The sequence below is a fragment of the Nuphar pumila genome, chromosome 1 (genome assembly GCF_984573655.1).
Source record: "Nuphar pumila chromosome 1, dmNupPumi1.hap1.1, whole genome shotgun sequence".
NCBI classification, from domain to species: domain Eukaryota; kingdom Viridiplantae; phylum Streptophyta; class Magnoliopsida; order Nymphaeales; family Nymphaeaceae; genus Nuphar; species Nuphar pumila.
In genome coordinates, this window is record NC_143249.1 from 33,853,947 (window position 1) to 33,926,035 (window position 72,089).

Below are 72,089 nucleotides of genomic sequence, written 5' to 3' on the forward strand. Positions count from 1 at the left end.
CCAATTATAGTGCTTCAGATCTTTTCAAATCCAACCACAACAAGAAACAATTGTTCATCATTGAGAGTGACTACCCAAAAAAGCATGGAAAAGATTACAGCTAAGAGGAACTACTAAGAACAATATGCATTGGGCCCAAAACAAAGGGTGAAACAAGCAAAATGCACACAAAAATGGATTAACACTACAAAAAAATAGTTGATTAGCGACGGAATTTAGCGACGGAGTTATATCGTCGCTACTTAGCGACAGATTAACGAGAGAAATGAATCCATCGCTATATTTGTAGAATTTTACGAAACTAGCGACAGATTATATTCCCTCGCAAAATCCGTCGCTACTTAGCGACGGATTGTGCGAGAGAATATTTTGTCGCAATAAATACGACAGTTAGCGACGGAATTGCGACGGCTAAAATTCCGTCGCAACATAGCGACGGCCTAGGCGACGAAATATTTTCTGTCGCCTTTTTTGTTTTTTGAATTACGATGGCTTAGCGACGGAATTAATCCGTCGCTAAGCCGTCGCTAAATGTCGCATTACCCCTAATCCCAGCCCTCTTTTTCCTTTCTCCTTTCGCTGCTCCCGCCCGCCGCCCTCTCCCTCCTGCCGCCCTCTTCCTTCGGCCACCCTATACATCCCGTCGACCTCTCTGCCGGCCCCCACCGTTCGTCGGAAGTCGATCTCCGTCAACCTTCCGCTGCCGCCGTCGCTGCCCGGAGCAACCGCAGGTACGTATTTCACCTTAAATGGATTGGAGGTCGACCCCCTGCGTTTTCCGGCAGGGGGTCGACTCTGCCAGGCGGTCGACCCCGGTAGGTGGTCGACCCTCTGCCGTGTCCGGCCGGGGGTCAACCCTGGTAGGGGGTCGACCCCCTGCCGTGTCCGGCCGGGGGGGGGGGGGGGGGGGGGTCGACCCCCCGCCATGTCCAGCCGGGGGTCGACCCCCCGCCGTGTCCGGCAGGGGGTCAACCCCCTGCCTTGTCCGGTCGGGGTCGACCCCCTGCCGTGTCCGGCCAGGGGTCAACCCCCTGCCTTGTCCGGCAGGGGGTCAACCCCTTTTGATGTCCGGCCGGGGGTCGACCCCCTGCCGTGTCCGGCCGGGGGTCGACCCCCTGGTTTCTTGCTCTTTTTTTTCTTTTTTCAGAAATTAGGGTTTTTATTTTATTTTTATTGTTTAGTTTTCTTTGATTTTCATTGATTAGGATTTTTTATTTTGATTTTCATTTATTAAGCAATTGAATCAAATTTCTTAAATTAAGGCTATTTGTAGTTAATTTAATTAGGGTTTTTTATTTGATTTTGTTTTATTAGGGCTTTGAATCAAAATTTAAAAATTAGGGCATTTTATAGTTAATTTGATTAGGGTTTTCTTGGATTTGATTAGAGCTTTTATTTTTATTTTCTATGATTAGGGATTTGAATCATAATTTTTTTAATTAAGGATTTTTAGTTAATTTGGTTAGGACTTTAAATCAAAATTTTTTAATTAAGGCTTTTATAGTTAATTTGATTAGGTTTTTTTATTTATTTAGAGTTTTTATTTTTATTTTCTATAATTAGGGATTTAAATCACATTTTTTTAATTAATACTTTTTAGTTAATTTGATTAAGGATTTTTTTGTATTTGATTTGGGCAGGTTTTTTCCTTGCTTGATTAAGGTTTAAATTGTGGCTTTTTTATTTAATTTTATGGTTTATTTTTCTTATAGTTTATGATGTTTTGGTTTATTTATAATTTATTTTCTTGTATTTTAAGGTTTTATGATTTAATATGGTCGAATAATTTCATGGTGACTTCATTTTAAAACATCATTTTTTTTTGCAGATTTCTCAACAGAACTCGCTTGTGCCCCGCCACCCGTGGTAAGTAAGTGACAAAAACAATGCAAATCGGGTAAATACCCGTGGTGAGTAAGTGATGCAAGCGCATCACATGTTATTTAATTTATTGAATATAACACTTTATTGTTCACACACTCACTTAGTTGTTGATATCTAGGACTACTTTGTTGGAGTTCGGAGATCATGCTGAGCATGATTTTAATGTATGAATATGGAAGTGTTCTTATTTTTGGAGTACGGAGTCCATGCTATGCATGGTAGTAGTTAGTGGGATATTGAAGTGTGTTTGCTGCAGGTACATGTTTGATATTTGTTTGATATGAATTATTTCGATGTATTGCAATGTTTGATGTGATTGTATCCATGCTTACATGTAGTTACTTTCAATTTGATTATGTCTTCCATGTGAAATTGTATACTGAAAGCATGCTTCAAATGAATGTATCGTGTCATGAATAGTTTGCACATGAAAATATTAAGTTATCAATGCATGCATCATAATTCTTGTGATTGTATGACATCATATATTGCATGATAAATTTGATATTTTCTTCATCATAGTATTCTGATGGTTCTCTTTTAACTGGTTAGGATACTATTCGTAACATCATACGACAGAATGACTGCAAACCGTGAATGGATGTACCGTAGGATAGTGGACAATGAGTTATCGCATGAATATATGGATGGTGTCGACAGTTTTATTGAATTTGCAACGGCAAGTGTCAGTACGGTAGATCCCACAGGTCGGATTAGGTGTCCCTGCAAGATCTGTAAGAATAATCGATTTGTAGAACCTCATGGCGTTAGACATCACCTATACAGGAAGGGTTTTGTGAGTGATTATCAGAACTGGACGTTTCATGGAGAAGAATTTAGAAACGATTTTGATGCACAGGTGAATGTGGTGCACGATAATCCATATACGAATTTGATATTTGATGCTGCAGGAACAGAACTGGGTTCTGCTATGAGTTCTAGTGATGTAAGAACTGTCGTAGATGAAGAATCACCAAACGATGCAGCTAGTAGATTTTATGATTTACTTAGAGATGCTGATGAGCCACTTTGGAACGGTTGTGAGAGTCACACTATCTTGTCTGCAGTTCTTCAACTAATGAATTTGAAGTCCGAGTATAATTTGAGTCAATCATGTTTTGACCGTTTGTGCATGATTGTGAAGAGTATGTTGCCTAAAGATGAGAAATTGCCACAAAATTTCTATCGTGCGAAAGTTATGGTCAACGCTCTAGGTATGGGTTACAAAAAGATTGATGCTTGTCCAAATCACTGCATGTTGTATTTCAAGGAGCAGGAAAACGACATATCATGCCCGTCATGTGGGCATCCTCGGTTCAAGCCAAAGACAAGAGGCAATGGTAGCACGAGATCAAAGGAAGTTTCATACAAGTCGCTCCGCTACTTTCCTATCACTTCTAGATTGCAGCGATTGTATATGTCTTCAAAGACAGCTAAACACATGAGATGGCATGCAAATAAAGTTCGACACGATGAAAACAAGATCACGCATCCTGTTGACGCTGAAGCTTGGAAGCACTTTGATCGTACTCATCAGAACTTCGCAATGGAAGTGCGAAATGTTAGACTCGGTTTATGTACAGATGGATTTAATCCATTTGGGGGTAGATCAACTCCATACTCATGCTGGCCAGTATTTGTAACTCCATACAACCTTCCACCAAGCTTGTGTATGAAACGTCCAAATCTTTTCTTGTCTCTGTTGATCCCTGGTCCGACCTCACCTGGCCAAAATCTTGATGTATATCTAAGGCCATTGATTGATGAATTAAAAGTACTGTGGGATGACGGTGTTACCACGTATGATGCCCACAAAAAACAAAATTTCAACATGAAGGCCGCTGTTCTATGGACAATCAGTGACTTCCCTGCATATGGTATGTTATCTGGTTGGAGCACACATGGGAGGTTGGCTTGTCCGTACTGCATGGAGGATTCCAAAGCTTTTAGATTGAGGCATGGAAGGAAGCCTTGCTGGTTTGATTGCCATCGTCGATTTCTACCCAGCGATCATCCGTTCCGACGTCAAAAGAATGCATTTACAGCAGGCACAACTGAAATGGAAGGTCCATCCTCAAGATTGTCTGGCATAGAGATTTTAAGAAGATTGCGATACTTTCCAGATGTATTAACAGATGCCCGCAGTCCTACACCCTTCCGTGGATTTGGGAAGGAACACAATTGGACGAAAAAATCTATTTTTTGGGAACTACCGTATTGGCCGACCCTATTGATACGACATAATTTGGATGTGATGCATGTAGAGAAAAATGTGTTTGATAATGTGTTCAATACAGTAATGAATATTAAAGGAAAAACGAAGGATAATCCGAAGGCCCGTATGGATTTAAAATTAATATGTAAAAGACCAGAATTGGAACTCAAAGAGTATAATGGCAAAGTACTGAAACCAAAGGCGAAGTACGTGCTCGGACCTGATCAAATAAAACATGTATGTCAATGGTTGAGACAACTGAGATTTCCAGATGGATATGTCTCTAACATTGCTCGGGCTGTGAAGATTGACGATGGACAGTTATATGGGTTGAAGAGCCATGATTGTCATATCTTTATGCAACGATTGATACCCCTAGCATTCCATGATATGTTAGACAAACCTATATGGAGGGTATTGTCTGAGTTGAGCGGATTTTTCAGAACATTGTGCGCATCGGAGGTCATTGTATCAGATGTAAAGAATCTCGAGGACTCTGTCATCACCACTGTTTGTCTGTTAGAAAAGATATTTACGCCAGCATTTTTCGATGTTATGGAACATTTGATCATACATTTGCCATATGAACTAAGGGTTGGTGGCCCTGTGCAATATCGATGGATGTACCCATTTGAAAGGTATATGTTTTTTTATATTTGTCTCTTTAATGACAGATATTTAAAATTTGAAATGTATATTCTTGTTAGATGCATGTTCGACCTAAAAAAAAAGGTTCGTAATAAAGCAAGAGTAGAAGGCTCTATTTGTGAGGCGTACACTTTAGAAGAGATTTCAAATTTCTCATCTATGTACTTCGAACCTCATATTTCAACACGTTACACATGCCCGCCCCGTAACGATGATGGAGAACAAGTAACTGTAGCTGACAAGCTGTCGATATTTCAACGACTTGGGCATGCATTTGGTAGTTGCCGATCAAGGCTATTGACAGATCGAGAGCAAGATGCAGCACACATCTATATTCTTTTTAATTGTTCAGCGATCGACCCATACATCGAGTAAGTATATGTATATGCAACTCAATTATAAATCCTTTTATGTTCTATATGTGGATACATGGCTCGGTAATATAAGTATTTGTGGTTTGCAGACGATTTGATCTGGAGTTGCAAAACAAAGTTTCACATCTCACTAATGCAGAAGTACAAAAAGAACGTGAAACTAAGTTTGTGGAGTGGTTGAAACAGTTGGTAAAGAAGCTAACATAAATTTTGTACTTATAAACAACACTAAGTTACTTAATTGATCGTGATCACAATAATTGTTTATGTCTGTGCGTAGGTTCGCCATGGTGATGTTAAAGATCAAGGAATATGTGATTTAGAAAATGGTCCGACCAAAGTTGTGCAATGCTACAACGGGTATATCGTAAATGGTTATCGATTCCATACAAAAGACTACGGTATAAACAAATCAACGATAAATAGTGGCGTGTGTGTCAAGGGTAGCAGCTACGGTGAAAATGAACATGATTACTACGGTGTTATAGAGGAAATAATGGAGTTGACTTACTTAGGCATGAATAACAGGGTTACGGTATTCAAGTGTCATTGGTTTGATCCAACTGCAACAAGACTCGACAAAGCTTCAGGCATTGTGGAGGTGAATCATAAATCCAGGTTTGGAACATATGAACCATTCATATTAGCCTCGTAAGCTCAACAAGTTTATTATACTTCATATCCGAGTATAAAAAAGTCAGATAGAAATGAATGGTGGGCAGTTTGCAAGGTGAAATCCAAACTATACCCCGAGTATGATCAGTTACAAGAAGATGAGTTAGCTGAAGACAGTGATTACTATCAATCAGATGATGTCTGTGACTTCGCTTATGGTCACGATGTTGCGCATGATATGCATGTCATATCTCCATTGGCTGATGAAACATTCATAGAGGAATGTGATCCAAATGATGTACCAAGTGGATGGGCAAACAATGAAGAAGAAGAAGAAGAAGAAGAAGAAGAAGAAGAAGAAGAAGAAGAAGAAAGTCAAACTAGTGACGAGGAAGAATTCTCAAGCTAGTGAGCAAAATCTTATACTACAAACCTCTATTTAAATGCATTGTAATACTTGATGTGAGTTGTATTGCAATACTTGGTGTGAATGATTAAAAATTTTATTTCAATGTATTGTAATACTTGATACGAATGATTCGAATGCATTGTAATACTTGATGTGAATGATTTCAATTATCTGAATGTATTATAATTTATGCAATTAACGAATGATTTGAATTAGTGCAATACTTGATGTCAATGATTTGAATTATTTGAATGCATTGCAATGCTTGATGTGAATGACTTGAATGCATTGTAATACTTGATGTGAATTATTTGAATGTATTGTATGACATATGTTATTTGTTAGAATATGGTTCGTGGAGGTTATAGTGGTCGCTCATCCAGTAGTAGCCAGGCTCAACCTTCATCTTCACGGGCTCCTGTGATAGGTATATCATATAACTAATTAGATGCTTGATTAGTTCAAATGCACATTCTGAGAACTTGGTGTGTATTTTTTTACAGATGATGTTGCGCCTGTACACGACCCACCTACACCAGTTGATCGCACAAGTCAACAGCCAACACAGGAAACAGGGTCTTCTCAGGCTGGCACAAGAAGACTCATTCGAATAGTGTATATCGATAATCGACCGTAAGTATTTTGTTTTCAATTATTGCATATCTTTTAAATATTTTATATTGATATTTACTGTGTAACAATTCATGTGCAGCACGAGGTTTGAGCCACAAGAAGTAGTACGGGAGATTAGGAATTCACTTCTTCAACATCTACCAGGACCAGTTGCTCAATGGAAAGAGTACCCAAAGGAGGTATTAGACAGATTGTGGTCCTCATTCATGGTATACAGTTGTTCCTCATAGTTAATGTGTTTCATATTTAATTTATTTAAGCAATGTCTACTAACTTTCTGAAAATATTTGTAGGCTTCGAATCGCTTTGCAACTACGGTGGAAGAAAATGATGCAAGGAAGGTGTGGCAGAAGGTGGCTGCCAATCGATTTGCAGACATGCTGCACACTATGAAGACTGCAGCAAAAAAAGCATCTGGCGTAGTAGATGATCCATTACTGTGGAAGGGCCATGGTCCTATTACTATCAGGAGAGATTACTGGGATGAAATGTGCGATATGTGGGCGGGAGATGCATTTAAAAATCGCTCTGCGAAGGCTTCACAAAATCGATCGAAGATGCCCGAAGCCCATCTACACACAGGTGGATCTAAGACATTTGGGAGCCACCTAAAGAAAATGGTAACTCATCAATATATAATATTAATTTTATAAGTATTGTTGCAAATTTGTGTACTAAATCTTTTGTCATTTAACTTCGCAGGAAGCAGAAAAATGAGGCAGTGTACCATATAAGGATGTGTTTGCAGAAACACATAAACGGAAGACCACGGGAGTCTTCGTATCAGAGAAGGCGAGAACGACAACGGTATGTATTAATTCTATTAATAATCATTGCAATATATATACAAGTCATCATAATGTTATCATTAATTATTAATGAATACTTTAAACATTATTTTGTAGGAGGCATATGAGCAACAAATGGTAGAGCGATATGGCGAAGACGCTACTCAGCATCCATCATTTGATCCTACAGCATGGGTGACTGCAGCAGGTGAACCCAAAAAAGGTCGCGTGTTCGGGTTTGGGAGTAATATGAACACTTCACCAGTTATTGGTTCTTCCAGTTACGGCTCACCAACTTCTTGCGCCGACATAAGCTCCAAGCAGCCGACTATTCTTTCCGGTGATGGTGTACGCGAGATCATTAATGAATCACTGAATAACTACTTCCAATACACCGTCGCCCCCTTTCTCCGAAATGAGATCAAGGCCGCTGTTCAGGATAGGGGATCTTCGATTCCAGGTCCCTCTCAGGTATAATCACATATATAGTTTTTTTGACTGTCTTAAAGCACATCTGAGCATGGTAGAATCACATATAGAGTTTTTCTAGATGCCTTAGAACACATATGAACATGCTATAATCACATATTCAATTTTTTTACTGCCTTAGCACACATATGAGCATGATAGAATCACATATATATATATATATATATATATATATATATATATATATATATATATATATATATATTTAACTTTTTGTCTGTCTTAGAGCACATATGAGCATGATAGAATCACATATAAAGTTTTTTTGATTGCATTAGAACACATAAGCATGCTATAATCACATATTCAGTTTTTTTACTGCCTAAGAACACATATGAGCATATTATAATCACATATTCTGTTTTTTGACTGCCTTAGCACACATATGAACATGCTATAATAACATATAGAGTTTTTTAACTGCCTTAGAACACATATGAACATGTTATATATCATTTATGATAGAATCACATATAAAATTTTTGGCTTTGCCTGCCTTAGAGCACATATGAGCATGCTATATTCACATATTCAATTTTTTTACTGCCTTAGCACACATACGAGCATGATCGAATCACATATATAGTTTTTTGCCTGCCTTAAAGCACATCTGAGCATGGTAGAATCACATATAGAGTTTTTTTATATGCCTTAGAACACATATGAACATGCTATAATCACATATTCAATTTTTTGACTACCTTAGCACACATATGAGCATGATAGAATCACATATAGAGTTTTTTTATTGCCTTAGATCACACATGAGCACATGATAGAATCACATATAGTGTGTAATTTATTTCATTATATTTTGTTTATCAATACTGACTGTTCTTTTCTTGTGTAGGCTGCTAGCGATAATCAGGGTAGTGGAGCTGAAGGGACAGATAAAGACAATGAACAAGAAGACGCACAAAATCTTGGCGATGATTAGAGGACTGTGTTGAAGAAGTTCTATTTTTTTTATTTTTCCTAATTGTAATTGTTGAATTGTAAATAATTAAACTTCTTAGTTTTAAGGTGGAACGATTAATTATTATAGATACTTGTTATATGAATTTTTTTGTGTGGTTTGTTTTTTATTTACAGGAAATATAAATTGTACAGGAAATATAAATTGTACAGTTCTCGGTAATTAATTTTTAAATAATTTTTTTTTTATTTTTTTTCGTTTTTGCGACGGATGATTCCGTCGCTATTCATATTAATATAGCGACGGCTTAGCGACGGAATTAAATCCGTCGCCACGCCGTGGTCGCCGTTTAGTACCGGCGGATTGGCGACGAAATATAGCGCTCGTTATTCCGTCGCAATTAGCGACGGACTTGGCGACGGAATTATTCCGTCGCCAGTTAGCGTCGAAATATTCGCGACGTAAGCATACTGTCGCCGCGTTGTCGCTAATCCGTCGCTAACATGGTTAGCGACGGATTAGCGACGGATTAGCGACGGAATGTGGTCGTCGCTAATCTACTGCTTTGTTGTAGTGTAAAACCCTAAAATGCAATAGATCTAGGTAAATTATGAATAAATAAGAAAATTAAGCAAAGAAGCTGGGAACGCTAGAGAGGCGAAACAACATATTCATTTAAAAAAAAAGAAAAAAAATGGCAAAAAAAGCAAAATGCAGAGAAAATCAGATTAAAACCATTATTTGCGACAAATCTAAGCTAGAAATAAGAACAAACAAAAAAACATACGCAAAGAAAAATGAAATCAACACCGATCAGAACCCGTAACTGATCAAAGCAAATCACAACCAAATCCACGCATTCACGATCTCCAAGCACAAGAAAACATGAAATGATGGAAACCCAATAAGAAAAATATATCAAGAAAGATGAAAAATGAACCAACAAACAACTCTGAAGGGATCAAAGCGAAACCATTTATGCTCATTCAGTTCAGACTGAGGGCGTTGGGTGGCCGAAATACGGCGAGGGGGAGAGAGGGCTCACTCGAGGGAAAGGGGTGATAGAGGGGGAACCACCGAGGGAGGAGAACGGGAGGTGGCCGGTGCGGTCTCCGGAGGGAGCTGTCGGTGGGTCGTCGGAGAGCGGGGGCGGAGATGGTGAGCAGCGCGGGGCCGGTCGACGGAGATGGCCGAGGCGGTCGTCGGAGAGCAGCGCAGGGATAGTCGGCGGAAGAGCAGCTGCAGAGATGGTCGGGGTGGTTGGCGGAGAGCGGGAGGTGGCCGGGGTGGTCGCCGGAGAGCGGGAGGTGGCCGGGGCGAGCAGTGCGGGTGAGAAAGAGAGAGAGAGAGCAGAGCATAATTAATTTTGTTCCCTAGATGGGCGTTTTACATCAAAATTTAGTGACAGATTCATGACAGAATAATTCTATTGCAAACATCGATGCTAATTAGCGACAGATAAATTTCGTCGCTAAGTTGCGATATAGTTTGTAATGGAATTAATTCCATCGCAAATCTCGCAACTAATCCCAATTTTAGGGATGGCTAATTTTCTCTCGCTAATTCATCGCAAAATTGCGACGGATTATTTCCGTCGCAAAATTGCGACGGATTATTTCCGTCGCAAATTTTTATCGCTAATTGACATTTTTTTTTTGTAGTGTTTGAAGGGCGTAAAAGAATGACAAGCATACAATTTTGCATAAATGGGTTGATCACCTCAACCATTTTATTTTGGATTAAGATTACCCCTAACTCGCTTTCGACTTAAGAAAGCTTATTGACTGACACCATTATAATGTTTTTTTTTTAAAAGCAAGCTGGTGTTAGGCAAACCCCTACCAGAACAATAGCCGCCCTATGTGGCAGAGAGATTCGATCCTGAGCCTTCAGCTTTACACAGGACCCGGCTTACCAAATGGGATACCGCCTCGGTGGTGGCACCATTATAATGTTAGATTAGACAAAATTTGGGTGTGTGTATCAGGTCAGAGTGAGCTCTGATGGTAATTCATCAGCACTCGCTCTGATGCCATTCATCCATGAGATGAATGGTATCACAAATACCATGGATGGATTGATTATGTACCTTCTAGATGGGTCCCATGTTTTTCATTTTCTTTTTTTTTTGGAGCCATTGATGCCCTAGATGAACGGCATCCGGAATACCATGATGTAATTCATCAGAGCTCATGATACGCACTCAAAAATTGGTAGTGGCAACAACCATGTTGAGGGGAGATGATAAGGTCGTATTGAATATAACGGATTGTCGACCACATTGAGTCCCCCACTATACATCTCATTTAGAAACTGTGAGAGTGACAACCCATACATATCTCAACCAAGTAAGATCGTTTGTATTCAATGTGACGATCCACTACAAGAAAACCGTGGATTAGCGACGGACGCTATCCATCGCTAATCCATTGCTAATTCATCGCTAAACGCGACAGATTGGCGACGGCTTAGCGATGGATAGCGTCCATCATAATTTTTTGGTCGCTAATTAGCAACAGAACTGATCTGTTGCTACTTTCATCGCTAATTTACGACAGATTAGCGATGGACATGATCTGTCGCGAGTCCATTGCTAAATAAGCATAGATTTGGTTTTGCGACGGGCATGATCCGTCACTATTTTAGCGACGGATATTATTCATCGCTAATTTAGCGACAGATAATATCCATCTCTAATCCGTCGCTAAATTTAAAAAAAATTGCTCCCTGTCGGGCGGTATTCTGGCAGCAACAAGCCAGACTTGTACCGCACCCCACAGGCATTGCACAGGGTCTTAGACCCGAGCGGCCCGGCCTGCCACTGCGGGGTCTTCTGCACAAGGCAATGGCTACACCTCCGAATCGGCGTGCTCTCTAGCGCCCTCCCGACCTGGTTCCCTGCTTGTCTGGCTTGGCCCACCACTGCGGGGTCTTCTGCATAAGGCAGTGGCTGCACCTCAGAACCGACATGCTCTCCGGCACCCTCCTGACCTGATTCCCTCGCTTGTCCATCGACCTGAAACCAGAACCCCCAACAGAATCGTTAGGCCAAAAAAACAAAGGTCGGGAACGAAAAGCCACGCTCGAAAAAGAAAACCACTTACTGGGACGGAAAGCTTGCTGTCGTTAAGAACGTCGACAAAATCGATAAAAGAATAGCCATTCGAGACCGAAGAGGTCAGACCAACCTGGTCCTCCAGCGCCGGTGGCTCCAACTCCTCTTCTTCATCTCGTTCCTCCGCCACGAAGTCATTAAAAACTCGTTCGAGAAGTCAAGGAGGCCCTCCACGAAGAAGTCGTCCCCTTTGCTGCTTCGGCCGTCCTGCCAACAACTGGTTTAAATTGAACGACTTTTGGGTCGGTTTAAATTTTGCACGGAGAGAGAGGGGAAATTTTGCGCCCTAGATGGGTCGGTTTAAATAAAAAAGTAGCGACAAAATTTTTTTGTCGCTAATTCCGTCGCTAATTAGCGACAGAAAAATTCTGTCGCTCATCCATCGCAAAGTTGCGACAAAAGTTTTTCATCACAAATTTTTGTCGCTAATTAACATTTTTCTTGTATTGAGAATTAGCGTCGAAAAAATGCCATCACTAATCCGTCGCTAATTAGCAACGGATTCGCGATGGAAAACTTTCTGTCGCTAAATTGTAACAGAGTTTGAGACATAATCTTTTTGTCACGACAGATTAGCGATGAAAGTTTTTTCATCGCGAATTCGTCGCTAATTAGCAATGGATTTATGACAAATTTTTTCCCGTCGCTAATTCCATAAACATTCGAATGTTAGCGACAGATAGTTTTCTCTATCTAATCCGTCGCAAATTTGCGACGAAAAAAATCCGTCACAAATTTGCGACGAAAAAAATCCATCACAAATTTTCATCGATAATTAGCGTTTTTCTTGTAGTGATCTGCCGCTCAACCATGTCTGTCAATCATATTAAACATTTTTTTTTGACAAAATTTTGTTTTTCAAAAACTCGTGAAAAATTGAATGTTTTTTATAAATCTCGTATTTTTTTTGGCAAAATCTTGACAAAAAATATAAATTAAAAATATAAAATTTATTTTTTATAAGAAAATATTAATAATTTTTTTTTAAAAATAAAAATACACATAAATAGTCGTTTAAAACGTAAATATCATGTTTAAATCGCGGTATTTATATTTTTCATAAATCTCGTGATATTTTGAAAATCTTGCAAGAAATTGTCGTTTTAAGCGTTCAGGCAATTTCGTGCGATATTACCCTGAGATTTTCATAAATCTCGCGATATTTATTACTGTGCTGTCAATGTCACCTTTTTAGTTTTTAGATGATTCAATGCCAAATGGTGTATCATTGATATGTGTCAAGAAATTTTGAGATGAGAAAAAAATATCACGGTGGTCTAGAACTTTTGTTTTTTCAGAAAAATATATAAAATATCAATGTATTCAAAATCCAAAGAATAAGATATGAGGGAATAAAAGATCATTAGAATCTTGGTAAAACATGATAAAATGTGTTCCTTAAAATAAAGGCAAGAATTTGAATATACTGCAAAATTCAGAGAACTTTATCGTTTGAGAATTTACCATGATAGATTCAGTGCAATGGTGCCATGTATGTGAAATAAAGGCTCTGTTTGGGAACCCATAATCGACAGTGAAATGTCAAATTCAAATTTTGAAACCCTTGGGATTTGGGAAACTCTATAGCTGTTTGGGAGGTGAAATTTGACAGGTAAACGCTGGATTCAAGAGATGTGAGTGATTTGGTGCTACGAAATCCAATCCCATTTCCTAGGATTTACCATATCCAATCTTCCAATTGGTAGGATTCTCTGAATTCCTTGAAACACTCAACTACTACGGTACGGGCGTGTGAGAGCCTCAGATCTCAAATCCAGGGATCTGAGATTGCATAAGACATGATGATGTGGTGTGGGCTTCATGCCAAGATCCAAGGTTTCACAAAATCCGGATCTCAGATTGAGGATTTGGGATCCCTCGTATAAATCGGAAATAAACCGTGAATCTGAGAACTGATGGGAGGAGGAGTTCCTTTCTCAGGACTTTACGTACGAGAGGAGCAAAGTGAACCGGGTCCACAAGAGTTTGTCCAATATTGAATAATTGTATCTGTTTTGGTATCTTTAGGAGTTAGAATAAGAAAAACCCTCGTCTATAAGTACATAGGAGATGTAGTGAGAGTTGAAGAGTTAGATTATCAGATAATTTCTAGTTTTGTTAAATTTTTTATTTATTCATTGCTTTATTTTCAATTTTCAAATTTTATAGATATTGTTAGATATTCTTAGAAAACTTTAATGTAGCTTTTGGGTTCAGGTATCAAATCTGTAAGTTTCTGAAACGTTCTTCCTTACTAAATCAGATCCTCAATCCCAAAAGTGTCAACAGGTTCGATTTGATTGGGACCCAGGTGAATCTAGATTTGAACCAGATTTTTGGGTATCGTATCGGGTTTGGACCTGGGTCTAATTAGGTCCACTATAAGAAAACCATACCCGAACTGGATAAGAACTACATGAATCAAACCGGGACCATACCCGAGTCAGGTAAAACTTCACAAACTGTACCCGAGTCCATGTATTAATCTGACCTTCAGGTTCAGACCTAGGTCTTCATATTTATCACCATACCCAGTCCCTATAGGGTTTGGTTCGGGTCAGGTCCGGATAAACCAAGCCCGTTACACCCCTACCCAAAAGGATCTCTCCTAGAGTTGAGATCAATATCAAGTATACCACGGTAAAACATCTCTCTCTCTCTCTCATATATATATATATATATATATATATATATATATATATATATATATATATATATATATATATATATATATATATATATATATATATATATATATATATATATATATCAACACGCATGCAATATGACATGACTGCACATGAAGCAATGATGCATCCACAACCTAACCCATGTGATGATCCACTCAGCTATGAGACAACCATATACACCTTACTTATAAATCCATCTTCCCATTGCCATCATATTCTTAGCCATTGTTTCTTTCCCAAGGATTTGATTGCAACCAGCACCATTCCTTAAGCAGATTTTGATGAGGACACCATCTTGATTCTTGACACTGGAGTTGAAAACAAGTATGATGGACCCCGCTTTGCTTGCGGAAACGTGGGGCCCACATCAGGGCAATAATTGGGGCTGCCAACGACCTGCACCACATCCCATGGGACTGGACCCGGATCCAACTTTAAGCACTAGGTTTCCACCGGACCGGGCTTAGGCACAAGCAGATCTGGGTCCGATTACAAATAGCATGAAGGAGACTGGTCAAATCTCAATGGCTGTGCATTTAACATTATAAACTACCATACTATCAGAAAAAAAAATATCCAAATCAGGATTCCAGTCAGTCAGGTCTGGCATGAAGGTGTATAGACAAAACCGGGCGATCCGTGGGCTACTGTGCCATGCTACGAGCTACTGGGTTGGCCCGATGGGCTACCAGGCCAGCCCAATGGGCCTGAATTATTTATTAATTTTCAATATTATAAAAAATAAAAATATTAACTATTGCTTAGTAACTTGGCAATTATTACTTTTTACCTAATTAGTTACATTAATTTGATGAAAAGTAAAAAGATAAATTAATTGAGTGCACGAGAAGTTGGGAATAAATTAATTATTGCTATTTACAAATGGATTTGGGTGGGGTCGGGTCGGGTTGAACCAAGACTGTTAGTAAATGGGACACTAGATGTGATGCAAGTTGTTTTGATCAATTGGGACACTAGATGTGATCTACATCCTCCATTTTGTGAAGATCAACACTTGATCCACTGAAATCCAACTTGTTTTCAGGATTTTTGGCAATTTAAAAAACAATTCTGCTAAAATACAATTTTTTGTGATTAAAAACCTCATATTTTTCATTAAAAAATATATGATCCAAAGGCAGATTCAGATTGAATCAACCATGCTGAATTAATCTATGAGGTCAGATTTGATCAAAACAACCTATGTTTTTACTTAAATGTATTTTCTTACCAAAATATGTATATAAGCAAGTTTCCTGATAAAAAATATAAGTTTAAAAGTAAGCAAAGTCCATAGCCTTAAATGTGCATTTCCAAAAAAAAAAAAAAATCACATTTATGCTTTAAAAAAAAGTAAGCTTGATAAAGTTTTTGAAAAAGCACAAAATATGTTAATTCTAGAGGAAGCTTCCTGAAGAGCGTTTTGAAGGTTTTTAGAAGCTTCTAGTAATTATGGTTTGGCTAATTAACAGCGCTGTCAGTGGGTTGGATCTGTGTTGAGCATCCAACAAACTGATCTGAATTTGGATATCTGAAAATGAGAATAAAAATGCAAACCCGAATAATATTCAGTCTGAGTTTGAGCCATGTTTTTGGATATCAGACCAAACCAGCCCTACTTGAGTGTTTTATATGTATTTTTCAAGTAAAAACATGTGTTAATCATGTAGATCGAGTTTGAGCTTCTATTTTTCCAACCTGACATAACCCAAACCCGAATCTAACTACATATTTTATGGGTCGGATATATGACCTATTGAGACTATTATCCACAACTAGGAGACAAGCCCAGTCACGGGAATCAAGCCAGTGACTAGGTTATGATCCTCATATCTCTTCCTGGGCCAAGTACTGAAGAAAAGAGGGCCATGAGTGTTGGAATCATGCTGATGAATGCGGGTTGGATCGGTTGTAGCTTAATATAGACAATATGGGTTGGAACCAGATCAGACCCTGATGTAACCCACATCTCTGTCCCAAATGCTGATATAGGTTGGACTTCATTCTCTAGGTCCAGATGGAACTCACATTTGGTTCCGAAGTCTTGCTGGCCACCTGTCCTGAATCAGACTCTAAACGGGTCGGGAATGTGGCTCAATCTATCGAGATCTACGGATATCAAACTGGACATCTGACTCCAAACAGTTTTGGAGTTTGTTGGAGTTCACCAAAATGATCTGGATCCATTTCCGAAAAATAATACACCGTGTGCATAACCCCTCTTTCTTCATTCTATAATTTGGACCAGATCGAAATTCAGATCCTGTGACCTGACCAGTTCCCAGTCTTTTGGATTGGGAGTTGGGATTAAAAAACCCGGTAAAAGTTTAGCCAAGAGCGGGTAAGTTAGACTGTGATCCACTGGATACCCAACCACTGACCCGATCCGTGACAGCACTAAGCCCATGCTCATGCATCCAATCCAACCCATTGGAAATTGGAAGCCCAACATGGCTTTGTCCCAAACATGTTCACATGGGGGTGAAGGTCAACGGTAATGGTTGACTTACTTCACCCGAGAATTGGACGGAGACGGGCTCAGGGGTATTTTGGTCCTTTCAAGAAGCAGGTACACGTGGGATGTGGGGGGACTCCCGGCGTTCCGTCCGTATAAGGTTCGCGAGCTATCCACGTCACCATACACTCTCCGCTACTGCCCTTTTCTTAAATTCCCATAATGCACCTAAATCAACAAAAAATTACTTCAAAGATTTTCCCCCGGGCTCTTGGTTATTTGGTGCACGTGTTGGGCTTCACAAGGTCCTGTCCAAGCCCAGGCTAAGCTCGGTCTCTAGTTGAGCTCGAGGCCATCTCATGTCAAAGAGGCGTTCACGACTTGGTCTTTGATCGGTTGGTTTACTCACAGTCCTCAAGGGTTAATTCGGTCTCGTTGACGTGTAGACCAGGTGCAAACATGGTTAAGGCTCAAAAGACTTACCATGTGTTCAAAGAGTGGCTTTGAGTCATTGATTGCATCAATGAACAGGTTGGTCCACACAAGGCTCAAGGATTATATCAAAGATAAGGTTCTTTCTCTCGTCGATAGGTGCAGCTCCAGTGCACCATTGATCTCGGTTAAGCATCAAAAGACACAAACTTCTAGTTGACTTGGTCCAGTCTGAGGCCTTCATGAGCTACTCTCACTAGACCGTGACAAGGAACCTAGCTTGACTCATGGGTAGTCCTAGGTTGACTTTGGTTGGGTGTGTGCCAAGATCAAAACCCTAGCTGGACTGATGTCCAGTTCTGAATCAAGGCTGTAGGGACAAATTAATCAGGAAAATAGTTGAGAGGGGTATTCTGGTAACTTAGACCATCACATCAGTACGAGCACTCCCTCCCTACTCACGAGGTCTTGCCCCCCTTCCCAATGCATTCCTATGTAACCATCTACCAATGGGATATCAATACGTGTCCTCAGTAACGCCCACCATCCGCCTAAGGACTCGTAACAAAATCACAACTTCCCCCGCTCCATCTCCATTTTACATTGCAGACACGTTTCTCTCTCTCTCTCTCTCTCTCTCTCTCTCTCTCTCTCTCTCTCCGTAACTTAACACTAAAACTAAGCCCCCCTCATTCCATACACCTTCATTTTCTTGCTGGTACACCAGTTTCTCTCCTTGCCACCTTTCTAGAATTCTACTAATTTTATGAGATCGTGCTTGAATTGATGGCTAATGAGGTACCATTGATACTTTTTTTTTTTTTTAATTTTAGCTGCTTCTTGTATCAGTTCCTTCCGTTATTGATAGTTTGAGGGTTTTAAGCCAATGGGGTGTGGCCTCTTTCTTTTTATATTTCCTGTTTTTTGGTGCTTTTATGGATATCTTTTTTTTCCTTTCTCTTTTCCAGTTTAGGCAGTAATATATCCCAATGGTCAACTATTGTTTGCTTAAGATGATGGTTAATTGGTATCTCTTATTTTTTAGATTCAACATATCATGTATGATTTTCTTGGGCTGATTCTGTGCTTAAAAGTTAAAATTCAGCACATAAAGATGTTTTATTTTTTATCTTTAGTGATTAATGTTTCTGTTTGTCACTGAATCCACTAGTTTTTCCCTTTTGACATGATAGCCCATAACTGTATTCTACATTTGATAATTAGCACAAATATGTCACTTCTTGTGTCAATGGTTGAGTTGGTCGTAATATCTTCTTTTCTTTTTTTTGGTTTTCCATTAATTATTTTGTTTTTAGCAGTAACATGCAGCATAATATCAATGGTTGAATGGTATTTCTTTGTTTTTTTTAATTAATTGTTTTGGTTTTAGCTGGACATGTAGTACAGTATTATCTTGTGCTTCTGACAAATCAAGTGTCCTTTTGATCTTTTAGTTAGGGAGGTTGGGAGCAGGGCAGAAGGTAACACCACCTTTTCAGAGGACACTGATGGAGAGAAGTTGGAGGCCAAACACAGAGGCAGCTCCAAATTGCCCAAGGTGTGAGTCCACCAACACCAAATTCTGCTACTACAACAACTACAGCCTCGCCCAACCTCGCTACTTCTGCAAGAGCTGCCGGAGATACTGGACCAAAGGCGGGTCTCTGAGGAATGTCCCTGTTGGTGGTGGTTGTAGGAAGAACAGAAGGGGGAAGTCCATGATGACCTCCAGCGAAGACGGCGATCCCACCGCATTGGATTCGAGCAGTTTATCGTCCGATTCCAATCCGTCGAGGAATCACCATGGGCCCGAAGGCAGGACAAGTGATGCCGCGGTGCCTGACATTGATCTAGCCCTCGTCTACGAGAAATTCATGTCACAGCAGCCAGAAGAGGCTCTCAATTTTGATCAGCCTCAGCCTAGTTACTCACTACCCATTTCAGGCCAGATGCTGCCGGACGTGTCAATGCAGTTTGGAACAAGTTTTGAGGTGGGGATGGGCCGGAACGGACCGGATTTTGCTGCAATTCAGACCAACAATGAGATTGGTATCCAATTGCAGAGGCTTTATGAACAAGACTCAGTGAGGGACTTGGGTATTGGGCTTGATCATGATTTTAGAGAAGAGGAGTGTTATGGGTTTGAAGGGTTTCAATGTGACTTGGGTCTTCAAGATATTGTTAACCCAACAATCCCAAGCTCTAGTTGGCAGCACCAACTTATGGAAGAGGCTCCAAAGGCAGAGCATTTTAGCTTCTGCCCAGATTTTGTGTCTAATTGTTGGAGCTCTGCTGATCTGCAGAGTTATGGATCTTTGTATCACATCTAAAAGATAAAAAATAAAATAAAAGGCAAAGGCAAGGCAAGGAATATGTATGTAAATTACATTTTGATACTTTTCATTTTCACAATAAAGTATTAATACCAAAACATATAGAAAAGAATTAGCTAATGAATATGCTTCCTGCTAGCATTCATGAGGGATTGTTGTATGGTAGTTTCTTAAATTTTTTGTTCTCACATTTTGACTAGAACCAAGTTTGCAATTACTCTAATAGCTTGAAATGCAGAGAGAGAGAGAGAGAGAGAGAGAGAGAGAGAGAGAGAGAGAGAGAGAGAGAGAGAGAGAGAGGTAACTTCGTCAAAGGAACAGCATACTCGGTTAACATGAATTTGGCCTCTTATGATTCTTAAAAAGCAGCAGCAGCAAGCTGACTTTCAGTAACTTGGACCATTTCAGTTGTCTTTTCCCAGTTCTTCATGCATCAATCTTAAAGAGAGGGAGACTTTTGGGGAGCGCCGTTAGGGATTGTTTTCAACAATTTTCACTGATCTCTGAAAACCAATAATATGTTTTTTTTTTAAATTTTACATGAATTCTCAAAAATAATTTTCCTCAAAATATCATGTATTTTTACATAGCGTAATAGAATGTTAAAAGTGACTGCTAATAACATTTTAAGAGACTTCGTGGACATGCACCACAAACACAAACAACAGCACACGAGAAAGTTTTTATGTGGTTCGATCCAACTGGATCTACATCCACGGGTATGGCCCCCCTCTCTCACTCATCTAATTCAAGGAGAGAGAGGCATTTATTTTATAAGAAGGTTGGACGATTACAAGATTTGAGAGGAGTCTTTCATCTTTGATCAACATAACAAAACCCAACCTCTTTTGGTAACTCTCCATTCATACAGTCCTTAACATATTCTTTCCTAACTAATTCTTCTTTTAATAACTTTCTATTTTGTGGACTCTCATTAGCTTGCAGCCCAGATTCTTCAGCTGCAAGTTTTCTAGAGAAATCTTCAAATCCATGTCTCTTTGAGTCTTCTAGATATTCTTCTGCACGTCACCTTGTCCTCTAACACCCCCAGTACTGCTCATCCATGGGGATGAACACCGCTAAACCTTCTCAACTTTTGCTTGTATTTCAAATGCCGTTGATCTTGAAGACGAATGGCTATGAAAGGCCCATCCTAGCTACTTCGCTGTAATGTTTTGATGCTGTTCATTCCCATGATGAACCGTATCAGAGGGACCCTAACAGTTTATCATTAGGGGTACCTGTAACTTGATCTGCACTCACAGGACAATTTCATTACTCCTATATATTTGGAATATTTATCGCCATATATCCACTTACGTTAATCACGCACTAATTTTAACTAAAATACTTAAATTTTGAAATATATTTTAAAGGACTAAATTAAGAAAGTTAAAAAATTAATGGTTCAAATTGCACCAAAATACAATTATGAAAATACTTGAGTTAATCTTACTTTAAACTCTTTATATTAGCATCAACAGCGTTCAATTGATTAAAATGATCAAAACATTAAAAAATGATGACATTTTTTAATTATGAAGTTACCTTTTGTGATTTAAATCTCACTTTAATTTTTCAAATTAAAATTTCTAAAATAACTTTTGTTATTTAAAAAAAAATTGTGTTTAATTGTCTGCTTCAATTCCACTTAAATAAAGTAAGTTTAGATTTAAAAAACATCACCAATTTTTACACAATTTTAGTCCTCCCAATCAGTGAATGTTGTTAATATTAGTATAAAGGGCCTAAATTAGGCTAATTAACCCAAAACACTTTCTACATCCAAGAGAACAAAAGCATGATTTGTACTAAATATAGCATGTTAAACCAATGTTAAAATTGGATTGCCCATTCAAAAGGGACTGATTCACGTGTCACTTCGATTCATTTTTTTTAATATTTCAAGGGGTTAAAATATTTTTAATATTTTTTATTGGTTAATGACACGTGTCATTTGATGATAAAAAGTCATCTATTCACGAACAATTCGATTTGATTCTTAGGTTTTCTTAAGAAACCGATTCACTTAGTGAACTAATTTTAATGACATTGTATTAAACCCATATATATATATATATATATATATATATATATATATAGAGAGAGAGAGAGAGAGAGAGAGAGAGAGAGATGTCAAATCAATCACGTAACCAATCAACACTAATGTCCTGAAATTGACAACTGAATGGACCACCTAAAATTTAAGAAAGCAGTAGTTTGACGTTGAACTATTTGTGTCAAGTTTAACTGTCTAATTCATCAGTGAAAGTGATGCAAAACAGACGCTGCTCAAGTCCATCTTAGCAAACATGACCAGGAGCTGGATTTTACAAAGCACCCATGATAATCCAAATTAAGCCCTTATTAGCTGGTTTAAAAAAGTTGAGGCCCCTGCAGGCTTAATAAAAATCACCCCTTTCCTACGAACAAGAACAAATTAAATTCCTGGGGGTGATCATTTTCACCCAACCCCTCGTGCTACTATTCTTAGGTCCCTATGCCTTTTTATGGATTTATAACAGAAAGAAACGCAACCCCCCCCCCCCCCCATACAAAGACATGATAGTATAATTTTTTTTTTTGAAATATTACATAAGCGAAAAACTATAAGGGAAACAATTGTAAATTTTTGAGCCAGTTACAGAATGAACAACAATTAGAAACATTCCATTATTATTGGTTTACAAAAATGAGACCAAAATGTATACATTGTTTTCCTTTACAAAATGTCTCCAAAAAAATAAAGATTTCTCCAAAACCAAGTGCCAAGATCGCATATATTCAAAGTGTGGGTCCAAAGTCTCGGCCGCATATCCGTCGCCATCGCACCCCTAGCAATGATCACTTGCATTCCCATAAAATGGGGTCAGTACTCTTGCGAGTTGATAAGATAATATCCACAACTTACCATTTTATGAAAAATATAAACAGTGTTAGCATGAGGTGCAACTATTAACATGACTAACCATTATAAAAGCATAAGTAAATCTAACATGATGAAATAGTTAAAAATATTTGCAATAATTAACAAGAGCAACAATAAGCCAGTAAAAAAACAGTAAGCATGATATCAAAACTAAGCACTAGGCGACAACATCAAGAGTCTAACATGCTCCAGACAGTGAAATTAAGTAATTAAACAAGTAGGTAATTAAACAACTAATAAATAAATTACGACATAAACATAACTCATAAGTTAGTAGTTAGCAAGTTAGTTTAATTGTTTTGTTTTGATTACTCTTTCAGGTACGCAAAGAAACCTCGCATTCTGTGAAAAAATACCACCGACGTTTGTTATTCTGTGTTATGTGATAATCGGGATAACTCATAAGTTAGTAGTTAGCAAGTTAGTTTAATTGTTTTGTTTTGATTACTCTTTCAGGTACGCAAAGAAACCTCGCATTCTGTGAAAAATACCACCGACGTTTGTTATTCTGTGTTATGTGATAATCGGGATACCTACAGACCGAGTAAACCTCATGCAAGCGCCCCGTGACCGAGAAAAAACCTCACATAGATAACAGATTGCAATCCATACTACTGCAGTAGCTGAGACACCTCAATAGGTGACCTCGACCTCCCTAACTCTGAGTGACTGGAAGTCAAAGGAAGCCTTTGTTCCTTAGCCTCGCAAATCAGACCCTATCTAGTGCCTTGCTTAGCTGCTCGTGGTTGCAGCCAGTCTCATGTTCATACTGATCGGCTGACTATAGCCCATCGTGGCACAGTTCGGTGCCCTACAAGGCCGCACTTCAGAATCTCGTTGAGACCTTGCCCTTTTCCCTTGTGCAACTTCAACATTATGGAAGCAACCTTCTTACTGCATTATTTTCCCTGCATGAGTGGAGCATTAGGCATCACATTGTAGGCTACAAAATAACCATATTTGTATCACGTTTTGGCAGCATCCTTCGCTGTTGTTATTATAAACTTCGTAGCAGTATTGCATTCCCTATAATACCTCACGTTGCGGCAACATTGTTGGTTGTATCCTCTGTAGAAAAGTGGTGGGCGGAAACACCTTGTGTGTTGTGTTTCTTCTGCAGCAAGATGACCTTGCTTGCAGCACCATGCTGCTACGATTTTAGGCAGTGATGGTGCAACATGGCATCATTGTCCTCAATGTGTTCTTCTGCACGATTGATGCACTTTGGATAACACTATGGTTGTGCGAAAGTCTACAAAGCTGACTTACCTCTTGGCAACACTCTGCAAGCTACACTTATCCGTTTATTTGACACTCTTGGTAGCAACTTGCGTATTTAAAACCTTATGCAGATATGTATTTTTGACAGCACCTTGTAGCTGCGAATTTTTCTGTCGTGATGGCGCAAAAGGGTAACATGTTATTGGCTGCAATCTCTTATAGATGTGGTGCCACGTGGCGACATTCTTCCTAGCTGCACTATTTTTACATTATAGTACCCATTAGGCAACATTATCTCGCTATGTTTTACATATAGTTTTGAAATGCTCAGCAACACCTTGCTCGTGGAATTGAACTTACGGTTTGGGCAAGCATGGCAGCATCCCGTTGGCTGCAGTGTTTGATGTCTTTTGTTCTTCATGTTTAGACTTATGGCAACTTGTATGCATCGACGGAATTACACTTATTCAAACTCTAAAATTATATTTTAGCATGCTAAGTGAATTTCCACATGACACATGCACTTCTCGCACATCTTGACACAGATACAAATTGCCTATGAGAAGCATGCATAGAACAATTTATGACTTGTTAATTGATACACTCCGAGCTTTAGAATCTCTGAAACTCCTGTAGCATGCTTGGCAATGTTTGATGGTTCACATGCACATGTCGAAGATAGATTGTAGCATATAGTATGAATGGAAACATGTCGCCTGCATATTACATGTTGAAAATACATTATTGCAGATATGAATGGAAACATGTCACCTTGTACATCTTGACACATATGCAAATTTTTGAATGTGAGCATGCTTTATTCAAGTATCATAATAGTATGATTGTGCCATGAAATGTTTGGAATGTTTCCCACAAAATCTCCTTTACAAATCATACGATGTGTTGTGTATTGACACTTGATTCATCCCGAAATGAAAAAGAGAACTTGGGGCACATGGTAGGAGTATAATTGTCTTTTGAGACTTGTTTGAACGTTGAAACTCCATGACGAGTTATGTGTGGGCAATGGACCCACCTCGTGAGTCAAGCTCACTTGTTTAAGAATGTCATACACCCCTAAATAATGAATGTTGATGTCACCTTCACTGACGAAGTGTTCCTCTTAGCTTGTAGTGCTAGAGCACATGAACGAGCTGGCTATACCTTGGTGTATTGTTCGTGTTGCCCTGCGGGGAACACAAGGCCATTTGGGCCTAAGTACCTCAGAAGGAGGGAAAGTCACTAACTGAGCCTAAATAAGATAAACCGTCTGGTTGCCCATTCACAAAACGGTTCACCTTGGAGAGGGTGGATGATGGAACCCCTGCCCCAAGGACCTATGCTATGTGTTGACTAGTGCAGAGGGATGATGTCCATGGGAATCAAACCTTGACTGCCAGTCAAGCAACCACTACAAGAAAAATGTGGATTAGCGTCAGACATTTGCGACATATTTTTTTCATTGTAAATGTGCGACGGATTAGCGAGAGAAAACTATCCATTGCTAACATTCAAAATATTTGCAAAATTAGCGACGAAAATATCTCCTTCGTAATTCCGTTACTAATGAGCGACAAAATTTTCCCGTCGCCAAACACTACAAGAAAAATGCTAATTAGCGACGGAATTAGCGAGGGCATTATTTCGTAGCTAATCTATCCCTAATTAACAACAGAAAAATTCCCTCGCTAATCCGTCGCTAATTTTCGATTTAAACCGTCTCATCTAAGGCACGAAAATTTCCCTCTCTCCCCGTTCGAAATTTAAATCGATGACTTCTTGAACGATGGCGACTTCGTGGCGGAGGAACGCGAAGAAGAAGAGGAGTCGGAGTCGCCCGCCGGCGCTGGAGGACCACGCCGACCCGACCTCTCCGGTCTAATAAGTCATTTTCTTTTTCGAACATGGCTTTTCGTTCCTTGCCTAACGATTCTATTGGGGGTTATGGTTTCAGGTCGACGAATAAGCGAGGGAATCAGGTCGGGAGGGCGCCAGAGAGCGCACCGGTTCAGAGGTGCAACCATTGCGTTGTGCATAACACCCCGCAGTGGCGGGCTGGGCTAGAGGTCGAGAGGGCGCCGAAGAGCGTGCATGAGAGTGCATCGGTTTGGAGGTGCACTCTCTTGCGTTGTGCAAAAAACCCTGCAATGGCAGGCTGGGACGAAAAAGCTGGGAACCAGGTTGGGAGGGCACCAGAGAGCGCACTGGGGAGCATGTCAATTCTGTGCAAAAGACCCCGCAGTGGCTGGCCGGGCCGCTCGGGTGCAACACATGTGTGGTGCGGTACAAGTCTGGCCTATTGCTGCCGGAATACCGCCCGGCAGGGAGCAATTTTTTTTTTTAAATTTAGCGACGAATAATATCCGTCGCTAATTTAAAATAGCAACGTACTCACGACGGATGATGTCTGTCACTAATCTATCACAAATTAGCGACGAAAGTAGCTCTATCGCTAATTAGCGATCAGAATTATGTGACAGACATTATCCATCATTAATCCGTCGCTAAACTGTTTAGCGATGGATTAGCGACGGATATCATCCGTCGCTAATCTACGTTTTTCTTGTAGTGAACCATGGCTCCACCTAGGGACAGACTCGAAAACTTTTATTGGGGGGCCCAAACATAAACAAAAAAATTTTTCTTAGAGGAAAGGCCAGGGGGGGGGCAGAATTTTTTTACCTATGTTGGGAGTAGCCAAATAAAGGCTCCTATATAATTTTAAGTTCTTGGGGGTGGGGGCACGCTCCCCCACCCCCGCTCCAGTCCTAATGTAGGTCCGTCTCTGGCTCCACCCCACTAGGCCATGCCCCAAGGGGGCTTAGTTCCAGGTGCTTACTTTCAGTTTTTCTTAAGAAACCATGTTGCAAAGCCTGAGTGTAAATTTGACTTCTTTTTTGGTGAGTTTTATTAATAGGAGCTATAATAATTGAGCATCGACCCTAAGAAACACATGTTTTCAACTATGTGACAGGGACACGCCATTTAGGGTCCGGAGTCTAGGGGACACACCACATGACATGTTATGAAACACATAATTTTATTTTACAATTTTTTAATAGCTTAATATATTTTGAATAGTAATATTTTTCATATGTTAAAAAGTTTCAGAAATATTTTTTAATCAACCATATAAGTAAACAACTGTATTCTCATGTTCTATTTTTCAAAAGAATTGTAAATTAGTGTCAAACACTTTTATCAAGTCCCAGTTTGTGTCTGTGTCTTTGTGATATAGGTTCTGGGTAGCCGACTGATATGAACATGGTTTTAATTCAAGAATATTACCGAAAAATTGGCATGAGTACATCTTGATAACATATATTATGATATATTTAGTTCAATTATTATTATTAGTGAAAATAAAAATAAGTGTTATATTACAAGGTAGGTGTTGCATCCATTGAAAATAAGATGTGAGAGAATCGTTTACGGTGGTTTGGACATATTCGGCGAAGGCCTAATGATGCTCCAGTTAGAAGGATGGAGAAATGGGAAAATATATTAGTTAAAAGAGGTCGGGGTAGGCCTAGGAAGACTTGGATGGAGATGATAGGAAAGGATATGAATGCTTTGAACCTCACCGAGGACATGACATTGGATAGAAATGATTGGAGGAGAAGGATTCATGTGGAAGACCCAGAATGATTTTCTTTGTTGGTTCATATCGCCGACCCCAATTGTTTTGGGATGAAGGCGTAGTAGTAGTTGTTGTTGTTGTATTACAAGTTTGGCTCAACCCTGTGTAACACCTAATGCATGGAGAACCTGCAGTAGAATGTACACATGGACCCATTTGATCTAGTGATATCACAAGTGCCCAGTTTAGCACAAATACTTCCAATTTATAACCACACCATTTAAGCAAACAGATTTAACTGGTCCACATGAACTTGGGGGACTCAGATGGAGAACCGAGCCTTGGGTTTAGTCTATGTGATGTAGATATAACCAGCCTTAGTCTTCAAACTTATCCTTCCCAATAGGCATTAATTAACAGGATACAGTTGAAAATAAATCACATATATAATTAATCACTGTCTAAATCTGGCTAGACATAGGTGATTGGTGATGTTATGGTCACATGATGCATGATGTTGATATCCATGTGATTCACACGATCCTAGGGTTTTGGGGTCCACATTTAATGATGGTCCCACCTTAACTAATAAAATTGAAGGGCGGCAATTTGTGTCGTATGGGAAATGGACACGTATCACTTGGGGGGTGGGGATTGTCTTGGCATGCTTGTCCATTAGGGTTTGTCGCTGCGAGGAGGAGGTCCCATTACATCTCTCGTGATCCAAGAGAAAGAGAGAGCTCATGGTATCCAAGGCCACATTCACTCCACTAGGCAGTAAACAGAAAGAAAAAAAAAGTTTTGGGGCACCCTTTCCCTGCATGGGAAGTCTCTTATTTTACCATTACAAAAACACATAATTGATCTTTTAAACACGCGAGAAGGGGTGAAGGATATTTTCATTATTTTAGAAAATTTGACTGTGGTTAAGTGGATAAATGCAATAATAGGTTACATGTCCTTATTTGACAATTTTCAAAGAACTCGGATGTATCTGAAAATTCAGAACGGCAATTTTCCTCGACTTCATTATCTTTGAAATTACATAAGCAACATGATGTGTGGAAACCTTATTATAGACAAGAAAATAACTGCAAAATCAAAGCTTTGTTTGGGAGCCTTGAATCAGAACTTGTGTTGTGGTTTTTGCCGTGCTTCATTACTCTCTTGCTGTTTGGGAGCAGTGGCGTTCAACACCTTGCAATTTTGGCAACTCTATCTCTCAACATCACACATTGCTAAAACGATATTTTGGCAACACACTGAAACCTGCCTTAATGACCTTACAGGTGGCTATGTATTAGCTGGCAAAACTTACTTTCGGGGTGTGTTTGGATTCATGAATTCCTAATTTTCTTCTGTCTCACGTTTGGATTTAATTTAGGTTTTGAGAAAACGAATTCTCAATCACTTAAATTTCTTGTTTAGAGTTCCCACCTAAAGAGGTGGAAGGTGGGAGGTGGGGACTCTAATTCTCTCTACTCTCAAAACATCGATAGTTCTCCTCCTGTCGCCTGATAGTCTTCCCTCTCTCGCAATTGCCTTTCTCTCCTTCCCACCCTCCTCCCCTTCTGCTACATCTTCCTCTTCAACCCTCTTCCTTCGCCTCCTTTTCTTCCTCTCTCCTCATCCTTCTTTTGCCTCTTCCTCCTCCTTTGCTTCCGTGTTCTCTTTCTCCATTCCTCCCCTCTTTTGCTTCTTTATCTACTTCTTCTCTCCTCTTCCGCCTCCTCTGGTTCTTTCTCCATTTCATATCCCCTTTTTCACCTTATCTTTCTCTCTCTCAATAATGAAAAGGTTGTAAAGGTAGGATATGATCAGTATTTGTTAGATCCAAATCCAAATCCAAAATGTATGCAACAAAACTCGATGTAGTGACAAACACTTTTATCGGTAATTTCTCGTTTTTCAAAAACTCAGGGGAAATAAAAAAAAATCATAAATCTCACATTTTTTTGGCAAAATATCGACAATAAAAAATTTAATTAAAAAATATAATAAAATATTTATACAAGAAAATATTAATAAAAATTATTTAAAAATAAAAATACATGATTTTTTTGTGATAAATAGCCATTTAAAACGTAAATATCATGTTTAAATCACGGTATTTATGTTTTTTCATAAATATCACAATATTTTAAAAATCTTGTGAGAAATTGCCGTTTCAAACTTTCAGGAAATTTCTCACGATATTTGTCACTATGATATGGAGTATCCAATGAAATGGGTTTGAAGTTAGATAAAAAATGCAAATATCAATATTGGATCTATTAAAAGATTACCAAAAAAACAAGTTTTCTATATATAAAGATGCAAATGGTGAAAATCTATGGATGGATAGGCAACGAACACTAGAGGGGCAGAGGGGTGAATAATGTTCTTCAAGGACAATCGCAAAATAAAAAAAAATTGCAATAAAATCAAACCACATGATATATTCTGGTTGGGTCAACCTCATACCTACATCCAGTCCTCAAGTAATTTGCTTGAGACCCTCATCAAAGTAAATAAATCTGACTAAAAAACAAACTTGTTGTTTCTCGTAGCTAGAGATACCTTTACAAACCATGTCTTAACATTAGTTTGAAAATGCACGTGGTGTTTGAAAGGCTCTAACAGTCACAACCTTCCAACATCATTTTGAAATTTTTTAAGGTTTTATGTTGACCAAGGTCAAATAGTTACAATGGTGGTTTAACTGTCCCAACATCATTTTAAAAATAGACTCAAACATCATTTTAATTGAATTCTAACAGTCAAAAAAATTCAAAAGACAACTATCCTAACTTCATTTTGAAAACAAACTCTAACAGTCACAAAATCCAAAAGATAATTGCTAATTTTGAATTCAAACTGAGATTATGATTAGTTTATTTTTTTTTGTCCTAACGTTAATTTAAACTCGAACTCGAAAGGTCTTTCTCTCTTAAAACTTTTCTTTTTCAAATTGTTTGTCTTTTCCAATTTTATCTTTTTTTTTCAAAATGTCTTTAACATCTTCTTTCAAACCATTTCAATGTCTCTTAAAAATTTATTTTATTCTCTAAAAAAACAATGCCTTTCTTAAAATCCTTTGAAAAAGAAATGTCTTTCCCCTAAAAAAATAACTTTCTTTTAAAACATGTGAACAAAGATGTCTCTTTTTTTTATTATAAACACAGGAATTAGTGTCATAAGCCTATTTCTTCAATAGGCCAGTGCGACACAACGGTTTTTCCTTACCGCCGCAAGCTTTTTTGATCACTCGCTTGCCACTGCGAAGCTTTAAGTATAGAGAGTGCAAGAGAGCGAAAGATAAGAGAGGGAGAAAAATTGCAATCACTTGAAAGTAATAATAATGAAGGTAAACAAAAGAAAGCTCAACACATTTGCATTCATTCACAATTTTAACCGCAGGCTCATTACAATTCAGATCTATGGAATAACCCTTCAGGGTATTGATCAACCTGAACCAAAGTGCAAGGGTGGCCCAGAGAAAGTTACAAGTGACTTAACACTTACATCAAGATTCAACCAAAGTAAAACAGACTCTAGACACAACTATACAAAGTAAGTCACAGGAGAATAAGCTCCCCCCTTCAAATCATGTGCCACCCTTGGCACCATCTGTTTCATGGTAGACCCTGACTTCATCTTGATAGTTGCTCTTCATCCAGAATGCTGGCTCCCACGTTGACTCTGTTGTCTCCTCCCACTGCACAAAATATTTCTTCACTTTGCCCAAGTAGTTGACCTTATGCCGAGGCTGAGATGCTTCTCAGCCTATTGTGTTGTTGAAGCTCTTTGCAGGATAGGAGCGCGTTGTAGTATGCTACATTCTGGATCTCCCTCGTTCACATAGAACAGTTTTAGGTTGCACATGTGAAACACCAGTTGCACCTTGAAGTCCGGGGGCAGGTCCAGCTTGTATGCTAGGTTGCCCACTTTCTTGGTGATGGTGAACAGTCCCTGGTACTTCCTGATCAGTCTGTGGTGCTGCCTACGAAAGATGCTTGTGCGATCCAAGTAAGGCTTCACCAACACTTGGTCCCCAACATGAAACTCAACAGGTCGACAATGCTTGTCCGCCCACTTCTTCATCCTCTTAGCCACCTTATACAGAAACGTCTTCGCCAGATCGGTCTGCTCATGCTAGTCTTGAACAAATTGATAGGCAAAGGATGACCTTCCCTTCTCCTGTGCAGCTAGAGTATGCGGGGTTAGGGGTTGCTGCCCCGTAGCTATCCTGAATGGGCTGTGGCCTGAAGACTCACTCTTCTGAAGATTGTAGCAGAATTAGGTCACGTCCAAGATCTTCACCCAGTCTTTCTGATTAACACTAGCAAAGTGTCGGAGGTACTGCTCCAACAGTCTGTTGATGAGCTTTGTCTGCTCATTGGTCTGTGGGTGAAAACTTATTAAAAATAACAGATAGAGCTGAGTAGCCAAAATACTTCACATCAAAATTTACCCATGAAGTGAGCATCACAATCGCTCATAATGCTTCTTGGTATACCCTAGTACTTCACAACATGCTTGACGAACAACTCCATGGTCTTTTCTGTAGGGCACTCTTTTGAAGCTGGGATGAAGGTGACGTACTTAGAGAAATGATCCACCACCACCAGGATCTAGTTAAAGCCATCTACCTTTGGAAGACTAACAATAAAGTCCATGAAAATGCTCTCTCATGGATGTTCTGGAATAGGTAGAGGTTCAAGAAAGCCGACAGTCTTCTGGTTGGTCCCCTTATCTTGTTGACAGCCGAGACGCGTTCTCATATACCCCTTCACATCGTCTCTCATCTGCAGCCAATAATAGCCGCATTCAAGGAGTGCTAAGGTCCACTCCTGACCTAGATGACCAACCCATAATGTATCCTGGCACTCCTTAAGCAATTCACAATGAATGCTTCCCCACTGCGGCACGAAGACACATCTCCCTTTAGTCACGAGGAGGCTGCCCTGTAGCCACGAATGTTGAGTCTCTTTTGCTTGCGTCAGAGAGACAAGGTGTTGCGTAGTTGTGTCCTGCTGTATTTCTTCATGGATGTGGTACAACAATTCACCCTCTAAGTGAACTTTGGAAGGCTCTGCCCGCGTAGCTGCCAATTCTGCCTTGTGACTCAGGGCGTCAACAACAACATTGGTCTTCCCTACCTTATACTCTAAAGCAAAGTTAAACTCAGCTAAAAATATTTGCCATCGAGCTTGCTTGGGCGTAAGCTTCTTTTGCATTTGGAAATAGCTCATGGCGACATTGTCCATCTTAACGACAAACTAGGCACCCAGAAGATAGTGCCGTCAGGTCCTGAGGCAGTGCACTATGGTCATCATCTCACGCTTGTGTACCGTGTAGCGCCTCTCCACATCCTCCAGCTTTCGACTCTCGTAAGCAATCAAATGTCCCTCCTGCATGATAACTCCACCGATGGTAAAGTTTGAAGCATCTGTGTGGACTTTAATGGGTCTTGTGTGGTCCGACAACTGCAGTACTAGTTCCCTCACCAGGGCCTTCTTCAAGCCATTGACACAAGGAAGTTGATCTCCTTCTGGTCGAAGAGACACTTTGTTCGCTTGACACAGAGGTCATTCTCCTTCAGCACTTGAAACACTGTTCATAAGTACTCGACATGTTCTTCCATGTTGTTGTTGTAGATCATGATGTCATCAAGATAGATCACCATAAACTTGTCTAAGGGTAGAAAATCTTGTTTATTAATGTCGTGAACGTGGTCGGAGCATTCGTCAACCCGAATGGCATCACCAAAAATTCATAGGCACCATAGCGAGTGACACAAGTTATCGTTGGCTTATCATCGTCAACAATCCTAACCTGATTGCAAATCTAGCTTCGAAAAGACACAGACACTGCCTAGCTGATCGAATAAGTCTGTTATCAGTGACAACAAATACTTGTTTTTCATCATGACCTTGTTCAATGCACGATAATCCACACATAGCCTTTTGGAGCTATCATGTTTCAATTGGAAGAGCATAGGAGCACTAAATGGTGCTTTTAATGAATAAATAATGCTTGCCTCTAGCATCTCGTCCAGCTACCTGCGCAGCTCTTTCAATTCAACCGGTCTCATATGATAAAGGATCATAGCAGGGGGCTTTGCTCTAGGGGTCAATTAAATCATGTGGTTGACCTTGCGTCTCGGCGGCAGACGCTTTGACAGTTCTGGGGGTATCACTCCTCAAAATTCAACCAACAGTGGGGCAAGGGTTGGCGACACTACTGCTTTCACTTTCTCTTCTTCGATGTGCATGGCTACTAGGAATGTTTGCTCTCTCCGCTTGACACCTTTTTTCAATTGCATTGCTGATAGCATTAAAGAATTTCCTCCAAGTGTAGGTCATTGCTTCGTGCACAAAGAGTTTGTCCTCATGATTGTTAGTGAGTTAAACTTCAGCAACATCATCACATTCTGGCAACAAAGAAACTCTATGCCCAAAATCATTCAAAAATCTTCAAGGGACACCACTGAGAAGTTGGCTTTGTCGGACCAACTCTCAATTTGGATAGTCACATCCCTTGCTTCACCAAGGATGGGCTTGACCTCAGAGTTCACTATCTTGATGGTTCTCTTCTTTGGCCCGAGCTTCAAGTGCAACTGCTCTGCCTCTTTCCGTGAGATGAATTTATGCGTGGCCCCAGAATCTACTATTGTCGTAGTAGACTTTTCATTTGAAATGACTTCTAGATACACGAGTTCTTTGCTAACCGATATACTTTCAACTGCACAACTTCTTATTGCATTGACCAACCACATAGCTCCCGTCCTTGGTTGCATGACCTCGGTGTTGCTACTCTCTGCCTGTACTGCATTGGTCTATCCATCGTCTTTCACGAGTCACTTTGGATATTACCTTGCGATATACCTATCGCCACAGAACTAACAAATCACAACCCACCCTTTGTTGCCATTGTTGTACTTCTTGTAATTATGCTTCTTGTCGAAATGGTGTTGGTTCGATGCTTCACACTTATTGTCATGTTGATCCTCCTTTTTGCCTCCATAGTCTGGCTTCTTCCCAGCCTTGGTCGATGGAGTGAAGGGCCTATTCTAGGTATCCAATAAGCGCTCGACCGTCACATATGCATTTTCCAAAGTCTCAAGATTGCTCCTTTCGACTTTGGATTGTACCCATGGTTGTAGTCTCATAATAAATCAGTTGAGTTTGTCTTCATCTAACATATTGGGTACGTCCAACATGAGCTTCTGGAACGTCCTGATGTAGTCTATCAAGGCTCCAATATGCTTCAATTCTGACACCAACCGATATGCTTAACATTGTATATTTCTCGGTATAAAGTATTTTCGTAGCTCAATTTTGAAGGCCTCAAAAGTATCAATTACGCAATGCCCTTTTTCCATGTCACCATGTTTTCGTGTCCACCAGGCTATAGCATCTCCATTAAGTAGAGTTGCTACAACCTTCACCTTGAGATCCTCGGCCAATACATTTTGAATATCCAGATAGTCTTTCATATGAAACAGAAAGTTCTCTATGGCCTTGCTGTCTCTGGGATCATTGAACTTCGCTAGCCTCAACACATCTATCTTTGATGGCCTATCATCATTTCTGCCATTTAGGATCACCGTCCACTGCAAAGTGCGATTCTTCAACTAAAGCTTCCCTACTTCATTCTGCAGGATGGTTACTATCGTAGTCAGCAAAGTAACCTGTCACATCAGCAAGTTCACTTTCCCTCACAGGCTATTCACCTCATCGTCCATTCCTTCAAACGACTCAAATATGCATGAAATAACTTTTTCATAAGAAGTCACATCACCCACTAGTTTATTGAAAATCTCGACCATTTGCTCTTGGACTCAAGGTGAACCCATTTTCTCAGTCTTGGTGATTTCCTTACATTTGGTGCTACGCAAATTATATTGAGGTGCCACGATGTCTTTCTCATAAATCGTGGCATGTTGACACGTCTCTTGACACTCACTCTAGAGTCATGAGCTTACTTTTTCAATAAGTTAGTGCGGTGTGATGGTCCTTCCTTACCGTCGCAAGCCTTCCTATCACTCTGTCATGGGCATAAAATTTCTTGCAAACCCGTGATGTGCTAAGCTGCCCAATCTGAACAACCAAACGGTTAAAGGTCGCGCACCAACATTTTTTCATATGCTGAATCATTTTCGTTGGCCCTATACACCACCCTATGTGCAGAGTTGCCTAGTGGAAGCTTATCAAGTGCATTTCCAAATGCGTACTCTATGTAGTCCATGTTGCTTAGTGCATAGTTGTCCCATACGAGCTATCACTTCTGAAAGGGACATAAAATTGCCTTAGCCTTGTGTACCGTGAAGCATATTACAACTCCATGCGCACGCTACAACAAAACCTTGCCACCGAAGGAACAAGACCTTGTGGCCCCGAGTTTAAAAACCAGTTGATGATTGAACACCATAGTGAAGAGCACCACCCAGACTCATTTACCGGCGCCTAGGCATTCACTCGCCTAGCCTCAAGTCACCATACTCGGTTGGAATCACCTAATGTGATCCTTGAGGGAATTAGCCCTAACCCACACGCACCCCCGTGAGTTCAACCGCTATGCATGAGAACTCTTGTAAGCCGAGAGGTCCTTAACCAAATCTTCAAAGGCAACATCCTCTGATCCACTAGCATTGCTTAGCCAAACAATGCTCCATATATGTGTCTCCATACAGTGATTCACTAATGATGATACCGATGCCTATTGCATGCTACCACCATACGTCACCGATCAAGCCAATGCATATCGTGCATTCCTACACTTGATGCATTTTCCACATAGTAGAGATCTGCACTATACGTGCCACATTCTGAAAGCTTGATCCGGGATATTCTCTCACACCCAAACCATTTTCGTCATTGACAATATCAGTGCAAGTAAGAACACAGTCTTCACTGATATGCTAGTTTTCTTTTGTACTTATCTTTGATTTACTCTTTTTTCTTCAACCTACTCAACTTTTTCTGGTTTACATCCATCATTGCTACAATCTTTAACATGCCAAGTCTCATTCCTTAACGCATCTCTGATCACTTAGACATCGGTCTTCTGTTTTATCAACATCGAGCATTCTCTGCCTGTGAGACCCCAGTGCAGTCTCATGCACAAATGGATCATCATCGCTTGCACAATAAACTTGGCATCTTCATGCTCATGGCTGGGGTGCCTTCCAACCCTAGCAAGGACAATTCTAAGCCTTTCATGGTCCTCACAGAGAAAGACGACTATCAACACGTGTTGTAGGGATATCAACTCTCTTAAGCAACAACTTGTAGTTTTCCAATGGTTTAAACTAGTCCTTAGGTGGGGGAATGCCTTCTTGCATATCACTCCAAAGTGGTCATTCAAAGCATCTTTTTAGGCACTCGTCCTCACAAGGGTATCTTGGCCTAATGCTGCAACTTCTCTCTCAGAGCTAACACATTGTAACTTTCTCTTGGAGTCAGCAAAATATTTTCACAGGAATCGATGAGCCACAAACAACAAATTTTTTTGCATACACAATCCATAGAGGATCTGCCAATTCAAGAAACCAAAACACTGAGCATTCTGCTCAACATGGGCACTTTGCTAACCCACAATCTTGGGAGAGAATTAGAAAGTTAAGTTGAGTATCCCATACCCAAAGATGCAAATCCATTTAGCCGAATCCAACATGCATTCTCTGCATGCACAAGGCAAACATCATACTTCACCTACGAGCCTAACACACAACTCGTAAAAATCTTTAGCTTATCTATGTTTCCTTAGCCAACTGTATAGCAACCTTACACTTCTGCTTACCATGGTCAAGATGTCCCATACTATCTTGCCAACATCTTGCTTTTGTGCTCGGACAACAACACTTTAGTTGCAAAAATTTATGTAACCAAGATAAACCATCATTATCCTTTTTAGTGTCGCACACAATGAGCAACAAGGTCTCCGTAAATCTTTCTGCTTTGATACTAATTTGTCACGAGCTTACTTTTTCAATAAGTAAGTGTGGTGCGACGGTCCTTTCTTACCATCGTAAGCCTTCCTATCTCTTTGTCATGAGCATAATTTTTTTTTTAAACCCATGATATGCCAAGATGTCCAATCTAAACAACCTAATATCCAAAGGCTGCACACCAACACTTTTTCATATGCTAAATCATTTTCATTGGCCCTACGCACCACCCCGTGTGCAACTACATAGTAGAAGCAAATCAAACACATTTTCGAATGCATACTATATGTATCCATGCCGCTTAGTGCATAGTCGTCCCATACCATCTATCACTTTCGAAAGGGACTCAAACTTTCCTCAGCCTTGTGTGCCATGAAGCATATTATAACTCTATGTACACGCTACAACAAAACCTCACCATAGAAGGAATAAGACCTTGCGGCCACCAGTCCGAAGACCGATTGATAATTGAACACTGATGATGCATAAATTATACATTTTCTTAAAACATTTTCACTGCATAAATGCATCATCTATAGGTTTAGAATCCACACTTAGATGCATAATGATGTTATAGAGCTATGGTTCGAATTTCAGCAAAATAAGACTTAAAATGAAGAAATTATTGCATTTACAGTGTAGCGGGTCAAACCTCGGAGTAGAATCAGATACTTTGGATGCAAACTGCCCATCTGAGCCTTGGATCTAGACCAAAATGCATAGAGATACACTCCAGCTTAGTCCAACATGTTTTAATCAAATCATTTTCTAAAAACCCCCTATCCAAAGAGGCGCCCAAGCATTATTTTGTTTTTAATCCCTTTTCTAGAAAATCCAGAAAATAACCCAGTCGTTTAAATAGAAAGTGACGCCCCTTTGTTGGGCTGTCTTTGCTTAGGTTTTCGTGCCCTAGGGGCACGAATCTTGGTCCAACCACCTTTCTTCCCCATCATTCCACACCATTTCCATTGGAGCTTGAAGTTTTGCTTGAGATCCAAGCATTCTTTCTTGTCTTTCTTCCATATCTCTTCGTTTCTTTTACATTCCTGTTGGAGATTCACCATGTTTGTTGTATTTTGCAGGTGTAGCAGAGGTTGAAGTCACTTTCTCTTGCGTGGAAGTGCGAGACACTTCAACAAGAGGGATCGGCTCTACCTTTATCTGATCTTCTAAGCCACCCGATCAAGAATCAGTTCCTTCTCCGCCCTCGGTGGACTTTAAACGTGGTGCAGCTGCAAAAGTAGAGTTCCATGGTGTTATTCCAGCATCAACGAGGTCCCTCATGGTGCGAAATCCTAGCAAAGTCCGCTCTTTCCTTCCCCACAGTCGTCGGATCTCCCTTGAGGTAAGATCTTCTCATCCATTGCTTTTAGATAAAACCCAAGTTGTGCGTGTGTTTGTGTGATGTGTGTTTTTCTGTTTTTCGTCAGCCTTAGTGTAGATATTTTGTGCATAAACCAGCACGTAGAAGTGTCTAGGTGTTTTTTTTTATTTAATCATGATTTTTAATCCAACGTTGGCATTTTGGGTGTATGCGTGTGTAACTGAAATTTCTGTTTGGGTGTTGCCTGCGTTTTTTTTTTATTTCTTCAGACGTAGTTAGATCTAGGTATGTTCCTTCCATCACTAGATTATTAGAGGATTTAATAGCTGATTTCATTTTTTATTTCTTGGTCGTATGATTGATTTTTGTGAATAGCGAGTTATGTAGTTTGGATTAATTGATTAGGTTAATTGGCTGTAGTGTTTTCTGTTAGATCTTTAGTGTAGATAGATCAGTTTAATGTGTGTGAATTGCTGTGTAGATTAGATATTGGTAATCTTATATTAGTTTTCGTTTATTGCTGAAATTCCCTTTTGGTTTTAGGTTAGTCGAATTTTGTGAAATGTTTATAAGACGTTTTTTGTTTAGGTTTCAATTACAACATGTTCGTTTGTTTAGTTTGTGTGTTTCTTAGTTTAAAATAGTTAGTCATAATCATGTGTTAGCTTAGATTAATTTAGATTCGTAATTGTCGTTGTGGTGTTAGTTTAAATTGGATATTTCGTTGTGCGTGTGAGAGTGGTCATCTTCTCCAAAGGGAGGGCGGAAATTAGAGGTCCAGCAAGGTTTTAGATTTCATTTGGTAAGTCATTAGGTTTTAGGAAAATTATAATTAGAATGGCTAGATTCAATGTAGGGTGTGTCTTGTAAAAACGTTTTGTGTATTTTGGTTTTGGTAATTTTTGCATTGTGTGTTATTTTTCTAAAATTGATTTCCATAGTTTAGGTAAGTTTTGAATTGTGTGATAGTTGTATTAATTCGAATTTAGTAGGTTTCTTTTGAATGTTTTAAGTAAGGATTATAGTGTCTAGGTTCAGTGTTTTTAGTTTTAGGCAATTTAGAATTAATCTAGTAATTTTGATTTGTGTGTAGCAATTAAAATAGATAGATTTGTATTTTCGGTTTTACTTCTTATTCATGTCCTTTGACTGATTTATATATATATTAAGGTAGTTAGATTAATGTTATATTAGCTTAGTTAGTTAATTAGTTTCTATTTAGTTAAGGGCAATGTGGTCAATGTAGTGAGAAAATGATTTTTGGCAAAGATTAGCTCTCCAAATTCGTGGAGACCATTGAAGGAAAGTCTTGACTTTGGGTAATCCAGCAAAATAGAAATCTTTTATCTCTTTTACATGTTTGGCAAGAAATTTGAGTTTTGAATCACTTTATAAAATCGTGTACAAGGTTTTTTGGGAAGGAGTTTCAACTTGGTGTTATGATTTAAAAGGAAAAAATGCAAAAACGTGTGGGTCCATTAGCTGGACGGTTTTTGAAGAATAAGCTTTCCAAATGTGCTATTAAGGCAAGAATGGAAGAGGTATTCATTGCCAAATTTGTGGATTCTCATATTTATAGCCCTGTTTGCTAATTTCCTATTTTGACATAGTGTAGATAGAACATGATTAATTTAGTTAGGATTAGTCTTAGATTAGGTTTTACAAAATCGTGTGGTAGGTTTTAGGAAAGTCTATTTAATGTATTATTTCTTCATTAATATTAGTTGATATTCCATTCAATTGTTTAATTTAGCTAGATTATGTTTTAGGTTTAATTCTTTCAATTATCGATTTTATTTTAGAGTATTAATTTGTTAGGTTTTTATTGTAATTAATGTTGACCTTAGTTAGCCTAATTAGTATCCTTAGGGTGGCGTGGAATCAAAGTCAATATTATATCCTTAACCGCCACCCTAGCCATCTTAACTAACCCTAGGTATCTAACCTTAGTTAGTGATTAACCATAGGTAGTTAACCGTACCTCTAACTAACCATAGTAGATAATTAAATCCTAGTTACATTAGTTAGTAATTAACCCTAGTTAAGTCTAACCCTAGTTATATTATTATTAGGTTAATGTTTGTTTTAATTAGGTTTTAGAATTAACAATAGATTAGTTAGTTAGTTAGTAGTGATGTTAGCTAGAATACATTAGGATTAAATAGATTCCAGTATATAGGTTTTAATTAGAATAATAACTTAGTTGGTTAGATTAGACTTAACGGGTTGTTTCGATTAGAACTAACATTAGTTGGTTAGCCTTTTATTAGTTTTGCTAATTAGTTTAATTGTTTCCCTTTTCTATATTTTAATAGTAGATTAAATTAGTTTAGGACTGTTTTTTAGTGTTAGTTAATGTTTTAATGTCATTTGTGGATTCACAGAAATGAATAGTGCACTGAATGAAGAAATCGATTTTTATCATGTCTTGCACTCGTCATTTTATGTGAATATTTTTAGAGTTTTCTAAAAATTCTTCTTCTATTCTCTCCATCTACGTGTTCACTGTCTATAGACCAAAATTCAGCTCATTTCGAGTTGATTTGGTTTGACTTTTAAGCGTTTTTCAAAAACAGCTTTTTCGGGATTTTCAATTTTGGGTCCTGCAATTTTCATAATTATCCTGATTTTGAAACGCTTATATCTGGAGTTCCAGTACGTATTTTTCAAATCTGTAAAATCTGTCAGATTTTTGGATCTGTCAGAAATGGAACAGAAGTTATTTCGTGAAATTTGGAATTCGTTTGACTCTTCAAATCATCTGTTTGCGAAAAGCTATCAGAATCCACTTTTGCACTATTTCGGGATAAAACAGTCATTTAAATTTTTTTTTGATTTAATGTAGTTTTAGTGTTTTCTAGTATTGTAGTTAGTGAATTAACTGTAGTTAGATTAATTAAGATTGAGTTGTTTAGTTAGTTTAGTTAGATAATGTATTTTTAGTTTTCTGTGTTTGTTTAGTGTATTTTAATTTCAGACTTAGTTTAGAAATAATTGTAGCTGTAATTTAGATTTAATTTTTAATTGTTACTAACTGTTTATGTTTATTTTTGTAGGTTGATAAGTTAGAAACCAAGAATTACAGGTGTATTTTAAATATGAAGTGCAACTGCACATGTGATTAAAAGATAGATTTGCCCCTGGAGATTTGGAGAAGACTTAGATGCCTGCTTTAGTTCATTTTCATGTTTTTAGATTGTTATTGAATTAGAAATGTGATATTAACATAGTTGTAAACTCTGTTATATTAATAAAATGTTATTTTAGAATATATCATGTTCCCTGTGGATTCGACCCGTACTCGCCACTTATGTGGAAAGTCAGTTTTTATTATCTTTGGTTGACAATTTTTCCATTGTTTTTATTAAAAAATTATGTTTTAAAAATTACCATTCCAAAAAGTACAACCAAATTTTGGCGCCGTTGCTGGGGAACGGCGATTATATTCGAATTAATTCTGAGATTTCAGTTTATTAATATGTGTTTAGTTTAGTGATTTGTTTTAGTTTGTAGGATTTAACATAGTTAGAAAATATAGGATTCACATGTTGGTTTTCTTAGGATTCACTGTATTTCATGATTCAATGAGCAATTAGACAGGTGAGTCTTAGATAACATAGCAGTGATTTCCTGTATTTACTGATTTAGATTAATAATTTAGATTAGAATTGTCTTTATTTCATAGAGTAATGAGATTGTTTTAACATTGTTTAACATAGAGTATTTGCTAAACTTGCTGATCTAGCTTTAGATGTACATTATCTCTAACATAGTCTAGTGTTTTAGGTGTTAGTGTTTTATTGTATTAACTATAATTTAGGATGTATCGTATGTATATTAGAATAAATTAGTTATTTGTTTATGTGTTTTGTCTGAATTATGTTTTGATTTCATTTTGAACTTCATTGTTGTCATGCATGAAAATCTGATGCCTCAATGTATGAGTTCAAGTAACCAGACATGGAGAATGGCTTCAGAAGTAGACCATTGACCAGATCAGCAGAAAACTATGCATTTGTACATGCATAGTGGCGGTGCAAAGTCCAGTCAATCGCCAGCTTCAAAGGCTCGAGCATACCAGATTGTATCTATCCTTTCTCCTGTATTCATTTTATTATTCTTTAGTGTGCATTTGCATTGCATGCTTACATATTTTGTATGCCACTAGGGACAGTTCCATTCAAGCATGGGGGGATGGTTTAGATACACAAATTTTTTTAAATTTTTTTATGTCTGATTGCTTAAAACTCATAAAAGTAGGTCTTTAAGAATAACTTGTAGCATATATGATTGTTTGTCTGCATAATCTGACAATTTAGAAATTTTTTAAGCCCCATGTGAATTTTTTTTTTCTGATCTGATCTAAATAGAGTAGTATTTATGAAATAATTCAAAGAAAAGATAGTATTTGCATGTTATAAAGTTTTGAATCACTGTAGTATAAGTATGCACAGTATGTTTTGTAGAAAACTGAGCAATTGAAAGATGTTTTGAAATAGGAGCTTAATAGAATAGAGCTACGTTTAATTGTGGATGTCTTCGTGAATCCTAGTAGTGGAGCTCAAACACAAGTTAAAGTGTTTGAGTATCTTTACGAAAAGGATAATGAAGGAGATCATCTTCTTGTCTAGTCGATATCTGTGGCCTTTGTGGTTCGAGTAAGTAGAATCTGAAGGGTGTTTTACACCTGGTGCTCTAAAGCCATCTGGTTTGGGAGCCACCGATTCAAAAGCTTGTTACATGAATGTGGTCATCGCAAAATTTTTCCTCTCGTAATATTCTCTCTCTTCCTTCTCTTTTCCTTTTCTACCTCTTATTTTCCTCCTTTTTGAAGGGAGAAAGATAAAAGACAGAAAGAAAGAGAGAAGAGAAAAGAAAGAAGAGAAGAGAAGAGAAGAGAAGAGAAGAAGAATTCTTTTGCAGGTCTCACTTGACCTTAATTTTGAAAATTTTTAAAATAACTCGCCTCCGTTTTTGAAATATTTGCGGGAAAATGGGAGACGGGATCTGCTCGTCGGTACGAGGTTCGACCGTTCCTGGCGCCTTTACCAGGGGTAATCGAACCAAGGGTCGAATTAATGCCTTTTGCTTTGCTAAGAAATTACCTAAGAAATAATGCACAAAGAATCATGCTTGTGCAAATATAAAAATGTATGCTCTTTTTGAAAATGTTTTGAAGGATTCTCAAGTGTTTCTAAGATGAATCTGATAAAGTGAAGAAATGATTTCTAACTTAGAACTTAAGATTAAAGTTCTAAGTTTTTAGAATAATCAAGAGCTTTGGGAAATAGATCTGGATCTTTAAGAGAAATGATTTTGAAGTTTGAGATAAAAGAAGAAGAAAAGAATTTTTAAAGTCGTGAATGAACTTCGAATCAGAATAGAGATGAAATGAAATTGAATTCTAACTTTTGAAGTTTGAAATCAGAAGGAAAAATAGAATTGGATTTGAATGTTTGGAATTTTCAAGATGAAATTTGAATCCAAGATCTGGATTCTGAATAGAGTTCAAAGTTGAGTTTTGAATTTAGGATGAGAACTTGATTTGAAATCTGGAATGAAATGGAATTGGTTTTGGAATTTAAAGTGGGATTTGGATTTGGAATTTTGAATGAAATTGGATTCAAGATTTGGAATCCAAGAAGGTATTTAGATCTAAAATATGAGATACAAGACAGGGTTGGAAGACGGAGTTGGATCTGAAGTCTGAGATCCAATGTAGGATTGTGTTCTAGATCCTGGAATGGATTTGGATCTGAAGTCTGAGATCCAAGGTGAAATTGGTTCTGGATCCTAGAATGAATTTGGATCTGAAGTCCGAGATCCAAAGTAGAGTTGGGTTCTGGATCCTAGAATTGATTTGGATTCAAAGTCTGAGATCCAAAGTAGAATGGGGATCTAGATCCTAAGTGGAATTTGGATCTGTAATCTGAGATCCAAAGGTGGATTTGAACTCTGGATCCTAGAATAGATTTCGGATCTGAAATCTGAGATCCAATGCAGAATTGGACTCTGGATCCTAAAGGGACATTGGATCTGAAGTCTGAGATCCGATATGAATGTTGAATCCTGGATCCTAAAATAGGTTTTGGATCTGAATCTGAGATCCAAAAATAGGAATTGGATTCATATTTGGAAATCTGGATCCAAGTTGGGATTTAGAGCTTCAAACTTTGGATTTGGGCTTTTGAAAGTCCAACTGAGACTTTTGAATTATGGATTTGGGTTTTGAACAACCCAGATTGAATTTTAAAATTTAAGAAAGGTCAAGTTTTTGAGAATCAATCTCAAACTGTGGTTTTTGAATAGATAGGAAGATGAACTTGATTTTGAGACTGAATCAAGAATTTTCAAAGTTGTAAATGGAACTTTGAAATTGAATTTTTGAATTGAATTTGATTTTTGGAGTTTCAAAATTGATTTGAGAATTTGAACTATGAATGAATTTCAAAGTCAAATTCGGATTTTGAATTCGGAGTTTGAATCTGGAATGAATCAAGAATGTAAAGATTGAGCTTTGAAATTTCAAAGTCAAATTGGACTTTGAACTTGGAATTTAAATCTTTGAAATAAGATAGAAGGATTAATTAAATTATAGACTGAAGAAAGATATTTGTGATCACTTGGGTTTTTGAAAAAGAATTTTGAAAAAAATGTGATGCAATTCTATCCTAAATAATGAAATGAATTTGAATAAATTTGAAATTGGATTTTGAAAAGCTATTTCATTCTTTAAGTGAATTAAGAATGGGGTTGAAGATATAATATATCCCTGACTATGGTCATTGGATATATTATATAATAACCACATTTAAATTCAAGTGAAGAATAAAATACATTTTTTTGTGCTTTTATAGAATTTAAAATGAAATTAACCCTCAATATACCCTGACTATGGCCATTGGTATATATTTTGAGTTAATCCTAAGTTAAATCCTGATAAAAGAAAGAAAATATTTTGAGAAAATATGATGGATTTTGAAAGTGGATCCAGTGTGGATCCAGTGGTATTTTGTAAAAGATAAAAATTCTAAGTTTTGTTTACACCCCGACTATGGCCGTTGATGTAAATCGTCAACTTAAAATTAACTTACCTCTTACGAAATGGTGCACGTGCCATTCGTATTTCACCATCGTGGGAATTTGAAAAATAAAGGCAAAATGCATGAAAAACAAGTAATTCAATGATATTTACAATACTCATTCATTCTACCTAAAGCAGGAAAATGTAAATTTTTATTCAAATCTAGCTATTACAACCTGTAGAATCAAATTTACAACCCCAAGTAATGGTATCTTCCATATGTTTCTTGCAAAACACTAGATTAGCATGGAAGATGGAAGGAAAATGATATATGTCATATGAATTTCAGAGATGAAGATGGTAGGATATACATATCCCATAATGTTCATGATTTAAAATGTAAGATAATGTATATTTACATACATATATATATATATACATACAAATATATATATATATATATATATATATATATATATATATATATATATATATACGCTTGTATATACAGGTACATGTCATATATGTGGCATGGGTGGTATTAACACAGGTGGCAGCATGTGCACCATGAGAGTGTCAAGTGAGTGGAAATGAAATGATAAGCTATGATAGCAAATAGCATAGAATGGGCGGTTTGTATTGGCATCTAATATTTAACACAAAATTAAAATGTACAAGGTGTATGTAGGGTAAAGTAGGGCATGATATAGGGAGGATAATGCTGTGAAACATGATATTGTAGAAAATGTGCTATTTGGGAATATGATAGGGCAGAGGGTTGCAACGTGAAACATGGCAATGCCTAAGTGAGAGATATGCTATGATCTGCACAACGCATATAATGGATGGTTGGTAAAAAAAAAAAGGGTGACACACTGATGATGGCGCAGTGGTGTCGTTATGCTAGCATTGGTATATGAATTATTTGTGCTCGTGACATACAAAAAGTGGATAAATATACAAGGTTTGATAAAAATATCACACAGCACATAAAATCGCAAATAGGGAATAAACTAAGTAAATGATACATACCTGATCGTGACAACCTGATAATGTTTGACTCCTGTAACGGTCAGTAGAGACTTTGTCACACTTGTTGAACAAGCACAGAACGAGTCTGTATAAAAAAAAAACCTCAATATATCACAACTGCATAAATCTGAACAGGAGATGGAACTGATTGTAAGCATTATGCACATATTAACAACAATGAAACTCAGGATTTAAGATGGTAGGCTAACAGCCACTCACAGAACCTCATACAGCAGCAGCTCACACAGTTTGGCAACACAGATAGAGAGCGTTATTTTGACTTCCGTGTCGCCAGGGGACATTATCTGTATAAAATTTCAGCATACATAGCCCTGGAGTCATACCTTGCCAACATGTCTTAGGATCTTTGTTCAAGCAAGTAATTCTAGTCGGCCTGATTGCATCAGTAATTCAGGGTCCGGTACACCCGATGTGTCCACCATTCACCTCTAATGAGTAAACTAAAGGGGCACGCATTTAATGCCTGAACCAAGCAATGGCATCAACATCTGTAATCATAAAAGCAGAAAACACAGGGGATCGATAAAAAATGTAACTAGACAATTTAGGATCACCGGACAAACTTTCATAGACCTTCGGAAGGTCAATCTGCTATCAAAATTCAATCTAAGGAAAGCTGAGTTTCTATAATGAGATTCAGGGCAAGAGGCTCAGAACTCCATTCCTGCACCAATACATCGACCATTCTTTTAACATGATCTGGAGGTGTTGACAGGTGACCAAACCAATGAGGATGCAGGATGAGGGTCCCTCCTCAGAATTGGCACATAAACCTTCTTCCGTAGTCATACAAGAGATGCTTACACAACTATTTTGGTCAGAGATGGCAACATCAGAGTGCCACTTTCAACAAGCATTGATTTTATCTTCTGCAACAAGCTTTTAAGATATACTTTAATACTTTGATTTGTCCAGCTCTTTTTGCCTGCAGCTTTATCTGAGAAAGGATACTCCAGCTTCCTCAAATGCCTCAACAAACTCATCCATCGATCCAAATAGAAGCGGCATATAAAAAAACGCAACGAAGCCCAAGGCTCAGAAATATTGTTTTGCATTGGTGTTCCTGTGTGCAGGCATATGGGCAACTCATACCCTGGTGCATATCACACCTTTTATGGAAATTCTTCATAATCCATGGTTACGAATTTCAGCCAAGACAGAGAAAACAAAGAAAATGGTAATCATAAAAGAATGATAGAACTAACCTGCGGTTCCTTTTTTTTTGACATAGTATAGCATAATGATAAAAAAAATGAATTGATTACCAACACTTAACAGTAACCCATCTGCAACTGCAACTAAAGCATGCTTTCTAAAAGACACAGAAGATTTCACTCATAAACCGAGATTAGATAGCTGCTAACAAAGACTGGAGCATGAAAAAGCCAAAATATCGTAACCATCACTGTAACACAGCTGCACTTATCATTTGGAAGCCATTGACTATTTAACTTGGGACCAATCTCAGTCTAGTCCAGCATATTTAAGTCATTGAACTGCAGGTGATGATGCGCACAAAGATATACATTAGCGAAATAGAAGAAAAACTAAATCGTGAGGAGAATAACTTCCTCAGAAATGCCAGAAATCAACATACCATCATCGAAGGTCTTCATCAAAGTAATACTTAACAGAATGTTTGAAATTAGTAAAAAAAATGAAAGCATATGAGGGACCAAGATAACTGTAAAAGGCTAAAAGAACATTGCTGGAAATTTGGTGACTATATTGTATATTTGATGCAGTGAATACAGAGTGATCAAAGATGATACAGTGAATGTCAATGATGATGCTATATGCAAGATGAAATGGGGAATCAAATGTAAAAAAGAAGGCGAGACGAACATGGAAAATCAGAAATGCCGAAAGGTAATGAACAATTAAACAAAAGATCAAATATAAGCGGGTACTCAAAACCGGCGTAGATTAGATGGGTTCAGAAACGATTTGCAAAAAAAAAGAGAAAAGAAAAAAAAATAATGTTGGAATCTATATTCCATTACTCTTGCACAAGGTGGATTGGGTTTCGCTATATGCAATCCAATGTCACCCACGGTGCATTAATGGAGGCAAAACAAAAGAGAAAGTAAGAAATTACAGGGAATTTTAGAAAAAATGACAGAAAAAGAAACACTCACCGTAACACTTGCAGGAATCCAGAGGCCGAAGAGGCGCCGGGAGATGAGTTTTGAAGATTGGTTGAATGATCTTTGATGGGCTCGGCTGATGGTGGAGGTCATTCCCTTGGCGGATGATGGATGTCTGATATGAAGGAGAAATAGCCGACCCTGGCAGCCAGAAAGCTGATGAAGACTGAAATCCGCCCAAGTGTGAGAGGAAATGAACTGTTTTGAGTGGATCGTGAAGGAGAGTAAAGAGGATGCTGGGGTGAAACGCGACCGTGAAGGAGAAGAAGGTGGTGAGGCAGAAGATGGGTCGTATGCAAGAGAGAGAAGGCTGTGGAGGGGTGAAAACGATGGGATCAAGGGGTTCCCTGCGTGATCTTTTTAAAGGGAGGGAAGGAAATTCGAGAGGGAATTGGTTGAAGATCGAGGGTTGAGGAAGAGGCCATCCCCGATCGAAGGGTGGATTGTCGGAGATGGTGATCGGGCAGCAATGGAGGGGAGATACCAGAGTGAGGGAGGTGGCTCTCTTTCCCTTTTTCTCGAAAAAACCCTAAAAGAGGATTTTGCATAGGACCCTCTCTGATTTTTGAGTTTTTACAAAAAGGGGCTCTCAGGGCTTTTTAGCAAAAATTTGATTTTTAAAGTTTAAACTAATTCATTTTTTTCTCAAAATTTTTCCATTTTTTTGATTTTTGGTGTTATTTTTCCATTTTTTTGTATTTTTAAGTAAAAAATCTAAGATTTGTGAGAAAATAAGGATTAAAACTAATTTTTTTGTGTTTTTGCAAAAATATTTACAAAAGGGAATTTTTCTGAGAACTAAAAGCTATTTTGAGAAAATTTCTTCAGAAATGGGTTTTGATCCGGATTTTGAGGAAATATGGATTTAAAGTACTGGATTCGGATCCGGAGTTGATTTTGAATATATCAATATGGATTTTAATTCAGAAAATCTGAAGAATGATCAAAATTTAGCTTTGGTTTTCTCATAAAATGAAACCAGGGGCAAAAAGGTCATTTTTACCAATTTTTGAAAAATTTGGGGTGTTCACAGATGCCCCTCTTTGCTACTAAGTGTTATCGTCGCGAAATTTTTCCCCCGTCATCCCTTCCTTGCGGAAGAGAAAGAGGGAAAACGCTTCCGCGCTTCAAACTTGACCGGATTTTGGAAAATGTTTTGAAATACTCGCCTCCGTTTTGAAAATTGCGGGAAAATCCATGGGATGGGGCTCGACCTGTCGGTACGAGGTTCGACCGTTCCTGCCGCCATTAACAGGGGTAATCGAACCAAGGACCAAAATTGTGCTTGACTTAGTTAAATCATCAAAATCATGTTCTATCCTAAATGCACAGAGAATTCAGGCATGTGCTATGAGATTTTGAAAAATAATTTGGAAAATACGATGCATGCTTGGAAAATGCTTTGGAGTTGGAGATAATTCTAAGGCAAATGATAGAAATCAATTTCTCAAGAAAACTCAGATGGAAAAGATTTGAAATCTTGGGAAAGTTCATAAAGTTGTGGGAAAATCATGAATGGTTGAAAATCCCGGGAAAATAGAAGTGATTCTTGAGAAACGGTGAACCTTTGAAAAGGGAAACACTTCTTAGGAAAACTTGGACTTTGAGAGTTTTCTTAAGAAAATGATGGAAAATTTATAGGAAAACTCTTTGGAAAAGGAAAATTGAAACTTGGGAAGTTGAAAACCTGAGAATCTTAAACTTGGAAATCGATTTTGACTTTGAGAAAGGTGAGAGACTTCTCTTGAAAATCTTGGGAAAATGACTTTTTCCCATGGAAAACTGTGGGAAAACTTGACTTGAGAAAACCGATTTTGAAAGATTCTTAGAGTTTCTTGAGAAATCGATTTCTTGAGAATGAAGTTTTCTTAAGAAAATCATGAGAAAACCAATGATTTCAAGATGCAAATGATATGAGTGAATGAATGCATCTTGGAAGATTTTTTAAGAAATTTGTTGGAAAAATGTGCATTAAGTCAAAATAAATCCTTCACATATTCTGACTGTGGCCATGAATATGTTCAGAGTTTAATTGATTTAATGCACAATGCTTTGAAAACATTGGAAATATGATGTGCATTTTAAGATAGCCTAAGAGTGTAGGCTTAATGTGACTAGTAGAAAGATGATGGATCTGGGTCTCGTTCATATTCCGACTAGGGCCGTAAATATGGATTCCACCGAGTTCATCAACTTCCTAAGAGTTGGTGCACGTGTCATTCGTTTACATCCATGGTGCTTTTGAAATAAAATGCATGAATCATATAAGCAGGATATTGCATAAATTTAAACTATATGATATGCATCCTAGTCTAAGCAGAAAAATAAATCTCTTATTCCAAAATTTACATTGTTACATGACTAAATAAATGAAATAAAATGAAATTTGCAGACTTCAGCTCCTTCTTTTGAATGTCCCTGCCAAACTTGAAATAAGGTTAGCTCAAATATGTGGGTTTTTCCAAGATTTTCCAATAATATTCTGAAATTATTGGATTTAATTGGATATAAACCCTAATCTCATGCTTCCTTGATATTTGAAATGATGCAAATGCAGGGAATTCAGTGGAAAACAGTTTGAAATTCGGAATTGGGGTCAAAATGACCAAAATACCCATAAAATTAAAGTTACACCTTTAAAATCAGGGTTTTTTTTAAGGAAAACTTGGTAAAATTGAGATTTCGAAATTCAAATTGAATCCAATGATGATGGAATGCAGTATGAGACATGATGACATGCTGCTAAACACATTAAGATAGTAAAATCAGAATTTGGCATTTTGCAATTTATCCAAAATAACGAATTTCGCTTGTTTTTCGCTTGGATCTGGGTCCTACGGGACCCTGTTTTGGTATTATGGCTAATCCGAACCTCAAATGGATTCCAAATTGCACCAAATTCGGTATGAAGCATCTACTTACTCTGATAAACAGCCTAGAATGCTAAAAATCACGAAATGATATGATTTAAATGCTAAAATTTAAAGAAAGTCCTAAAATGGTAGATTTTGCCTATGGATCCGAACCAAATGCAATGCTTAATATGATAATGCAAGATTCACACCATGAAAACTTCTGATATTTTGCAGACTGCTAAAGTACCCGAAATGGAACATTTTTGGTTTTTACATCCTCGGGATTTGAGCCATGGTGAGTTCAAAAATAGGGATTTAGTTCTGACAGAGGTAAAAATCACACTAATCTGATGTAAAATGCTAAAAAAATATAAAAAAGCCATGGAAATTTATGAAATTAATCAGAGCTACTAAAGACACCTACATGAACAACTTTCATGTTCATGACTTTGGCATTTGATCAACGGAAACACATATAAAATATACGTATTCCTGCCTAAATAAACAGAACAGACAAATGTAGAAAAACATGGGACTGACAAGAAAAATCCGAAGCAGGTGTCAACACTATTCTAAAAATTACAGGCTTTTAGATGCAAACCGAGGATACCTCGGACATAACTTTCAGTTTTTACAGTTTTGGATTTGTAGCAACATACAAAGAGAAACCATCGACCTAAGTCGATCCAAAGTCTCAGAGGCCCAAATCAGGCTCTGACACGTGTCCCGAACTCTCGGATTTTTGTCAGACATAAAAAACATCATAAAATCTGATAAAATCCGGTTAAAAACTAGACATTCTCCCGCGTTCATAACATTTTTCGGATCGAAAATCGGATATCTCATGAAGGAGATCTCGATTTTACAAATCGGCAAATGATTTTCAAAACGCCTCTCGGGTAACAAAACCCGACTTGCCATTTTAAATTTTTACCGCAGTAAACAAATTCAAATGCTTCCGAAATTTTGGCACAATTTTAGGGACACCTAAGGTCGCATTCAGTGATTTTTTTGGGATTTTTAATAAAAAATAAATGCATGAAATGACGTGTGGACTGACTGACAAAAACAGAGACCTACTAAAAATGAGCAGAATTGAAATAAATGTTAAATTAATCCTAATTAATTCATGAAATGTGCTAAATGAATGAAATAAAATGCAAATTAAACCTAGCTAAATGCATGAATGTTAAAAATCATCAAAGAAGCATAATTGAGTATTTTTATATATGTCATTTTATGAGAATAGCTCAATCCATCTCTCGGATGAGCTCTTTCTTCAAACGACTCCCGAATCGAATTATGGAATCAAATCAAGGGAAAAAGAAGTGCACCTTGCTTCGTTACGCAGCGTAGAAGCTCTTGAAAGGGGCGGCTATCACGAGCTTCCTTCGTTCTTCGCTATGGGCTTCGGATGGTTCACCAAAATCTACCCTCTACACCTTCTTCACTGAGCCAAAGGGGCGTGAACTCCAAAGTGCAAAAATGGTCGAATTTTCAAGTTCACAAAAATGGTCTCCAAAGATGCTCTCTTCTCCTGGGCATGGAGCCTTGTTTTTATAGATTTTCTGAAAAAAAATTGAATTTCAAACAGGCTCAATCTGAGCCCTCCATGGGGTGCTATCTGGGGGGAGCCCTCAGGTTGCAGCATCTTAAGGTGGCCCCACACTGACACGTGTCAAAGGATGGCAGAAGAGAGAAGGTGACATGTGGCGCCAACTCTAGGTGAACCCTATGCTGACACATGGCAGGTAAATGGGAGGAGAGAGAAAGGACAAGTGGCACCAATCCAGGGAACAAGGCTCCTATATTTTTGGGTTTTTTAAAATTTAAATTTTTCAAAAGAAAAGCCTGTGTGACACCACCTCAATGTGGGTCCCACATTGCTTCTTTATTGAAATAAGGATAAAACAACAAAACCTCTTTTTAGAATTTTTATAAAATCTGGACTAATTGGTAAAACAGGAAATTTTGGAAAGAGTTGGCCCCTGTAGGGCGATTTTGTAAAAGGAAGATAGTTGAAATAGCTGACAAAAGGCAAAATCTGAGTTGAAATTTATTGAAAATTAACCAGATTGTTTTCTTGTAGAAATATTTTGAAATTTAGAGCCCTGGGGGTAAAATGGGAAGAGTTGATAATTTTGAAGACCCAGGGTTTTGAAATCTATTTTGAAAAGAGTTAAAATTCTAATCTGGATTGAAAATTTTGAAATCAAGAGTTCTGGACCTCAAAATGACATGCTGTGCAGTGCAGTGATATGAAATGCTCATGCAATGATATGCAATGTCATGTCTTATGAAATGCAATCTTGAATCAAGACTTGGAGATGTCTGTCTCCTGTCAGGAGTAAAATTTTGAACATCTGAGCTAAAAATAGGGAAATTTTGAGAGTTCCAGATGAAATTTGGACTTTTGCAAGGTTCGGGCTCAGAAAATGACCATTTTGCCCTCCAGCGATTTCAGAGGCTGGATGATGATGCTTGGTGGAAATGTTGGGGAGGTGAGTGAAAATTTGGGGTGTTTACAGATGCCCCTCTTTGCTACTAAGCCGGCTCATGGCCGAGCTTAGTGGCAAAGAAAAACACACCAAATTTGGGCTATACATAAAAAAAATGCCCCAGTTAGAAGGATCTGACTGGGTGTGAAGAAATTAGCCCGTGGAAGATGGTAGATATGGAACAAAGAATGAAGAGGAGAGATTTGCTTTGTGAGAGCAAAGTTCAGGTTTTTGCCCTTAACCTGGATGGGACAGAAATATCTTGCATGGAACGAAGCTCAGGTTTTGACCCTTGACCTGATTGGGGAATGGAATATCTCATCGAAATGAGACTCAGGTTTGTACCCTTAACCTGATTGGGCGGAAGATGAAATACTTCTTTGATTGAGGCTCAGGTTTGTACCCTTATCCTGATCGGGCGAAAAATGAAATACCTCTTCGACGGAGCCTCAGGTTTGTACCCTTATCCTGATCGGGCGGAACATGAAATACCTCTTTGATTGAGGCTCAGGTTTGTACCCTTGTCCTGATCGGGTGGAAAATGAAATACCTCTTTGATTGAGGCTCAGGTTTATACCCTTATCCTGATTGGGCGGAAGATGAAATACCTCTTTGATTGAGGCTCAGGTTTATACCCTTATCCTGATCGGGCGGAAAATGAAATACCTCTTTGATTGAGGCTCAGGTTTGTACCCTTATCCTGATCGGGCGAAAAATGGAATACCTCTTTGAAGGAGGCTCAGGTTTGTACCCTTATTCTGATCGGGTGGAAAATGAAATACCTCTTGGATTGAGACTCAGGTTTGTACCCTTATCCTGATCGGGCGGAAGATGAAGTACCTCTTTGAATGAGGCTCAGATTTATACCCTTAACCTGATCGGGCGGAAAATGGATGGAATCCTCGAAGGAAGAGACCATGATGGAACCTTTGGATTTTGCACAATAAACCCCATAGGGTTTTTGCAAAAGGAGGGAAAATGGGGTCCCTAAAGCTTGAAAAGGGATTGATTTTGGGCGTCTCATTGCTGAGACTAAAATCAACTTTTGAAATTGCCTTTTGCGGGAAATGATTGGTGGTTCGACCTCAAACCGAAATGGGACTGTCTATGGTGGGACAGTGGGGACACAGGGAAGTGTGCAAATCTGAGAGTTTATGCTCTCAAAGAAGGGAAGGAATCAAGTCCTTAAGAAGGATTTAAAATTGGTGTCAGGATGCATCGAAAACGAACATCAAGCTCTCACTTCATGTCAAGATAGCTAGAAAATATTGTCAAAATGTTGGAAATTTTGTTGTTGATTCAAAATTTTTGAAAATGTTGCATGTTGATGCAAAGATATTCCTTATTTTCTACCCAAAGCATTACCTCCAAATAAGGTTCACTTTGTAGAATCGAGACTTGAAATCCAAATTGCTCGCAATTGACCTTCTTCAAGGAAGCTATCAATTTCCTTGATATGAGCAGGAAAGAGAATTTGATATTATGAAAGTAATTGATGAAAGAGTATTGATAATAGAATTTCACAAAGTTAAAGAGGATTCTTGATAGATCTGGCAGTTTGATACCCTGAGAGCTTCTCTCATGATAGTCTTTCTGCACTCTTTTGGCTCTCTTTAAGTTTTTTGGCTATATTCTCCTTCATTTTGGAGATGCTCTTACTTTTTCTCTCTTTCTTTTTCCTCTCTTTCTCTCTTTTGGGAAGGGTACGTCACAAACTCCTTCATCTTGGAGATGTTTCGATCCTTCTTGGGCAATGGGTTTGGAGATCTTTGGGTGATAGCTGAAATTAAATATCTTTTAGGGATTGTCGAGAGGTTCATCGCATCTGCCTTCATCTCGACAGTGCTTTGGACTTTCCCTGGAAGGATCCGTCACAAACTCCGTCATCTTGGAGATGTTTCGAATCTTCTTTGGCCCCGGGGGTCTACTCGCCTAATTCGCCTTCATCTTGACGACAGGTGAGAGATCCCTTTTGCGGATATTTAATTGCAGCTTAGGTGATTTTGAGGAAACGGGGCTTGGGTAAATGCTCTCTTTTCTATCACTCAGGATATTTCCACTGCCTCGTCTTTACAAGAATAGCCTTTAAAGATGCGCCATTGACTGCGATCAATATCGATCATCTACGACTTTTCAATAACATTGAATCTTCTTTTCTGGCCATATCGAGGACTTATCCTTCATCCTTTTGGTTGGCCAATAGAAAGAATTTGAAGTTTGAATCTCTTTTCGCAAAAGCTTCACTCTTTCGGAAGTAATGCTGTAGGTAAATAGAGATAAAGATTTATGCAACAAAATTTTGAAATCAACAGGTAATTGATTGACACATTGACAAAATGTTCTTGAAATCCTTGGTGAAAGAGAGCATTTGACATCCGGCTTAACACATCCGTGACAAAAATTGAGTCCTGAAAAGACTCAGTAAAAGATCAATTCGACAGTTAAGTTTTGTTTTGACTTACCAGCTCGAAAGCAGGATTTTATCGAAGTACCAGCTCGAAAGCAGGATTTTATTTGTTTGACCAGCTCGAAAGCAGGATTTTTGGAAGTACCAACTTGAAAGCAGGATTTTTGGGGATACCAGCTCGAAAGCAGGATTTTTGGGAATACCAGCTCGAAAGTAGGATTTGGATTGAAGGACCGGCTCGAAAGCAGGATTTGGATTGTTCGACCAGCTCGATAGCAGGATTTGTTGACCGACCAGCTCCAAAGCAGGATTTGGGTTGACCGACCAGCTCGAAAGCAGGATTTGATTGACCGACCAGCTAGAAAGCAGGGTTTGGGTTGACCGACCAGCTCGAAAGCAGGATTTGTTGACCGACCAGCTAGAAAGCAGGATTTGTTGACCGACCAGCTCGAGAGCAGGATTTTGATTGTTTGACCAGCTCGAAAGCAGGATTTGGATTGTTTGACCAGCTCGAAAGCAGGATTTGTTGACCGACCAGCTCGAAAACAGGATTTGGGTTGACCGACCAGCTCGAAAGCAGGATTTGTTGACCGACTAGCTCGAAAGCAGGATTTTGATTGAAAATGATTGTCATTGATAGAGATGTGACCCGAAGGTTTGAAAATGATAGATATTTGATGAATTTGTAACCCGAAGGTCTGGAAAGTTGGAACCTGCAGGCGGGAAAATGACTGATGTTGGCAAGATTGTAACCCGAAGGCTTGAATTGAGAATCTGATAAAGTGGGTGGTCCAGAGGTTGAAATTGGAAATTGAGTGACCCGAAGGTCGAATAGAGAATTGGGTAACCCAAAGGTCAAAATTAGAAATTTAGAATTGGAAATTATAAATTATAAATTGAAAATTGAAAATTGAAAATTAAAAATTGAAAATTGAAAATTGGCTGTTAGAAATTTGGAAATTGGGAATTGAAAATTGGATGTTGGAAATTGGATGTTGGAAATTGGATGTTGAAAATTGGATGTTGGAAATTGGGTACAGAATAAATGCAAATGGAATGCAAATGCACATGACAATGCAAATGAAGTGCAAATGAGCGCAAATGGGTGCATATATATGCAAAATGAGAGATTGGTTTATCCTGCCTGCATACAGGATGTTTTGAAGTAAAGATAAATTTTCACAAAAAAAATGCCCCAGTGTAACTAGGGAGGAAAATTTTGAATAAAAGAAGGATAATTGGTGAATAAGGCAACAAGCTCCTTGACCGATAGGCGTCCTCAAGATCATTCCTCACAAGAGAGACATGGTGAAAAGGAAGAATAAGCAAATAAGATGGTGCCAAGCTATTGAAAAATTCGATGACTTTATTGATGCTTTGAAATCAAGGAAAGAGAATGAGATTACATTATTCTTTTGGAAAAGCAAGATGAGAAATGAGAAAGTGTTGGCATTGTCATCTTCTTGAATGATTGTGAGAAAATCTTAGTCAGGATGACTAGTCCTCCTTTTCATCTTCAACGAGGAGCTTCTTGTCAATGCAGTCTTGAATGATATTCTTAAGGACGAAACAATGCTCGGTATCATGACCCATTGTCCGATGAAACTTGCAGAACTGATCTTTAAACCTTTCCATGGTCACAGAAGGATCTGCTATCTTGGGGAGTCTAACCATCCCTTTGGCGATCATATATTCCAGAACTTGCTCGAGCGGTTGTTCTAAGGGAGTAAAATTACAGTTGTATTCCCAACCATCATGCTTTGGCCTCCCCTGGAGCCTTAATTCTAGTTGGATGCTCGCGGGAGAGCTGTCATTCTGCTTGTTGATTCTGTTTTTTTGTCCTGTATGATCATCTTTGCTGGAATTTAGACTCCCTGACCCGCCGGTGTGGTTCTTTCTGCCACCCCTTTTGCTTTTGCCATTGTTGTTTCCAGGGGCATTCACGGAGAATGTGAAGTTTGACTTCTTCTTGATATCTGAATTGCTCTTTGAGAGTGTGAGGCTCTCATATACTCCATTTTCTATTCCCATCTCGAGCCATTCAGCTCGTTCTATCAATTCAATGAAAGATCGTGCTGGGGAGGTAGAGATCAGACCTCTCAAAGGTTGGGAGAAATTATTCAGGATGACCGACAACGCGTGTCCTTCTGATATTGGGTCCTTCATTTTGTTGCAGGTCTCTCTCCATCTGCGAATGAAGTCTCTGGCTTTTTCACTATCTCTCTGCTTCAGATTACAGAGGTGATTTAACGTTGGTAGCGCTTCAGCATTGAACAAAAATCGCTCGATAAATAGATTAACCACCTTATCGAATTCCCACAGCTCGATTGGATTGATATGCTCGGAGTACCACTTGGCGGCAGTGTCTTCTAGGCTACGAGGAAAACAGAGAAATAGGGCCCTATTGTCTCTCTTGAATTTGGAGCATTCGGCGAAGAACATGGCGAGATGGGCTTTCGGGTCGCCGGAACCATCGAACTTGATGAATTTACGGGGAAGGTTCTCTAGATCTTCATCTCCTTCTAAGCCATCATAAAAATCCTCGCTGGTGAAGACTTTCTTGCCCTTGTCGCGGGCTTGCAGATCTTTAACCACTTTGGCCATTTCCCTGAACTGTGTCTGCAAAAGCTTTTCTGCAACTTGACCTTTTGATTTGTGACTCCTCCTTTGGCCACATTTCTGAAATGCCGGAGGCACCTCATATTCTTCATCGGTATCATCTTCGTCTGAAGTATCTTGAACATTCTTCTCAGAGGACTTGGTTGACCTCTTGGCCACACGATCTCTAATTCTCTGACTGAATGGATTTTTGTCTGAGCTGGTGCCAGCCTGCTCACTCATCATCCTCTTCATCATTTTCTGAAACGTGGCATACATCTGCGGGTCTATGCCATCCTCCCCTTGCTGCTGCTCTTGACTCCTCTCGGATCGCGGGGAGCCCATCTCTTCTTCTGAGGTTGAGGAGTACTGTGGTGATGTGGTTCTTCTTCCTGACCTTGTTCGAACCATCAAATGTTGTGGATGCCCTCTGCAAGATGAAGTCTTGATTAGACTCTGAGGGAATTTTGAATTGGGAGGAAAATGATTATTGACGATATGGTAGACAATTGGAAGAATATCCCATTGCTAGGGATGGAGTCGCCGCTGAAATTATGACAATTGTGTTGTAATTCTTTGTAAGAGAAATAACAACGGAAAATGTGCCTTGTTACCTAGGCGAGGTCGTCAATCACGAGGAAAAACACCATTTTGAAGGAAAGAGATATCTCTTAAAAAAAATAATCCGCAAACGGATTTAGAATAAGGAGAAGGCAAGTGGGTAAACAATTTCCACCGTAATAATCAAGGTATACACGAGGAAAATAAGGTGAAGAATTTTTTGCAAATAGACAAAAGAATTGAAAATCCAATGAGAGAAAACCTATGATTTTGAAAAATTGCAGGCAGGATAAAAATGCAGCTGGAAATTCGAGATCCAGTAGAACGGAAGAAGGAAAAATCACCTGGAGTTTTGAAAGAAATTGGATATTTGGGAAAATTTTCCAGGGTTTGAGAAAATAAAGGGAAAGGATGAAAATATGGGTATTTGAAAATATTTTAGGAAAAATGTAAGAAAATAGAGGTAACATACAAACAATCACGTCCTGCACAAACATTTATGCACATACAGCACTCCCTAGAAGGCTGACTCTAGATGTATCATTTTGAAAACAGCTGTAGGACCCTAATCCTAACTCTAGGTTCAGATCATCTTTGCCCAATCTGGTTATGCCGATATACCCGAACCGAAATTCGAGGTACGTGGCATAGAATTTCAACTCTGGTTCTAAGGTAAAGTTTTCCAACATCCTTGAGCGCCTACCGATATACTTCAGACTGTGGCCCGCGGTACGTGGTAGGGGGGGTGTTAACCCAAATAATTGGCCCAATTGTGAGGCTCTGTCCCGAACTAGGGTTCTGGAAGAGAGCCCAGCAACGTGAAGACGGGGTAATGATAGTTAATGGAGATTTTAAAAATGATCACATGCAAGAAATAGATGGCTCTAAATCCTAGAGAGATAGATTTTGAAAATCTTCGAAGAAGCATACATTGTTTGCATTCAGATCCTAAATTGAGGAGAGTTGTGTTTAGACCTAAGTCTATGTGAGCATGAAAATTTCTCCTCAATCTGGTCCTACCAAACCATGCCTAGTCTATATGCAATCAAAGTCAGCTAGGTCAGAATCTAGGCTCCTAGGTTCGCATGATATAAAAAGTAAAGAGCTGACATTTTGTGAACATAATTTCGATAATTGAACTAAGTCAAGTACTACTTTGACCAGACGAGGATAGGTCCCATCACGGTTGCCAAACCTGTTATCGTCGCGAAATTTTTCCCCCGTCATCCCTTCCTTGCGGAAGAGAAAGAGGGAAAACGCTTCCGCGCTTCAAACTTGACCGAATTTTGGAAAATGTTTTGAAATACTCGCCTCCGTTTTGAAAATTGCGGGAAAATCCATGGGATGGGGCTCGACCTGTCGGTACGAGGTTCGACCGTTCCTGCCGCCTTTAACAGGGGTAATCGAACCAAGGACCAAAATTGTGCTTGACTTAGTTAAATCATCAAAATCATGTTCTATCCTAAATGCACAGAGAATTCAGGCATGTGCTATGAGATTTTGAAAAATGTAAGTTGGAAAATATGATGCATGCTTAAAAAATGCTTTGGAGTTGGAGATAATTCTAAGGCAAATGATAGAAATCAATTTCTCAAGAAAACTCAGATGGAAAAGATTTGAAATCTTGGGAAAGTTCATAAAGTTGTGGGAAAATCATGAATGGTTGAAAATCCCGGGAAAATAGAAGTGATTCTTGAGAAACGGTGAACCTTTGAAAAGGGAAACACTTCTTAGGAAAACTTGGACTTTGAGAGTTTTCTTAAGAAAATGATGGAAAATTTATAGAAAAACTCTTTGGAAAAGGAAAATTGAAACTTGGGAAGTTGAAAACCTGAGAATCTTAAACTTGGAAATCGATTTTGACTTTGAGAAAGGTGAGAGACTTCTCTTGAAAATCTTGGGAAAATGACTTTTTCCCATGGAAAACTGTGGGAAAACTTGACTTGAGAAAACCGATTTTGAAAGATTCTTAGAGTTTCTTGAGAAATCGATTTCTTGAGAATGAAGTTTTCTTAAGAAAATCATGAGAAAACCAATGATTTCAAGATGCAAATGATATGAGTGAATGAATGCATCTTGGAAGATTTTTTAAGAAATTTGTTGGAAAAATGTGCATTAAGTCAAAATAAATCCTTCACATATTTTGACTGTGGCCATGAATATGTTCAGAGTTTAATTGATTTAATGCACAATGCTTTGAAAACATTGGAAATATGATGTGCATTTTAAGATAGCCTAAGAGTGTAGGCTTAATGTGACTAGTAGAAAGATGATGGATCTGGGTCTCGTCCATATTCCGACTATGGCCGTAAATATGGATTCCACCGAGTTCATCAACTTCCTAAGAGTTGGTGCACGTGTCATTCGTGTACATCCATGGTGCTTTTGAAATAAAATGCATGAATCATATAAGCAGGATATTGCATAAATTTAAACTATATGATATGCATCCTAGTCTAAGCAGAAAAATAAATCTCTTATTCCAAAATTTACATTGTTACATGACTAAATAAATGAAATAAAATGAAATTTGCAGACTTCAGCTCCTTCTTTTGAATGTCCCTGCCAAACTTGAAATAAGGTTAGCTCAAATATGTGGGTTTTTCCAAGATTTTCCAATAATATTCTGAAATTATTGGATTTAATTGGATATAAACCCTAATCTCATGCTTCCTTGATATTTGAAATGATGCAAATGCAGGGAATTCAGTGGAAAACAGTTTGAAATTCGGAATTGGGGTCAAAATGACCAAAATACCCATAAAATTAAAGTTACACCTTTAAAATCAGGGTTTTTTTTAAGGAAAACTTGGTAAAATTGAGATTTCGAAATTCAAATTGAATCCAATGATGATGGAATGCAGTATGAGACATGATGACATGCTGATAAACACATTAAGATAGTAAAATCAGAATTTGGCATTTTGCAATTTATCCAAAATAACGAATTTCGCTTGTTTTTCGCTTGGATCTGGGTCCTACGGGACCCTGTTTTGGTATTATGGCTAATCCGAACCTCAAATGGATTCCAAATTGCACCAAATTCGGTATGAAGCATCTACTTACTCTGATAAACAGCCTAGAATGCTAAAAATCACGAAATGATATGATTTAAATGCTAAAATTTAAAGAAAGTCCTAAAATGGTAGATTTTGCCTATGGATCCGAACCAAATGCAATGCTTAATATGATAATGCAAGATTCACACCATGAAAACTTCTGATATTTTGCAGACTGCTAAAGTACCCGAAATGGAACATTTTTGGTTTTTACATCCTCGGGATTTGAGCCATGGTGAGTTCAAAAATAGGGATTTAGTTCTGACAGAGGTAAAAATCATACTAATCTGATGTAAAATGCTAAAAAAATATAAAAATGCCATGGAAATTTATGAAATTAATCAGAGCTACTCAAGACATCTACATGAACAACTTTTATGTTCATGACTTTGGCATTTGATCAACGGAAATACAGATAAAATATACGTATTCCTGCCTAAATAAACAGAACAGACAAATGTAGAAAAACATGGGACTGACAAGAAAAATCCGAAGCAGGTGTCAACACTATTCTAAAAATTACAGGCTTTTAGATGAAAACAGAGGACATCTCGGACATAACTTTCATTTTTTACAGTTTTGGATTTGGAGCAACATACAAAGAGAAACCATCGACCTAAGTCAATCCAAAGTCTCAGAGGCCCAAATCAGGCTCTGACACGTGTCCAGAACTCTCGGATTTTTGTCAGACATAAAAAAAATCATAAAAATCTGATAAAATCCGGTTAAAAACTAGACATTCTCCCGCGTGCATAACATTTTTCGGATCGAAAATCGGATATCCCATGAAGGAGATCTTGATTTTACAAATCGGCAAATGATTTTCAAAACGCCTCTCGGGTAACAAAACCCGACTTGTCATTTTGAATGTTTACCGCAGTAAAAAAATTCAAATGCTTCCGAAATTTTGGCACAATTTTGAGGACACCTAAGGTCACATTCCGTGATTGTTTTGGGATTTTTAATAAAAAATAAATGCATGAAATGACGTGTGGACTGACTGACAAAAACAGAGACCTACTAAAAATGAGCAGAATTGAAATAAATGCTAAATTAATCCTAATTAATTCATGAAATGTTCTAAATGAATGAAATAAAATGCAAATTAAACCTAGCTAAATGCATGAATGTTAAAAATCATCAAATAAGCATAATTGAGTGTTTTTATATATGTTGTTTTATGAGAATAGCTCAATCCATCTCTCAGATGAGCTCTTTCTTCAAACGACTCCCGAATCGAATTATGGAATCAAATCAAGGGAAGAAGAAGTGCACCTTGCTTCGTTACGCAGCGTAGAAGCTCTTGAAAGGGGCGGCTATCACGAGCTTCCTTCGTTCTTCGCTCCGGGCTTCGGATGGTTCACCAAAATCGACCCTCTACACCTTCTTCACTGAGCCAAAGGGGCGTGAACTCCAAAGTGCAAAAATCAGATTTTTTAGGAAGGCTAGGTCGAATTTTCAAGTTCACAAAAATGGTCTCCAAAGATGCTCTCTTCTCCTGGGCGTGGAGCCTTGTTTTTATAGATTTTCTGAAAAAAATTTGAATTTCAAACAGGCTCAATCTGAGCCCTCCATGTGGCGCCATCTCAGGGGGTGCTATCTGGGGGTTTGAAATTCGAATTTGGCTTTTGCAGGGAGCCCTCAGGTGGCGGCATCTTAAGGTGGCCCCACACTGACACGTGTCAAAGGATGGCAGAAGAGAGAAGGTGACATGTGGTGCCAACTCTAGGTGAACCCTATGCTGACACATGGCAGGTAAATGGGAGGAGAGAGAAAGGACAAGTGGCACCAATCCAGGGGTCAAGGCTCCTATATTTTTGGGTTTTTCAAAATTTAAATTTTTCAAAAGAAAAGCCTGTGTGACACCACCTCAATGTGGGTCCCACATTGCTTCTTTATTGAAATAAGGATAAAACAACAAAACCTCTTTTTGGAATTTTTATAAAATCTGAACTAATTGGTAAAACAGGAAATTTTGGAAAGAGTTGGCCCCTGTAGGGCAATTTTGTAAAAGGAAGATAGTTGAAATAGCTGACAAAAGGCAAAATTTGAGTTGAAATTTATTGAAAATTATCCAGATTGTTTTCCTGAGGAAATATTTTGAAATTTAGAGCCCTGGGGGTAAAATGGGAAGAGTTGATAATTTTGAAGACCCAGGGTTTTGAAATCTATTTTGAAAAGAGTTAAAATTCTAATCTGGATTGAAAATTTTGAAATCAAGAGTTCTGGACCTCAAAATGACATGTTGTGCAGTGCAGTGATATGAAATGCTCATGCAATGATATGCAATGTCATGTCTTATGAAATGCAATCTTGAATCAAGACTTGGAGATGTCTGTCTCCTGTCAGGAGTAAAATTTTGAACATCTGAGCTAAAAATAGGGAAATTTTGAGAGTTCCAGATGAAATTTGGACTTTTGCAAGGTCCGGGCTCAGAAAATGACCATTTTGCCTTCCAGCGATTTCAGAGGCTGGATGATGATGCTTGGTGGAAATGTTGGGGAGGTGAGTGAAAATTTGGGGTGTTTACACTAAGCCGGTTGAAAGCCGAGCTTAGTGGCAAAGATAACACTCCAAATTTTGAAAATGCCCCAGTCAGCAGATCTGAACTGGGTGTGGAAGAATTTATTTGGGAAACATGGCTTCTCAGGCTTTGAAGCCTTATCCTGAATGGATTTGGGGAGACGAAATCCCTGAAGATAGTGTGATCAAATGATAGAAATGAGGAAACCGTGATGGGACATTTTGAAAAATGCCTCGTGAAATGAAGCTCAAGTAGAAATCCTATCCTGGATGGATATACAAAGCATGGATTCCTTGATGGGAAGAGCCATGATGGGACTGGAAGAAAACATCTCGTTAGAATGAGGAATCTCATTGGAACGAGCCTCAGGTTTAACCCAAACCTGAAAGGAAGATACCTCGTGAAGCGAGGTTCCGGGTTAATTCTTAACCTGGATAGGAAATCTACCGTACAGATCTCTCAAATGGAGAAACCATAATGGGACCTTTGGAACTTGGACGAACAAATCCGAAAGGGGTTTTTGCGAAAGGAGGAAATATAGGGTTCTCTAAAGCTTTGAAAAGGGGAAGAAATTGGGCGTCTCGTTGCTGAGACTGAAATAGCTTTTGAAATTAAATGATCTTTCGCAAATGGTTCAGGTTTGACCCTATTCCTGAGTGGGTTGTCCATACGGAATTTTTTCAATGAGAAAACCGTAATGGGACAAGAAGAGATACCTCTTCTGAGGCAACTCTTTTTGGGAAATATAAACAACGCTAGGTTGCAATAAAAAATGAATATTGAATGTTTATTTAATTCTTGAAATAACTAGAAAATTTTGCCAATAAGATAAAATCATAGTAGATTCAGATGCTTCTAAATGTGCATGTATGTGCAAAGATATTCCCTCTTTTACCTAGAGTATTTCCTCCAATGAGGTTAACTCCTCGGTTTTAAGAGTCAAATTCAAAAATTTAGCACTGATGATTTTCTTCAAGGAAGCTATCAATTTCCCTGATATGAGGATAAAAGAAATATTCTTAATTTCATAAAAGCAGGAAATGAAGAGATATTGATAAAAGAGTTTTGCATGAGAAAAGATGACTTCTGGCAACTTTGGCAGTTTGATATCTGGGTGTTTTCCCTACGATGATCTTTTTGCACTCTTTTTGAGTCATTGGGCTTTCTCGGTTTTTCACATCATCCTTCATTTGGATGTCCTGACTTTTCTCTCTTTTTCAGGGGAGGGTACGTCACAAACTCCTTCATCTTAGAGATGTTCCGATCCTTCTTTTATCCCAGGGATTCTATATGATATTGGCTCGAAAAGGTCTTTTAGATGTAGCTGAAATCAAATATCTTTTAGGGTTTGTCGGTAGGTTCATCGCATCTGCCTTCATCTCGACAGTGATCCGAACTTTCCCTGGAAGGATCTGTCACAAACTCCGTCATCTTGGAGATGTTTCAAATCTTCTTTGGCCCTAGGGATCTACTCGCTTAATTCGCTATCATCTTGACGATAATTGAGAGATCCCTTTTGCGGATATTTGATTGCAACTTTTTAAACGAAATGAGAAGATATGGGTTGAGTGAATTCTTCTTATAGCTCAAGATATCTCCACTGCCTGATTGCCAGAAAGTCATTTTTAAACATGTGTCATAGCCAAGATCAATATAAATTCACTTCTGGCTTTTCAATATCATTGAAGATTTCTTTCATTGATTATATCAAGGATATTTCTTACATCCTTTTGGTTGATTAATAGGAAAAGATTTGAATTTTACCTCTTTTTCGCAAAGAGTTTCACCTTCTTAGAAGGAAATACAGGAGGTAATCTAAGAAAATTCTTTTTGTGTAGCAAGAATATTGGAGTCAACAACTGTTTTTAGCAAATTGGCATAATGTTCCAGAATTCTTTTATGAAATAATCACTCAATATAGATTTTGATGCATCCTTTAGCTGAAATTTTGGAGGAAATAACATGAAAATATTGGTTTTACCACACAACATTGGCTCAACAAGGACTCAACCTAAGAGCCGTAAAGAATATTGGATCCGTAGGGATTCATCCTACAGATTGAAATTTTGAAAAAAAATAAATTTTAATTTAATAGGAATTTCAACCCAAGAATTTTGTAAAAGAATTTGTGACTAATAAGAATTTATCTATAGACTGCATTTTCGAAAGAATGAATATGGTTCAATAGGATTTCAGCCTAAGGACAACAAAAGAAATATGGATCAGTAGGAATTCAATCTACAAATTGGATTTTTGAAAAATGAATTTTGGTTTTAATAGGATTTCAACAAAAGAATATAGATCCGTAGGACTTTATCCTTCAGATTGATTCTTTTGAAAATGAATTTTTGGTTTAATAGGAATTCAACCTAAGAACCGCCAAAGAATACACATTAGTAGAAATTCAAACTACAAATTTACTTTTTGAAGAATAAATGTGGTTCGATAGGAATTCAGCCTAAGAACCGTAAAAGAACAAGAGTTAGTAGGAATTCAATTTTCAGATTAAAATTTGGAAAAATGAATTCTGGTTTAATAGGAGTCCAACCTAAGAACTGCAAAAGAATATGGATTGGTAGGAATTCATCCTACAGACTGAAATTTTGGATAGAAATGAATTTTGGTTCAGTAGGGATTTGACCTAAGAACCTGCCAAAAATATGGATCAGTAGGATTTCAACCTACAGATTTACTTTTTAAAAGATGAATTTGGCTCAATAGGAATTCGACCCAAAAACTGCGGAAGAATAGAGATTAGTAGGAATTCAACCTACAGATTGACTTATGAATGATCTGAAGGGGATTCAAAATGAGAGCCGCGAATTAGTAAGAGTTCGACCTAAAGATCGCGGATCAGTAGGAGTTTAGCCTAAAGATCGACGGAAGTAATGGTCCTAAAGGATTTCAACCTAAGGACTGCGAATCAGTAGGACTTCAACCTAAAGCTCGCTGATCAGTAGGGGTTCAGCCTAAAGATTGAAAGAAATTGTCCTAAAGGATTTCAACCTACGGACTGCAAATCAGTAGGACTTCAACCCAAGGCTCGCTGATCAGTAGGGGTTCAGCCTAAAGAACGAAAGAAAAGGTCCTAAAGGATTTCAACCTAAGGACTGCGAATCAGTAGGACTTCAACCTAAAGCTCGTTGATCAGTAGGGGTTCAGCCTAAAGATCGAAAGAAATGGTCCTAAAGGATTTCAACCTAAGGACTGCGAATCAGTAGGACTTCAACCTAAAGCTCGCTGATCAGTAGGGGTTCATCCTAAAGATCGAAAGAAAAGGTTCTAAAGGATTTCAACCTAAGAACTGCGAATCAGTAGGACTTCAACCTAAAGCTCGCTGATCAGTAGGGGTTCAGCCTAAAGATCAAGGGAAGGCATGGTCCTAAAGGATTTCAACCTAAGGACTGCGAATCAGTAGGACTTCAACCTAAAGCTCGTTGATCAGTAGGGGTTCAGCCTAAAGATCGAGGGAAGGAATGGTCCTAAAGGATTTCAACCTAAGGACTGCGAAGCAGTAGGTGTTCAACCTAAGGACTGCGAAGCAGTAGGTGTTCAACCTAAAGCTCGCTGATCAGTAGGGGTTCAGCCTAAAGATCGAGGGAATGAATGGTCCTAAAGGATTTCAACATAAGGACTGCGAAGCAGTAGGTGTTCAATCTAAAGTTCGCTGATCAGTAGGGGTTCAGCCTAAAGATCGGAAGAAAAGGTTCTAAAGGATTTCAACCTAAGGACTGCGAATCAGTAGGACTTCAACCTAAAGCTCGTTGATCAGTAGGGGTTCAGCCTAAAGATCGAGGAAAGGAATGGTTCTAAAGGATTTCAACCTAAGGACTGCGAATCAGTAGGACTTCAACCTAAAGCTCGCTGATCAGTAGGGGTTCAACCTAAAGATCGAGGGAAGGAATGGTCCTAAAGGATTTCAACCTAAGGACTGCGAAGCAGTAGGACTTCAACCTAAAGCTCGCTGATCAGTAGGGGTTCAACCTAAAGATCGAAAGAAAAGGTCCTAAAGGATTTCAACCTAAGGACTGCGAATCAGTAGGACTTCAACCTAAAGATCGACTGTTTTGAGAAGGAATTTTAGTTCAAGAGGAATTTAACCTGTGAGCCATATTGGTTTGACAGGGGTTTAACCTACGAGCTTTTGATTCTATAGGAATTCGACCTAAAGAAAGGATTCAACTTGTGGATTGAAATAGACCATCATAGTTAAGCTGTATGTGGCCTGGTTTTCAGGATTAACCCCTTATCCTGAATGGGGCAGAAATAAAACTTTAGCAAGAATTGATAAAAGGTATGATAAAGGAATCAACGAAGCTTGATAATTTGTTAAAGAAAAAGATTTGGCAGAGATTAATGAAGCTCTAAAAGAAGAGGAAAGACATTCAAGACTATCCCTTGTTTTGAAGAAATGAAGACCTCGTAGGATGAGGTTTCAGGTTTATCCCTTAACCTGAAAGGAGAAAAAGAAAAGAAATACCTCATGGGAAAGAGGCATCAGGTTTATCCCTTAACCTGAAAGGGCAATTTTTGAAATAAGAATTTGACAAAAGAATTAATAAAAATGAATGAATAAAATAAAAATTTGATAAAGATGAATAAAACTGATAAGACTGAAAAGAAGATTTGATAAGTGAAAATTTGAAAGAGTTGAGAAAGATTTGATCCTGCCTGCATGTGGGATCTTCAAAATGAGAGAAGAATATGAGAAAATTATTTTTGGAAAGAAAGATTATCTGCGAGAGTTGATCTTTTGAAAGGGGATCATTCATGAGAGATCATCATGAGGGTTAATTTTTGAAGCAATGATTTGAAAATCAATTTGTAGAAAATATGATCAACACGAGGGTTGATATTTGAATGCAATTATTCAAAATCAATTTTTTAGAAAATATGATCAATTCAAATGATTTGAAATCAATTTTTAGAAAACATAATCAACACCATGATTGACCTTTGAATGCAATGATTCAAAATCAATCTTTTAGAAAATATGATCAACACAAGAGTTGATGTTTGAATGTAATGAAATCAATTTTTGAAAAATGAGATCAACACAACGGTTGATGTTTGAATGCAGATGAAATCAATTTTTTGGAAAATGATATCAACACAAGGGTTGATGTTTTGAATGTAATGGTTCAAAACTAATTTTTAGAAAATGTGATCAACACAAAGGTTGATCTTTGAATGTAATGATTTAAAGTCAATTTTTTGAAAATATGATCAACACAAGGGTTGATCTTTGAATGTAATGATTCGAAGTCAATTCTTTGGAAAATATGATCAACATAAGGGTTGATCTTTGAAATGTGATAATTCGAAATCAGTTTTCAGAAAATATGATCAACGCAAGGGTTGATCTTTGAAAAAGGTTGTAATAAAATATATGAACTAAAATTTTCATGATTTTTGAAAGACCCTCATAGGTAATATCATTTCTCTCATGAATGATGTCAGGATTGTCCTGCATTTTTGAAAAGAATAGGAATTTGGTGGCGAAAGAATACCTTGAAGTGAAAATGAAAATTTAAACAATAAAAGGTACCCCAATGTTGCGAAAATAAGAATTGAACCTCAAGGGTAGAAAAGGAATTTGACATTTCATTTATAAGCAAAACTGCTAGAAAAGACTTGAAATATTTACAAGCATCTCTGAACAGAAGGTTGTAAAAAGACTCGGGCTGACTTGTCCTTACAGGATGGTTCGATAAAGAAAATGGAGGATAACAGAAAAGACTCTAGTGTCATCAGCCTTTTGAATGATCTGAAAGAGGCTATGTCCGGACGGCGGGTTGCTCTTCAGTTTTCTCCTCTATCAGAAGGTGTTTATCGATGCAGTCCTGGACGATATTTTTCAGAACGAAGCAGTGCTCTGTGTCGTGCCCCATTGCTCGATGATACTTGCAGAACTGTTCATTGAAGCTGCCCAAGACTACTGAAGGATCGCCAGCTTTTGGCAGACGAATCATATTCTTTGTGAGCATATATTCCAGAACCTCATCGAGTGTCTGCTCCAAAGGGGTGAACTCGCGGTCAGGACCCCAATCCTTGCGCTTTGGTTTTTCCTGATTCTTTTCTTGCTGCTGAGAATTAGGTTGGGAAGGCTTATTGTTGTTAGAAGACCTTCCTTTTTGACTTTTGAATCCTTCTGAATTACTGACATGATTCTCCTTGTTGCCCTTGTTGTTGGATGAGGGACCAGCGGAAAGAGTGAAATGGGCTTTCTTCTTTGCATCTTGATTGTCCCTTGCCAGAGTGGTGCCATCATAGACTCCGTTATTTATTCCCATCTCGAGCCATTCAGCTCGCTCAGTCAACTCAATAAATGACTTGAAAGGGTATGGGAAAATGAGGCTTTTCAGGGGTTGAGAGAAGT

General features: G+C 38.3%; 1 protein-coding gene across 1 annotated transcript; it reads left to right on the forward strand.

The window, feature by feature from the left end:
- The first annotated feature begins 18,306 nt into the window (after positions 1–18,306).
- On the forward strand, positions 18,307–20,113 carry LOC149848641 (dof zinc finger protein DOF1.2-like). The gene is made up of 2 exons (XM_090012032.1): positions 18,307–18,461; positions 19,118–20,113. The coding sequence occupies exons 1-2, from the start codon at positions 18,450–18,452 to the stop codon at positions 19,991–19,993; spliced, it is 888 nt and encodes a 295-aa protein (XP_089868158.1). The 5' UTR covers positions 18,307–18,449; the 3' UTR covers positions 19,994–20,113.
- Positions 20,114–72,089: the final 51,976 nt, after the last annotated feature.